General features: G+C 35.6%; 2 protein-coding genes and 1 pseudogene across 4 annotated transcripts; 2 read left to right on the top strand and 1 right to left on the bottom strand.

Moving 5' to 3' along the window:
* Positions 1-14,406: 14,406 nt before the first annotated feature.
* On the top strand, positions 14,407-20,072 carry LOC143582087 (protein LPA3-like). Its single transcript, XM_077064733.1, has 12 exons — positions 14,407-14,732; positions 15,576-15,606; positions 15,680-15,772; positions 16,544-16,606; positions 17,015-17,126; positions 17,272-17,357; positions 17,959-18,017; positions 18,122-18,224; positions 18,305-18,365; positions 18,866-18,948; positions 19,588-19,668; positions 19,984-20,072. The coding sequence occupies exons 1-12, from the start codon at positions 14,407-14,409 to the stop codon at positions 20,041-20,043; spliced, it is 1,158 nt and encodes a 385-aa protein (XP_076920848.1). The 3' UTR covers positions 20,044-20,072.
* Positions 20,073-20,549: 477 nt separating this feature from the next.
* On the bottom strand, positions 20,550-23,645 carry LOC143581265 (receptor-like protein EIX2; annotated as a pseudogene).
* An 8,235-nt stretch (positions 23,646-31,880) lies between these two features.
* Positions 31,881-46,479, top strand: LOC143583485 (ABC transporter C family member 13-like). Of its 3 annotated transcripts, none has more exons than XM_077065785.1 (36): positions 31,881-31,959; positions 32,673-32,713; positions 32,843-32,930; positions 33,005-33,160; positions 33,241-33,372; positions 33,709-33,809; positions 34,027-34,090; positions 34,234-34,485; positions 35,274-35,343; positions 35,571-35,631; positions 35,851-35,938; positions 36,165-36,283; positions 36,391-36,488; positions 36,566-36,632; positions 36,722-36,839; positions 37,151-37,267; positions 37,682-37,762; positions 37,855-38,076; positions 38,318-38,419; positions 38,505-38,572; positions 38,654-38,785; positions 38,878-39,025; positions 39,324-39,607; positions 39,879-40,029; positions 40,161-40,336; positions 40,489-40,600; positions 40,678-40,731; positions 40,935-41,057; positions 41,216-41,314; positions 41,418-41,510; positions 41,943-42,053; positions 42,150-42,311; positions 42,997-43,184; positions 43,997-44,186; positions 45,165-45,332; positions 45,644-46,479. In XM_077065785.1, the coding sequence occupies exons 1-36, from the start codon at positions 31,921-31,923 to the stop codon at positions 45,722-45,724; spliced, it is 4,356 nt and encodes a 1,451-aa protein (XP_076921900.1). In that variant the 5' UTR covers positions 31,881-31,920; the 3' UTR covers positions 45,725-46,479. The 3 variants fall into 3 exon arrangements, with proteins under 3 accessions (XP_076921900.1, XP_076921904.1, XP_076921896.1); XM_077065789.1 differs by having other exon boundaries at positions 34,021-34,052; positions 34,199-34,485; XM_077065781.1 differs by lacking the exons at positions 31,881-31,959; positions 32,673-32,713 and having other exon boundaries at positions 32,799-33,160.
* The last annotated feature ends 7,081 nt before the right edge of the window (positions 46,480-53,560 follow it).

The following is a 53,560-nucleotide window of genomic DNA, read 5'->3' as shown; positions in this document are numbered from 1 at the left end:
CAAATTTTCGGGCGAAAACGAGTAAGTTTACACTACGTATTAAATTTCAGGCAAAAAACGGATACATTTACACTACTGTGAAAAAAATACGGAGGTCGGGCTCAAATTTTCGGCGAAAACGAGTAAGTTTACGCTACATATTAAATTTTCGGGCGAAAAACGGACACATTTACACTACTGCGCAAAAAAACAGGGGGGCCGGGGCCACCCCTGGCCCTAATGAATCTTCGCCACTGATCAAGTCCCAACAATCTGCAACTAGTGAAATCTTAACTCTGTTAGTGTGATGATGACTGTCATGAATATGTGTCAAAACGTGCTTATGTGGCAAAAGCAGGTTTACGTGGCATATGATACATATTATTCAAGACACCGAAAATCTCCAATGAACGATAGAAGAAGAAGAGCAAACCAAATAATAATTCTTGATTACTAATGAAAGTTCAAACCATATATAAAGGAAATAAACAATACGTATAAACTAAGAACAATCATACTCAAACTCAAATTCAAACTAGAAAGATAAAGTAATTTAAAATAGATGATAATTCTCCGAAGCTTCCATAAATATCTTTATTCTTCAATATAACGATATGGTTTGTTAATTACTCTTGTGGACCGGTTATGTGCGGGTTGCTCGGCTGCCGATGGGCTTGGGTCATGGCCTTCGATCGTAACAACATATTACACCACCACCACCACCACCACCACAAAACTAACGGGGTTAGTGAGTTGGACAGAAACGACAACTTTTATAAACAACGAGGACATAAATCACAAACAAATCTTTTAAGACGAAAATGACAAAAGTGACCAAACCACATGAACAGAGATGACAGTTTACTCAGATAAATAAAAGGTTATTGTAACTATTTATATGCAAACTCGACATTATAGTCTACCCGAAAAGAGACAATAAGACTCTTTAATTTGAAGGGTGTAATGACCTAAAATCATAAGGAAAGTTGTTATAAAAGAAAACACTATTTATATGCAAGCCGTTTATTATCAACAAAATAAAAAATTGATGTTTGACAATAATAATCAAATTTCAACTGTCAATCACCTCCAACTGTTGGAACAACAGCGTTATCTCTCACACAAACCTCAACTTCTACTCTCTCCATGACTCCATTCATGGCTTCTTCTTCATTCTCTCTCTCATAACCATAACCAGAAGCAGCATCTTACTTGTCTCCTACTTTCTCTCTCTTCCCAATGGTAAATTTAAGTGTTTATAATCAATGACAGCTAGGGGAGAGGTACCACACTAGTTCTATGTACATTGGGGTAACAAAGACAAGAAAATACCATATTGGACAAGGAAAACCTCGAATGGGTGACTTCTCCTGCATTCCACAGAGTTAAAAAGTAAGATAATGTTTTCTTTTTTTGTAATATAATATCATCTTTTTCTTTAAACTGACTATAGATATTATTGCTTATAACTTATAAGTTAACTTATAAGTAGAATTAAATGTCACCTTTAACAGCATTTTTTTGCATGTTGCGTGTAGATTTAGAGCCGAGTTTCTTTTTGTTGTTGATATGGACACGGGCATCAAAATAGGCGATACCTTTCGTTTTTACTATGGGGATTCTGTCGGTGCTTTATCTTTGTCCCGAATGTCTCTAACCATATGAGGTCTTTTAACCAAGGTAGCATGACCAACGGTGATAGGTGGGAGGTGTTTGGAGGTCTTATTTTTGCTTCTTACGGGCGGAGTGCATGATTTCTTCTTCGAGCAACCAAATGTTAACAGGTCATCGTTTTTGAACAACTTCGCTGGCGTGACAATTGGCGGGACACTTTGAAGTGATTACTTCTCAATACAAAGTGGAATTAACCAAATAATTCAATTGATAACACTCAAATCAATTAATCGCTCAATTGTAATTAGAAATTACAAGAAGCAATTAGGATCCAATAGAAAGAAGATGAGAATACAGAGAGAAAGGAGATGGGAGACTAGAACCAATTCACCATAAGTTCATTCATGCCTGGACTCCTTTGTGACTTTGCTTATAACCTGGAACGTTTTTCATGTTTGGGCCATTTGATTTGGGCCGCTTGTACGGGCTTGGGCCGGTTCATAACATTACTCCCCCCTTTCAAATTCACCTTGTCCTCAAGGTGAAACCGCACGCCCACACGCCATTTGACACACAATATAGTATGTAAAGTAGGTTGTGTAACAACAAACTGTAAAGAGCAGCAATATTCAGTCCATTCCAACAACATAGCAAAAGGATATTTCTTGAAGCAATTGGCATGGTTGACTTCATTTGCTCCATTTAATATAATAACTTTTGAGAAGGATATAATCCCACCACACAACTGACTTGGAATGCCTTTTATATTCAGGACCCACAAAAAGTCAACTTTGACCATCAAAACTAACATAATCCAAAATCCACAATTGACCCTTAAAAAGTCAACTGCAACTTCAAAAATTTTTATATTCGTTCTTCTGCCTAAAATTAGCATTATGACCAAATTGCCTCTACTATCACCTTTCTTAATATCAAATTCCTTGTGCCACGTCCATACCATAAGAACCATGAAAGGAGATTCAAAATTAGAAGGATAAAAGAGTGACACAAAACTGGTATGTGCAGCAACTGTACCTCTAGAGCTGCCATTAACAGGGTATGCCATCATGCTCGAAGAATTAAAACTCCATGATAACAAGGCAGCATGTGAAATATTAATGAGATTAGCATCAAAAGAGAGGGCGTGGTTATATTGTGAGGGAATGACTATATAACCATTCGGACACAAGTGTGAGATATAGTAAGCGTGTAGAAAACAACCGCCACCAGGATCAATATAGTAAGACGTTGCAGATGCGGTAGGAGCAATAGTTGTGTCTAAACGTTGGTCCGACTGTTGGTTTAATACTTCTTGTGTGTAGTAAAACAAACATGTCCTTCCTTCCTTCAAAAAAAGGCCCTTATCAGTTGGTTGGAAATTAAGCATTATTGTAGCAAGCTTCGCCTTCCTAACGCCCACGCCCGGGACACCAGATTGCAACTGTTTAACGTCCGTAGAAACACCAGACTCGTTAATTTTTCTGTTGGCATTGGCCGTTAAAACAACGACGGGGTAAATATGAACACATGGAAGGTTATTAAAGGACCATAGGAGTGGATTTTGATTTGTATCAACAAGGCATCTCATTATATGGTTTATAGAATATGTAGATATAACTATGAGGAGCTTAAACCTTCCGGTGTCAACACAAATGGGCTTAGGCGAACCGTAAGAAAGAAACCTTTCATGTTTGTTGGTTTGAGCAACAAACTCCCCACCACGAATCCCCCCGTTTAGAATTTGTCGCTTGACGTTGTAAGCTATGGTGGCATACAAAGGTCGTATAATGAGTTCGCTAACATAGTTTCCTTGACTGGCAGCGAGACTGTAGCCATAAACCCTCTTTTCTCCAGCAGTTGTACACATAATAATGGTAGTCTGTTGCTGCTGCACAAAAGAATATATATGCACAGAAAAACTGAAGAGTCCCATTATAAGTGCCAAGTGATACTCATAACAACTAGTAGCCATGTTCAACTGATCTAGATGTTGAAAAATAGTCTCCAATGTGCATAATGGGTCAAAAACAACCACGTAGTAGTGTTGTTGTAGCCAAAATAGGGGCTGGTTGGCAATTTCAATGTGGAAATGCTCATCATTGAACGGTGCCCTAAACATTCGTCCCACGGTAAGCAGCATATTCCCATTAGAGACAAGAAACCAATATCCTGCAAGGCCATAAAACGCGAGAAGTAGGTCATCTGATAACAGTTGCCTTTTAGGAGATGCCCTCAAGTTTACAACCAAACCCATCTGAACCCACAAGTGTTCGTTTATATCCGTAATGGTCATGCAAACCATCGGGTGCAGGACCAATAACTGGTACTGGAAATTAGCATCATAGAGTAAATACCCGAACATTTCGAGAAAAAGTATTACTGATGGAGAAACCATTGAACAAACAAAGTGAGCAGGTTCAAGCGCATTCATATTGAACAAGTGAGAAAAGAAATCGCTAGTAACTTTTTCAAATACGGTATGCTTTCTGACTAGCCAATCACAAGTATCCATGGCTATAAAGAATTGATATCCATTTGTGTTAAGTGAAAGAGAATTTGCCCAAGCAAGTAAGAGTTTCCTTTTTGGAGCGTCCCTCAACTTTGAGACTGAACCAAGTTGCCTATGGAACTCACCACCGTCACATTCTAGGTTAGAAACCCCATCCGGTGTGCCACCCTTCCAACAAAGGCGAATATCCCCTACTTGAAACTTAAGCACCATTGTATTGTGGGAAACCGAATAACCATACTGGTAATTGTGAACACAAATTTTAGTTACAATAGGCGTAGTTCTGGGAGACGGATGAACAGCCTCCTTAGGAGATAGAATATCAATAAACTGCTCGGAAATCAAAGTAGGACACTCAAACACCCTAACATCCTTTTGAAAACAGAGCCTTTTTCCATAAAAAAGAACAAACTTCAGCAAATAAAGTGGATGAATAGAAGAGACTGAAGTGGTGGTTAATTATGGCACACCTACCACAAATCGAATATTACTACTGGATTGAGAAATCCATGGCGCAAAATTAGCTTTAGTTGAGCAACAGAATTGCAATAGCGTAGTTGTGCTCCCGTCACACAACCCAATCCGAGCACCAGAACAAGGGAAAAAAGAACGATCAGGTGCAACTCGATTTTGTGTAATGGAATTCTCCCCAATTGAAGGCATCGAAGTAGTAGTATGAAATGGACCAGGATCAAAACCGAAATCCGTTCCTTGTATGTATTGTTTTGAAGATACCTGAACAAATGTTGGATACACCTTCATGTTCGAAGCAGAAGAGAAACCGAGCCATAAATTGGAAAATTCCACAGACGGTATAATCGAAGTTATTCCACTCTGATATTGTTGCATCGAGCCTTCCGAAAATGGAAGTGAAATAGACTCATATTGATCTGTATGTGAATCATCAATGGAAGGCGTTGGAGTATTGTTAACCGGCGAATCCCAAACACTTGCTGGATGATGAACAACCTCGTGTTTCGACTAGAGTAAACCAGATTTCTGAGAATTAAGCATAGTCACACTTAATGCTAACCCTATATCCATATCTCCGTGATCTTCTACGTGTTTAGATACAGGAGTGGTGACAGACTCGGTCTGATGTTCTTCTAGGTTACTCGGCAACTGTGAATGCTTGCCATGTGGAAGCACCTATGCAACGAGTCGAACCAATTGGCTGCCTCTCCCTCCAAAGGATCAGAATCGGAGATTGAAATACCTTGTTGCGTTATCTATCCATAGATTGGGAGAAATTATGAAAATAATAAAGGTATTGCGCCCTAAAACAGTTTATTTCTCTGTCAATTGAGATCGACATTTCTTCTCTTGCCCCTTGAGTCGATAAAGTATTTCTTCAAGCATAGCACTCTGGTTGTCTATTGATTTGGTGAATATCATAACCCTCGTTTAAGCCCGACTCAAATCATGTTTTTAACGAGATGATCTCGAGGAGCTTACAAGAGGCATGACTCACATACACAACTGCGTAGTTATTTTGTAACAGATAGAATAGTAAACATAGGGGATTTAAAATTAGTTTAGTAAATCTGATTATAAATATGTATTGCTAAAATGAAAATATTTTCCTTACATAGGAACTTTCCAAAATGTCCACATATATTGTTTATCTAACTTGTCTAAACTTGAGTATCATTGAAGAAGACAACATATATAGTTAAAGACCAGTTCAAAGCTAACCTATTCAAACATATATAAAATAACCTATGCCTGCTTTGAATCTGTCAGATAATTGTGAAATTGAAAGCTACCAATGAAAGAGAATTATTTGAGTTTAAACTTTAAATCAACCTCCCATGTCATCAACTGAACTAAAATCAAGACTCCTGCTACGCTTATAATCTCAACCAATATGAATACCCGTTATCCGTTTGCTTTTTTCCGGTGTAATTGGCACTCGTGCTTACTTGTTGTTTTGGCCTTTTTTAATTTGTGTTTGTCTAATCAAACCTCTGATAATGTATTATGTATGGACGACGAGAGACAAGCACTACTCATGTTCAAGCAAGGCCTCACTGATGAAACAAATCGACTTGCTTCCTGGACGGCTGAGGATAGAGAATGTTGCGGATGGGCTGGGATTGCTTGTGATAATTCTACAGGTCATGTTCACACGATTCATCTTCCTGGGGGTCATTGCAGTTATCAAAATTTTCACATCACTAAAAAGGAATACGAAGAAGCCTCAAAGCAGAGATTGAAAGGGGATATAAGTTCATCTTTATTGGACTTGAAGCACCTCAAGCATCTGGACTTGAGCTGTAATAACTTTGGAGGGAACCCAATTCCTAGATTTATTGGTATCTTAACCTTTCATGCTCCAATTTTGGTGGAATTATCCCTCCACAACTTGGAAATCTTTCTGATTTGCAGGTCCTATGTCTTGGAAGTTTTCATGTAGGATTTGAATCAACGAGGATGACGAATATTGGGTGGTTGTCAAGTCTAGGTATGTTGAATAACCTAGACATGAGTGGGGTAGATCTTAGCAAAGCAACAAATTGGCTTCAAGTGATCAACACACGTCCTTCTTTGATCCGACTACATTTGTCGAGGTGTGAACTCTCAAATACAGATGCTTACGTTCCCAATCTTAATCTCACATCCCTTTCCATGCTCGATATTTCTTATAACAATTTTTCAAGTTCCTTACCACATTGGGTATTCACTATAACTAGTTTAATTTCACTAGATTTAAGTGGGTGTAATTTTCTTGACCCTCTTCCTAGGAGTACGCATAGCTTCCGTAACTTGACTTCTCTCGAGACGCTTCATGTTGCGAAGAATGGTTTCATGAAATCTCCATCTGTATTAGAAGAGTTGTCTAGTAATAATCTAATGTTCTTAAATATTAGGGAATGTGGTATTTCAAGTTCACTTCTAGATTCCCTTCATAACTTAACCTCTCTTCATAGCATTGATCTTTCAATCAACCATCTCACAAAGAGAATACCTAAATCACTGGGTAACCTCTGTAATTTGAGAGAGATTGATTTGTCTGAGAATAAGTTGGGTGATATTAGTTTAACAGATCTTCTTGAAAGTTTTTTCGATTGCAAATCACCTGGCTTGGAGTCATTATCCTTGTCTTGGAACCATATAGTAGGTATAATTCCTCATTCCATAGAACATTTATCTTTTCTGAGGAAGTTGGATCTTCAGTCGAATCGAATTTCTGGTCCCATTCCGTACTCAATTGGGAGATTATCATTGTTAGAAGAATTGTATCTTTCAAATAATGGACTAAACAACAGTCTTCCTGAATCGATTGGACAACTATCATCGTTGAGGATGTTAGATCTTTCAGATAATCGAATAGAAGGAAGCCTTCCTAAAAGCCTCGGACAACTTCAAAGTTGGTTTATTTAAGTTTTTATGATAATATTCTAATAGGTGTTGTAACAAAAACTCACTTTTCCAAGCTAGTGAGCTTGAAACATCTAATCGGCTACGGCAACAACTGAACTTTTAGACTGCTTGCTGTAGAATGGATCCCTCTTTTCCAGCTCGAATACTTGATTTTGGAATCCTGGGCTTTAGGGCCTCGGTTTCCATCATGGTTGCAATCACAAAAAGATTTAATTCATCTAGACATAAGTGACCGGTTTGAAAGTAATTGGGTTTGAATTGCATTATCTTGAGATTTACATACATAATATATAGGAGAGTACAACTCAATTACAGGAGATAAACTAGGAGTTTCCATAAGACTCTACAACAACCTTGACTAGGTTTTAAACATTTGAATTTAAATGTATTTGAAATATTTGCCATCATTATTTATTTATTGTATTTGTCATGATACGCCCCCGCAAGACGGAGGATCCATCGGAGACTCCAATCTTGGACCGTAAAGATATAAATGGAGCTCGGGACAGTGGCTTGGTAAGAACATCTGCAAGTTGGTCCTTCGAATTGATGTGATGAACTTTTAAGGCACCCGCAGCTACTTGCTCTCGTACAAAATGATAGTCCAAAGCGACGTGTTTCATGCGGGAATGGTATACGGGGTTAGCACATAGATAGGTAGCACCTGTGTTGTCACAATATAGTCTCGGGGTATCCTTAATTAGTAAGCCGAGTTCTTTCAACAGGTGTTTAACCCATGTTAATTCAGCTGCCGCATTTGCAAGAGCCTTGTACTCCGCCTCAGTCGAAGAGCGTGAAACCGATTTTTGAAGGGCTGATCTCTAAGAGATGATGTTGGGTCCAAGGTACAAGATGTAAGCTGTTGTTGACCGACCCGCTGTGGAGACCCCTCCCCAATCCGAGTCTGAGAACGCGGATAAATTCAAGGATGACTTTTTCTTTAAAAAGAGACCATGATATAACGTGCCTTTAAGATACGGAGCAACCATTTGAGTGCCTGCCAATGTGTTTGTGAGGGAGAGTGCATGAATTGTGATAATCGGTTGATCGCAAACGAGATATCCGGTCGTGTAAAGGCGAGGTATTGCAATGATCCAACAAGCTTCCGATATGGTGTAGGATCCACCCGTGGGGTCCCATCTTCAAGAGTGAGAGTTTGGGATGAGCTTAATGGTGTAGTGACTACTTTAGCACCATCCATGCGATGCAGGGTAAGAAGGTCAAATATATGTCTATGTTGTGATAGGAACAAGCCATCAGTGGTTGGAATTATTTCAATACCAAGGAAGTGGCTTGGGAAGCCCAAATCTTTGATAGAGAACCGTTTGGCTAAGGTGGTGACAAACTGATTGATGAATTGAGAGTTGTTACTTGTAAGAACTATATCATCAACGTACACCATAAAGTAGCAAGTAACACCGCCATTATTATAGATGAAGAGAGAAGCATCGGTAAGCGACTTGTTAAACCCCGATTCGATAAGGAAATTTGTAAGCGCCATGTACCAAGCTCATGGAGCTTGTTTAAGACCGTAAAGAGATCTTTTTAGTTTACATATATGGTTCGGGTATTGCGAATGAACATAACCCGGTGGTGGAACCATGTAAACCTCTTCTTGCAAAGTACCATGCAAGAAGGCGTTATTAACATCGAGTTGCCGAAGTGACCATCCCCGTGATAAGGCAATAGATAAAACAGTTCGAATGGTTACGGGTTTTGTTACAGGACTAAAGGTATCAAAATAGTCTTTGCCGTATTGTTGGAGAAACCCTTTAGCAACTAATCGGGCTTTATATTTGGCTATAGAACCATCCGGGTTTCGTTTGATACGGAAACCCATTTACAACCAATCGGGTTATGAGATTGGGCAGGAACAAGGTCCCACGTGTGATTTTGGAGTAACGCGTTATACTCGTCATCCATGGCTTTTCACCAAAGTGGATCTTTGGATGCTTGATTGTGAGTAGTGGGTTCAAGAGTGGTTGGAATGGGATGAAGCGTGGTATGATTAACAAAGGCGGAATTGTAATATTTTGGGATTGGGTTTGCGGGTGCGGGTACGGGTGCGTGGTGGTCGAGGGGAAGAGAGTGGTGACTGGGAGGTGGATGTGGAAGAAGAAGAAGAAGGAGACGAGGAGGGTGGGGTAGTATGTGATGAGTGAGGCGATGTAGATGATGGAGAAGGAGGTTGGTTCGACTCTAATGTCGTATGAGTAGAGGAGATGGGAGAAGGTGGGCTATTTGAGGGAATATGAGAGTGCGAAGATGTAGAGAGAGTGGAGACTGTGTTGAAACGGTGGGTGAGGTGATTAATGTTGAAGTTGGATTATGGTGCATGGATATGGATGGTGTTGGTTGTGGGGAAGCGGATTGCATGGGTTGAGTTTATGAGTTGGTAATGGGTCTCATTTGCATGGGAGGAGTGGTTTTAAAAGATGATAAAAAATCATCCACTGTAGGTAGTGTGTAGGGTATATTAGATGGACTTTTAGAGGGAAATTGATCTTCAACAAATACTACATGTCTAGAGTGATAAAGACGATGCGCGCGTGGATCAAAACATTTATATCCAGATTTGGACGAAGAATAACCAAGAAAAATGCACGGTTGAGACTTTGGTTGAAGTTTAGATGTGGCGTAGGGTCGAAGCCATGGATAGCAAAGGCATCCAAAAGGCTTAAGTTTAGAGTAATTTGGTGAAGTACCATAAAGTTGGAGAAATGGGTTTTTGGATGCAAGGGTGGGTGTCGGTAGTCGGTTGATAAGGTATACGGCAGTTTGAAAGGCGTGAGACCAAAAGGTAAGAGGGAAGCCCACATAGTGTAATAAGGCAAGGCCGATCTCAACTATGAGCCGATGTCGACGTTCGGCAATGCCATTTTGTTCGGGTGTATGCGGTGATGTGGTGTAATGTGAGATACCATTGGATTGAAGAAATGGAGATAATCCTTGGTACTCACCACCATTGTTAGTGAAGATGGAATTTATGGGTGTTTGAAAATATTTTTCCACAAGAAGCTTGAATTGTGGAAAATTTTTTGCAACATCTGACTTATATTTCATAGGAAATAACCAAACATATTTTGAATAATAGTCAACAAACACCACATAATATGAAAAACCATCAACAGATTTTTGAACCGGTCCCCACACATCAGAATAAAGAAGTTGTAATGGTTTGGAAGCGGTAAAAGTATTCTCACCAAATGGCAACTTGTGACTTTTATTAATAGCACACGATTGACAATGCAAATTAAAAGTAGACAAACATTTGAAATGAAGACCTAAGTCTTTACAAATATGCTTAAAAATACGTAAACACGGGTGTCCAAGTTTGTGATGCCATTGGATAGGAGAAGTTGAGACAGCGGAGTTGACTTGAGGGCAAGGAGCCAAACTATTGATGTAGTATACATCATTAATGTTCTCCCTCGCATGAGAGGCGCCCCCGTTTTGAAATCCTTCACAAAAAAATGAAAAGGAAAGAATTCAACAGAAACATGGTTAGTACGACAGAGTTTTGCAACAGAAATAAGATTTTTGCGCAATTTGGGAACGCAAAGAATGTTAGGTAAAGCTAATTTACGAGTAGAAGTATGAATATTAGCAGAACCAGTATGAGAAATAGAGAGATTTGTACCATCACCGAGAAGGATTTCATCTGGTCCTCCATATTCCGAGACGGAATGGAGGGATGATGGAGATGATGTTAAGTGATGGGAGGCACCGCTATCAAACATCCATGGTTTGGATGTGGTGGTCGGATGAGACCCGGAGGAGACCGCGTTGGCAACAGGACCTGTAGGGGCTGAACTGAGAGTTATGTTGTTGTCTTTTAGAAACTTTGAAAGTTTTCTACACTCGCTCGTGTCATGACCCGGAATAGAACAGAACTGACAAAACAAATTGGATTTGTTGTTGCGAGTGGAGGAGCCCGCTGGATAGTTGGGGGACCTGTTTCCCTTTGATTGAGAGCTTCCTTGAAACTGAGAGTTTCTGTTAGAGGAGTCCGAGAAGGATCGGGATTGCGAACGACCCGACTGCCTTTGGGAAAAATTGGCGGTCGCTATTAGGGTAGGAGCAGTAATTTTGGCTTCTTTGAGAGACCGTTTAAAGTCAACTAGCTTATCAAAAAGCTCCGGGTATGTAATCGGGTTTTCCCGAGCCTTGAGGGCTGCGGTGATCGGAGTATATTCATCACCAAGTTGGCTAAGGATATGAACCATGAGATCTTCATCGTCTACCGGATTCTGAACACCGCAGCCCTCAAGGCTCGAGAAAACCCGATTACATACCCGGAGCTTTTTGATAAGCTAGTTGACTCCCGAGCCTTGAGGGCTGCGGTGATCGGAGTATATTCATCACCAAGTTGGCTAAGGATATGAACCATCGGCTATGGAGCGCATTTCGTTCAGAAAATCAGAGATGGATCTGCTTCCTTTCGGGTTTCTTGCAAGTTTTGATTTCAAGGATATGATTCTTGATCGGGACTTACTAGCATAGCTAGACGTGAGACGGTCCCATGCCTCCTTTGCGGTGGATGCCGAGGCGATAGTCGGTTGAATGGTGTCAATGCAAGAACCAAGAATAACACTAAACACGATTTGATCTTGACGATACCAGATTGCGTAATCTGGGTTTGGTTTGGTAGTACATCCGTTGGTTAGGATTTTTGGTGGTGGGGCAATATTTCCGGTGATGAAATCGTCGAGCTCGAGTCCAGTGAGAGTGGACTGAACTAGCGTACGCCATACCGGGAAGTTGGTGGTTGAAAGCTTAGTTGGAAGTGGGTTGCGGCTGTAAGATGAATAACAGTTTTTTGGTTTGCCATAGAGATGGTAGGGATAAAGATGACAAGCAAAAAAAATGATAAGGAGAAATAATGTATTGGATCGTGAGTTTACTCGTTAGAGTTTGGAAGGGCTCTGATTACCATAACAGGTTTGAAAGTAATTGGGTTTGAATTGCATTATCTTGAGATTTACATACATAATATATATAGGAGAGTACAACTCAATTACAGGAGATAAACTAGGAGTTTCCATAAGACTCTACAACAACCTTGACTAGGTTTTAAACATTTGAATTTAAATGTATTTGAAATATTTGCCACCATTATTTATTTATTGTATTTGTCATGATAATAAGCAACACAAGAATTTCATCACCCATGCCAGAGTCATTCAGGTGACATTCCAGAGAATGCTGGGAGAAGTGGTCGAGTTTGATACTGTTAAATTTGGAAAATAATAATTTGTATGGCAAGATTCCAATAACATTGGGTTCAGTACCTTCCCTCAAATTACTAAACATGCGTGGGAACAAGATCTCTGGAAGATTGCCTTCTTCTTTAATGAATTTAACCGCATTAAAAATTCTTCAACTTGGTAGAAATGACCTTGCTAGAAGCATTCCAACATGGATTGGAACAAAACTCACTCTTTTGATATTACTCAACCTTAGAGGCAACAATTTTGACAGAGTTATTCCCCAAGAACTGTGTTATCTTATGAATGTTCAAATCTTGGATCTTGCACATAACAATCTATCCGGAAATATTCCAAGATGCTTCAACAACTTTAGTATCCTTTCCGGCATAAATGCCAACTCAATCTTTCAGTTTGTTTTTGAACTGGAATACGGATTATCTATTGCTGAGGATTCTTTGGTGATGAAAGGACGAGAGGACACATATATCAATAATCTTCCACTCGTGATGTTGTTGGACCTCTAAAGTAACAATCTTGTAGGACACATTCCACATGAGCTCACATCCCTTGTGAAGTTAAAATTTTTAAATCTATCAAGAAATCATTTGACGGGAAGGATACCGGAGAAGATTGGTGATATGGAAGCACTTGAATCTTTTGATTTATCAACGAACAAGCTTTTTGGGGAACTTCCCGTTAGCTTGAGAAGGTTAAATTTCTTAAGTAGCTTCAGTGTATCCTACAACAATTTGACCGGGAGAATTCCAACAAGTACTCAGCTTCAGAGCTTCAGTGAGTCTAGCTTCTTTGGCAACAAACTTTGTGGTGATCCGCTAACCGAGACCAATGGTTGTGTACGAGTCAAAGTAACAACTACTACAAAAGGAGATAAAAAAGAAGATGATGGACGAGATTGGGGGTTGATCATTGGCATAGTTCTTGGATTTTTTACTGGGTTTTGGATCATTGTGGGTCCATTGACCGCGAATACATCGTGGAGGATTGCATATTTTCGTATGCTGACTAAATGGACCAAGTTTGTTCCCAGGTGATTTGATGAAAAATAAAGTTGAGATGTTGTAATTAGGTTTACGTTTAAAGTGGAAAACTTTTATAAAAATAAAATTACACGTTTGTGTTTGAGACTTGAGAGTATACAATGACTAATGTTGTGTTGCTAGAAGATTTTGGGTTTTACTTTGATTTTTTTTTTAAATTTATTCTAGCACAAAAACAATACCTTAAGATTTTGGGACTCTAATTACATATATTTTAGTTATTTTTATTAAAAATGAAAAATATTAGTTTTTGTATTCATATTTATTTTGTTTTTAAAATTAATAGGTGTTTAGTATTTTTATTTTTTTTTTGAAACGCAATTAATAGGTATTTTAGTTAAGGTGCGAATATATATATATTTATTTTGTTTTGTTTTTAAATTAAAAGGTATTTTAATTAAAGGGTGAAAATTACCATTCTATGTATCACATAGATTTCATTTAAGTGAGTTTTTAAATGACCGATAAGTTATCGTAAAGAGCTAAAAACGAGTTATTTTTTATAATAAAAGATAAAATGAAAATAGAATGTCAAAGAAAGAGTAAAAATTGTAGTGTAATTATTTTGATCTAAATGTTTATAATAAAATAAATCTCAACTGTCAATCACCTCCTCTTCCAACCAGAATCGTTATCCTTGTCTAAAATCTCCATGGCTTCATCACTCTGTCTCTCATCGTCTTACCTACACTCCCATAACCAGAAGAAGCATCATCATCATCATCATCATCATCATCATCATCATCATCTGACTCTGTCTCATACTTTCTCTCTATTCCCAGTTCGCATACTCTTCTCCAATTCAATCAAATGTAATAGCAACGAAGCAGCTTCTTCTTCATCTTCACCGGCAACCGCTAGAAAGCTTGGAGTATCAGTTTACAAACCTAAATCATACCAAGTGCTTGTTACCGATGCCGCCAATTCCCTCGCCTCCGCTCTCGATGACGGCAAAACGCGTCTTGAAATCGATTTCCCGTAATTCATTCTCTTATACTATTAATTCAAGGAAACATATTAGTTTAATGTGGTAACTAATTGTTCTTACTTGTCAGTGTTTTCCCCAAAATATAACCGAACCGGATTAACTGAACTAACCAACATAACTGAACCGAACACGTAACCTACGGTTCGGTTTTTTATTATTCAGTTTCAATAACCGAATTAACCGAAACGAATGTATTACAGAAGCAAAAGGCCATTGACTAATTTACCGAACCCATGGTTAACTGAACCGACGATGGTGATGATTTCAAATAGCCGAACATGTGAATTTCGGTCAAAGGCTATAACCGAACTGAACCATGCTCACCCCTATCCATTAGTGCCCTGCAAATGTTGAGACAAAAAATCATGTGTAAAATCGGGTTGTGCACGATTTGCTTTGGTCGATTTTGGGCTAAAACCGAAACTTCAGTTTTTGAAATCTGTTTGGGTTCGGTTTTGTCATTTGAGTTGGAAAATTTTGGCCCAGAATAAAGAATTTGGGCCTAAATCATTTTGCTAATTAATAACTAATTGTTTGTGATACATTTGGGATAAAAATATCTAAGTGACAAATTTATTAAATTCTTATAAATTACTTAAAACAACAAATAAAAATCTATAAATTCAGTTCGTTTTTTACAAAAACATAAAACCAAACCGTCGGTATTTGTTTCTATTCGATTATTTCGGTTTCATGCAAACCCCTCGTGTATATTGTGGTTGATAATGTATATAAAATAGGTAAAGAGGTAAATCTTGGATTTTAAATGTTGTCATAACTAGTAAGTGTGATAAAAAAGAGTTGCTTACATTTTTAAATTGTGACATTAACAGGCCATTGCCTACAAGCATTTCTTCATATAAGGTATCTTCATGCTTTCTTTCTTGCTGGTTCAGTAAAATGAAGCTTTTTCTAAACCCTAAATGAAATTGTGAAGGGATCTTCAGATGAGTTTACTGATGCCAATGTTCAACTTGCATTGGCTGTTGTAAGGAAGCTACAAGAAGTTAGGGAAACACAAGCTCGCATTGTAAGACATTTTCTTTCAGTTATTTTTCTTTGTTTCATATATCCACTACACGTGGCAATATGGGTGCGTTAGGCAACGCTCCAAACGAATTAATTTGTTAGGGTTGTTATCGTAAAAAATCAAAATACTATCTCATTTTTCACGAGAAAGTCCCTCAACATAGTTTTGGCATATAAAAGTCTCTGCACATGTGGGAAAACATGAAAAAAAATCCTCATAGTAAGTTAAAATGCATGTACTTGTGAAAAAGTATTTAATATAATGAATCGTTACTCTATAAGTTTGTCAAAATTAGATTATATAATTTTTGTGTGCAAAAATCTTGGATATCACTTCATCAAATTTTGACAGATTTAAAAGGTAACGAGTCATTATTTTTAAAATATTTTGGGCTTTTTAGTATACCAAAATTGTGGTAACTGGTAAGGGACTTTTTCATGCTTTTTTGATATATGCAGGGTCTTTTATATGCCAAAAGTATGTCGAGGTACTTTTTCATGAAAAATAAGAAAGTATATTGGTATTCTATGATATTTACCCTTCTTTACATCAAAACTGGGTTGACCCAAAACATTTTTTGTCAAAAATTTGTGAATCTTAATTTATATATAATTAGTATGTTAAATATGATTGCAAAAAACATATTATTTCAAGAAACATGACCCGATTCAACCCATTTATATGTAAAGGTCAAAATATCCTTCACATTATCAACCGTTGAGGCGTTGATGATATAATATGCATGCCATTTAAACTTATTGTTTAATGTAGGTGTTTCCTGACGGGCCCGAAAGACGTAGAGCCTCGGAGCTATTCAAATCAGCTATTGATCTGGTAACTGAAATAATCAAATTTAAAACTTATTCCAGGATTTATTTAATATTTCAAAGTATGCAATTAGTGCACTTGAAATAATGAACAATGTATGTTGTTTTGGCTTCCCAGAATACTCTTTTGTTATTGATCATTTTTTTTTTCATGAAATCATGTCTGGTACATTAATTTATTTTAAATTCCAATCATTATTGTTACCGGACTGCAAAATTACTGTTTTGAGTTTTAAAATTTTGTTCAAACGTGCCAAAATTTCTTTTATAATGGACTTTCCTTGTAAGTTTCGTGAGTTGTGACATTGAATAATATGAAGGTGTTTAGATACACAAATCTTTGCGGAAACAACAGTAATGTAAACCGTAATCTGAGATTAATTCATATCAGTTCACCAATGTTCCCTTTTTCCAGGTTGATGGAATCACTATTGGTTCATTAGATGATATTCCAGCTGGCCCCGTTGCTTCTTTTTTCAAATCTGTACGGAACACACTTGATTTTGATTTTGATGATGAAAATGAAGGTTAGTACTTAGTACTATGAAAAAACAAATAACCATTTTTGTGTGAAAGAGGAATTCACTTTATATATATACTTGTGATTGTATTACATAATAACATTTTTTTGACTAAATTGTTATGTTCATAAGTGGCCTGTTTATGAAACAGATAGGTGGCAGTCTGACAAACCGCCAACACTTTATGTATTCATTTGTTGCAGCACACGTGAACTTGCTACCATCGAGAAATATCTGGTAAGGGTGTATTTTCTCTTACATGGATAAGTTGAGTAACTGGTCAAAACAGGTTCAAGTCGAGCAACGGGTAAAAATAAGTTTGGTTCGAGTAACAGGCCTAAACGGGTTCAGGTTTGGGTGATGGGTCAAAACGGGTTCAGGTTGAGTAATGGGTTAAACGGGTTCAAGTTGAGTAACGGGTTAAAATGGGTTCAAGTTGAGTAACTGGCCAAAACAGGTTCAAGTTGAGTAACGGGTCAAAACGGGTTCAGGCTGAGTAACGGGTGAAAACAGGCTCTCAGGTTGAGTAATGGGTAAAATCGAGTTCAGGTTGAGTAACGGGTTTAGGTTGAGTGACGGGTCAAAACGGGTTCAAGTTGCGAGTAACGAGTCAAAACGGGTTGAATTTGATTAAAAAGTTAAAACAGGTTCAGGTTGAGTAACTGGTCAAAAATGGGCTTGGTTTGAGTAACGGGTCAAAACGGGTTCTGGTTGAGTAATGAGGTCAAGTAGTCAGTAACGGGTCAAAACAGGTTCTAGTTAGCAGGTCAAAACGTGTTAGGGTTGACTAACGGGCCAAAACGGGTTCAAGTTGTGTAACGGTCATGCTGATGTGCAGGAAAACTTTGGTGCATCAACACCCGCCCTCCTATTTAATCTGGAACTCGAGACATTGCGGTAATATTTTTAGGGATTTAATTTCAGATAAATTTGATATTTTCTGTCATTTACTTTATCTATTTATTACTTCTTCTGACAAATGGAACTATTGGACTTTGTAGAGCTGACCTTGGTCTTCTCGGTTTTCCACCCAAAGATTTACACTACCGATTTCTTTCTCAATTTACGCCGGTTTTCTATATTCGAATAAGAGAGTATTCCAAGGTATATATATTTAAATCACTATCTTTGGTTTTATAATGTTTGGCATTACTTTGATGAACATTTTACTTTAAAATCAAAAGACAGTGGCAGTAGCACCATATATTGTGAATTATACCGGGGCCCTCTTCCGCCAATACCCTGGTAAGAATATTAATTTAGAGATTACTTTGATGACACGTATGCTAATAATAGCTAGGATTTCCAGTATAAGATGCCATTCGTTTGATGAGAAATAAAAAAGAATATCGAAAATTCGATGCCATATATGCACAAAAATATGTGTTTTCTGCAGTTACTTTTTAAAATAATGACTTCTAAAATCAATTACAATAAAATGACAAATACTCCCTCCGTCCCATTATAAGTGTCCTAGTTTGATTTTTCAAGTCTTTCTTATTTAACTTTGACCGACAATATTTTTGTTTGTGTTATATAATACTTGATGTAAAATATATGAATGGATTGGGTTTTAAATGTATTGTACATTGATATAATTTTCATCAAGTATTATATGACACGAACAAAAAATATTTACGGTTGAAGTTGCAAAAGAAAGACTTAAAAAGTCAAACTAGGACACTTGTAATGGGACGGAGGGAGTAATACGCCACATCATAAATATATGTTTTTTTGTTTAACAGGACCATGGCAGGTGATGCTTAAGCAAACAGATAATTCATATGCGTGTGTTGCTGAAAGTGAAACCCGCTTCACACTTAATGAAGTAAGTATGCATTGTCTGCATTGTCACTCTGAGGTGGTAAAACGGGCGGGTCAGGTAGCCAATCAAAAAGGGTACAATTTGTGTGGGTTAGGTTGACCCCAAACACTTTTTGTTAAATTTTAATATAAACAAGCAGATAGTAAGATTATGAATAAATTACACTTTTGCCCTTAAATATATAAAATTTTTCACTTTTCGTTTTTAAACTAAGAAAATAACACAAATAATCCTTTATGTTTATATGTGCAACAGTTTACGTCCTTTCACTAACAGGCTTTAATTTGTTTTCTATAGGTCTGTTATTCCTTAGTTTAAAGACGGAAAATGAAATTTGCTATATATGTAAAGGACGAAAGGTGTAATTTGTTCTAAGATTGCTAAAACAATTTTCTTTATCCTATAAGAGTAAACTTGTAATTAAATTCATCAAGAATAAATAGTTTGAAATAAGCAATCATAAACTTCTAATTATCTTATTTCAGCAATGTTTTGTATTAGATAATTTAGGAAGTTTTATAGAATGTTTGGCCTCCTTCCTTTAAAGCTAATTTTATATTTAGTTTTTACTCATTTGATCCGCTGAGGATAAAGGTAACCCGAGTCTAACACATTCATATAAATTTTATTTGGTAAGTGCAGACCAAGGAAGAACTGCTAAGGGTTCTTGGATTAAATGAGGAACAAGGAAGCCAACTTGAGTTCCTTCGCAGGGGCTATAAGGTAATTTCTCATTTATAGTAGTTCCAGGCTAAATTACTCTTCTGTCCATCATAATTATCATTATCGTCATCATTATAAATAATTGATGGTAAAACAGTTTATGCAGTAATCTATCTTTCAATAAAATGATTTAAAAAGATTTATGCATATTGTATACACTTTGAGCGGCTTTTGACCAATTTGACCCGTTCAGCCTTTTAGTTTTAGTCGTTATTTTTTTATTTTACGAATTTGACTCCTTAAAAACTTTGTTTTTACCAATATTTATTATTATTTCTTTTTGTGTATTTTGGTATATTTCTGTGTTTACTGCAGACCGCAACATGGTGGGAGGAAGACGTTGATTTGGAGTTATCTTCAGCATGGCGTAACTAAGCGATAAAAACAGGGCCTAAAATTATCTTCAGCATGGCGTAACCTAGCAACCAATTTTGTTGCTAGGTCCACTATTGGTCATAATGAAAAATATATGTATCACCTTACACTTATTTTTGGAGTAAATTACAATTTTTGTCCTTAAATATCGCGTATTATGGGCAAGCTTTGGAGCAAACGTTAATCTATCGATGTGAAATCGGTTAATTTCAGTTTTATTTTAATTGTGAAGGGAGGCTACAAATTCCTATCCAAATTCCAAGATACAATGTGCTAACCACAAAGTATTTGACTAATGAGTTTCAAAATCAACAGAGTAAACTATTTGGGCAGAAATTGTTTACAAACAACATAAGTCATAGCAGCTCATGATGAATTTTTTGTTCAATATGCCTTATTTCACACAACGCGCGAAAATGGCCACCCGTGGTGCTGGTGGAAATTTTATTGATGTGGGGGACTTAAAATTTCAGCTAAATACAAGTGAAGCATGCCCTTATTATAGGAGCAAGTATAAGCACATGAACAAACATGAAATGGAGACAGCTATACTACGTATGTGTAGTTCATCGCCATTTTAGAAAGAGTACCATCAGCTTCACATAAACCAAGCCTTTGAAGCTATCAAAAAGGTGAAAAAAAGCATTCCTCCCACGACGATTGAGCAGCAAACCACCGCATGCAATCCAAAATCCAGTTGCGAAGCCAGTAGCACCACCAATATAAAACCATCTTTCAAGTTCATCGACTCCACCACCACCACCCTCTCTTTGACCAGCGATACGAGGCATATCTAACTGTTTATCTCCAGGGCAATATTTGTTGAGAGGAGGCCCACACAATCCATTATTTTTGGCGTACCTTGAAGGTTCAAAGGATTGGAGTTGAGTGCTGGATGGAATTCTCCCTGTCAAATTATTACATGATACATCTAGATAGTTTAGTGAACTCATTTGAGACATGCTTGTTGGTATCTGCCCGCAAAGATTGTTTCTAGATAGATCCAAATGTAAAAGACTTTTCAGTAAGCCGATTGTCGGTGAAATCTCTCCGTGGAGGGCGTTCATAGACAAGTTAAGTGCAATCAATTCACGAAGATCGGTTAGTTCATACGGGATATCTCCTGTTAGATTGTTGCTCGATAAATCAATGCTCTTCACCATTCCTATAGTGCTGCGAAATTCACGTACACTTCCTTGCCAATTTATCATCTCATAGTCAACATACTCACTCATGTGGTCAACTTTACCGAAAAGACGATGCACATTTCGTAAAGGTAAGAATGTACCTTGAACCATGGCAGTGAGATTGTTGAAGCATGAGGGGATCGTTCCATAGAGGTTGTTCATTGACAAGTCTAGAATTTGTAGATTACCAAGTGGCATAATTGTAAAGGGATGGTTCCAAAGAAGTTATTTGATGTCAGGCTAAGAACATACAGCCCCGATAACTTTTCCCCTATCCAATTAGGTACATAACCTGAAAACTTGTTGCCTTTCAATTCCAGAAAGGTTATCTTGGTGCACTTCTTCAAAGATAACGCCAATTCTCCTGAAAGGTTGTTGTTGTATAAATACAAAACCTCGAGATTGATCAAATACTTGACTGAAGAAGGAAGCTTTCCGGACAGATAGTTTTGTCCTAGATTAACAACTATTAGTTCTTTGAAATGCCACAAACAATCTGGAATTCTACCTGTGAATGAGTTCTGTGAGAGATCAAGGAATGATAAAAACCCATCAATAATTTGGCACAAAAAAGAGATTTCTCCATAGAATTTGTTTCTTGAAAGGTCTAGTTGTGTTAAACTGGAAGGAACGCGTTCTATAGAACCATAGAAGTTAGAACTCAAATATATGCTTGAATATCCAGAATCAAAATTCGACAACAAATCTGTTACTTTCCCAGTAATGTTGTTGGAGGAGAGATCTAGATACTGCAATCGAGAAGGCCACATGTTCCAAAACTCCACAGGCATCGTGTCTGAAATTCTGGTGTTGGCCATGTCAAGAAATGTAAGATTTTTCAGTGTCTGAATCCATTTGGGGAACTTAGGCCCTAGTTTGCAAGACCGCAAATAAATATAGTTTATATAAGATAGGTTTGACATGTGAGCTTTTGAAGGAACTCCTTCAAATAAGTTGTTTGAAAGATCTAAAATCATGACTTGACTTTCCAATGTTCTCAGAAAGGACTCCTTTAAAAGAATTGTTAGAAATGTCTAGAACTTGAAGCTTGGGTAGTTTCCACACTTTTTCACTTATAGTTCCATTCAACAGATTATTAGAAAGATCCAAATATACCATGGATGTAAAGTTCTGGATATTATCGGACAATGACCCTGTGAATCGGCTATTTGAAGCATACAAATTTTGTAATGTAACCGATGTGCATCCAGATAAGTTGTATAGAAATCCAGGAATTTTGAATGCTACATCGTTGCCACTAAATTCTAAAGATGTCAGGCCACAGAGGTTTCCAAGATATCTGGGAATCCCGTCTAACTTGTTGCCAGAGAGACCAAGAGATACAAGCCTATTGCTAGTTAACTGGAACAACCAATGATACATGGATGAGTTGAGATTGTTGCTTCCGAGATCAAGGTAAGTAATAGACGAAGAAGAAGAGTTGGCATACGAAGAATATGGATGTGTGACCTGTGAGAGGTCACATCCCATTAAGGATAAATTAGACAACTTATGAAGACTCTACATCAAATTTACCCAATGATTAACTTTGGCTAGGGAAGTATCCGTCATATCAAGTTTCTCCAAATGTGTTAGATGAGATAGCCAATCAAGGTTGTCAACTGTACATCTTTCGAGATTTCTGAGTGAAAGAACTTGCAAGTTGGTGATGTTTCCAAATTCCGGAGGGATGGTTCCAATAAAAAGATTGTCGGAAAGGTCAAGATGCCTTAATTGAGTCATGGAACCAATGAACATGGGAATTGTTCCATTGAAAGAATTGGATGAAAGGTAAAGATGCCTTAACCGAGTCATGGAACCAAAGAACACGGGAATGCTTCCATAGAAAGAATTCACGGAAAGGTCAAGATATTTCAAGTTGGTTAAGGAAGTGATGGAACTAGGAATGGGTCCATGAAAATCGTTTCTGGAGAGATCAAGATAATTCAAATAGCTTAAGTTAAGCAATGAAGAACTGACCTTGCCTTGAAGTTGTGCAGAATACAAGTTAAGGCTTGTAACATGACCTGTTTGGTTGTTGCATGTGACCCCCTTCCATTTACAACAATCATTGGTTGCCTCTTGCTCATGTGTCCATGTTGATAGAACACCATTAGGGTCTTGATGAACATTTGCTTTGAAGTGAAGAAGAGCATGCCTCTCCTTATCGATGCATAACGGTTGGCGGCCAACGGGAGTGGCACTTGTAATCTTTACCCATAACAAGAAAACTGACAAAACAAGATGCAGAAACTTATAACAAGTATTATTTGCCATAATGTTTTAGGAGTGTGTTGATTTTTTTAGTCTGATATACCAACACATGCCCATATCAAGCTTTATATAAACTCAAATAAGATGATGATAGTCAAACTAATTGATATGTTGGTCAATCTGTATAAAAATATCCGAGGGGTTGTGTCTGACACTCGATACTCATTTTTTTCTCTAGACAAGTGGAAACGATGTGACACACACTATGAAACAAAAGCTAGCCTGAATTGGTGCATATTATTGCTACAAATTTTTGTTGCATGATTTCATATTAAAATAACAAAAGTTAGATTATATAACTATATGATCACATAACAATTCGTTACATGAATGCTCAAATTGATTATTTTATGATTTACTTTAACGGTTGATTTTTTTATTTTTTTATTTTTATAAAAAATATTCCTAATAGTTCAAAGTTCAAACTTGATTTGCACGTATCAAACAAGTTGAATTTCTTTCGAGTTCCATGACCACGAAGGTGAGTGAAATGTGGAACATACAAGATAGTGGATTATTTATCCTGATCACACGTCCAAAGACTGATCAAATTTTGGAAATTTGCAATTATTACATCCACTTCGTTTAAAATTTGAACCACAAGCAATTGATTTGTGAGCACCAAGAAAGATACATTGCAAGCCACTCATTAACTATCGGTTCAATAAAATTTTAATTGAGCAAAGCTTAACCGTTCTTGAGTCTCAAAATAAACTTCTATAATAAACGAGCCTATAATTTATATAAATTTTATTAATACATTGAATATTCATTATATACTAGTTTTTATCCCCCGTATTACGGGGGGTTGTTTTATATTATTTGTTTCAAATATTTATTTATTTTTTGAATTTTTATTTTTTTTATTGTATGAAAGTTAATAATATACTTATGGCTTATTGATAAATTGTTTCACAAATATATGACATGTTATAACCCGGTTTAAAAGCTATATGGGTTTGAGGAGACCCAAGACCCGTTTATTTTTTTACTATAAAATTGGTTTTTTAATTATAAATAATACATATCTTTTTTTTAAATAAATCGTATATTAATTTTAAGTATATCCCTACTTTATATGATTTTTATATTAAATATTTGGTGAGATTAATTTTTAATTTAATGAGATTTTATAACCCGTTTAAGAAATATATGAGTTTGATGAGACCCATACCCGTGAATTCGGGTCAAATGCATGAGAAGCCTCCATTTAAAATTCAAGCAAATCTGGTGACTCCAAGAAAAGGGGGAGCGACCACATCGCGACACATATGATTTTTGGGTCTTCGTTTATATATATTATAAATAAGGGTAGGTTACTGTATAATAATACATTATCGAACAATAGGTACGCGTACATATTGAGCGTCGATTTCAATTAAAAGATCCATCACGCGGTGGTATAAATGAAAATAATCTAAATCTAATTTTGTGATCCAATCCATCGATTACAAATTAAACTAATTCATCGAGCTTTGCAAATTTGTTACATTTTCTCTCTACGGTCCTCCTTCTGTCGTCATCCCTAAATCCTTCAAAATATGATTTTTTTGACCATGAATACTTTGATCCAGAATTGAGCAATGAAATCAATCTAAATCATGTAGAAATCATCAATCGATCCTCATATCAACTTCAATTTTGAACTGAACATGAATTGAGAATAACAAAGTGTAATTGACTTGAACAATTCTGAACTAAATACATTTTTGTTCTGAGAGTAATTTTAATTCGTTGAGGTCATAAATTTTGTTCTGGGAGTTATTTATTTAGAGAAGTGTGATGTAGGAGATAATAGGAGTTTGTCAAATTAAAGGAACGATCAAACAGTCTCCAAGTGGATGGCCGTTTATATTATGTTTGACAAACGATTGGTTTAAATATGTAATTATTTTGGAAGTTAAGAACCGGAACAACAATATTACCATAGCAAATGGAACACGTGTGTAAATTTCCAAGTGTCTAGCATGTTAACTCTTAGTTATCACACTAGGCCAGTCTAGGCACTAATCCACTATATAACTCTTATTATTTTAAGTTGTCATCACCACACTGGACACTAATCCCCTATATAAAGCTTACTAGTTCGTGGTCAATTATGATATCAGTACTTCCCTTAATTTGTGGATTTTTTTATCAACTCATGAATCTAGACTAGGGTTAATATTATGATTTAAGGTAGTGTTTGGTATAAGAGAATGGAAGGAGAAATAAAATGAAACTTTTTGATGGAATGGAAAAATAAGTGTTTAAATTGATTAATCAAATAGAATCAACAATTACATAAGAAAATCTTATTTCATCAAAATCATTCATTCACACCCCATCACCACTACTATGGCTGCCACCATTACCACTTGACTACCGCCACAATCGATGCCACCTCTTGACCACCACCGCCCGACCACCACCACTACCGTCGCCACCGTCCCCACCACCACCACCGTCGTCATTGGCAAATTTTTATGTTAGTAATTTTTTATTATTTTGAGAAAGATGTATCTTTGTAATTTGTCTTTGTATTTACCAAACAACATATATAATAATCGTTCATTCTATTCCTAAAAGTTTACCAAGCAAGACAAATGAATGGTAATGATCAATTTCGTTTTTTATACATCTCATTCTTTCTTCCATCCAATTCCCTCTCCATTCTGTTACCGCATTTCAAACAGACCCTTATAGTCGTCATTTTAGAATAATAACTAGCACTAGCGGTACTCAATAATGTCATGACGGCTTTTACAAGTTACACACTTTCATATCCCTTTTTTTAACGACTAAATATTTGCACAATATGGGATATCAGCCCCTGACCTCCGATTTAACACCCTTACCACTTTACTCTCCTATCAACGCGGGAATGGCAACACTTTCACATTCTAGTTTTAGAATTTTAAATTTTTAGTAAGTTGAAATACTTAATTACTAAAAATATGAGTTTTTAAACATATATGACCCAAACCTTAATTAAAAAATTGCTTTAATTGGTTAGGGCAAAGTAATTAAAGTAGAAAATGAAGGCCGAACACTCATACTGTTTGATTGTAGACTTGTAGTTTAGAAAACGAGATGAGAGTTTAATTTAAACTCGGATATGTGTAGGTCCTAGAAAGTAACTTTCACTTTGAAGTAAAGAATGGGCTTAAACATCAAGTAAATGAATGTAACACACACAAGTCAGCCATTATAGCCGATTTACATAGACACGAATAGGACCATTTTGCGAACAATGTGCATATAAATGAGATTGTTGGATGAATGAATCAACCATATTTAGTCCAGGTCAATTATCCATCCAAAGTTAGTGGAGATGAATGGAAAAGTATGTAAGTCAGTTTTCATGTTCAAAATTATAATCATTCTGTGAACAAATGAGTAGAAATAGACTAAGAAAGGTGCATGAGTGAATTTGTCAAATTAAGTTTATAAACAGATACCAACTGAACTATATATATTTTTTTTCTTTGGAGTCTAAATTAATCATATATTCAGCAATTTAATATACTTCTGTTGTTTTTTGTTGGCTGCAAATATGTAATTTTCTATCATTGTTTTCCTCTTGGGTTTGAATTTGCCAGTTTTGTCAAATTCGAATTTTTGTTCAAATCCAAATTCACTTTCAGAAATTCTCAAATCTAGAAACCTGATTCGACTACCACTGTAACCTAAAATGAATGATAATGATCCATTTTATTTCCTTATCCATCTCATGCCTTTGTCCATCCAATTCCGTCTCCATTCTATTATCGCATTCTAAACATGCCCTTATAGTCATTTTAAAAGAATAACTAACACTAGCGGTACTCAATATGACATGGCGGATTTTACAAGTTACAAACTTTCACATCTTAGTTTTAGAATTTTATATTTTTTATTAAGTTGAAAGATTAATTACTAAAATATGAGTTTTTAAACATATATGATCCGAACCTTAGTTAAAAAAATTACTTTAATTGGTAAGGGTAAAGTAATTAAAGTAGAAAATGAAGGCTGAACACTCATACTGTTTGATTGTAGTTTAGAAAATGGACGAGAGTTTAATTTAAACTCGGATATGTATAGGTCTCAGAAATTTTTTTTCACTTTGAAGTAAAGAATGGGCTTAAACATAAATAAATTTATGTAACATGTAACATCTTAGGCAAATCTCATATCGACCGTAGTGATCATTGATTCATAAGTAAATGCCTCGCTTCTTAAATCACCAATGCGTTTTGGGCTTAACAGTGGTGGACAAGAGAATAGCTTCACAGTTAAGTATGCTCAGATGAAAATAGGAACAGGATGACTGACGTCATGCCCTCCTGGAAAGTCTCCACCTAAGCAACGTACCACGAGGGGTCGGATGTTACATATCACACACAAGTCAGACATAATAGCCGATATACATAGACACAAATAGGACCATTTTGCGAACATGGTGCATACAGATGACTAAATGAGTTTGTTGGATGAATGAATTAACCATATTTAGTCCAGGTCAATTATCCATTCAAAGTTAGGGAAGATGGATGGAAAAGTATCTAAGTCGGCTTTCATGTTCAAAATTATAATCATTCTGTGAACAAATGAGTAGAAATGAACCATTTATAGTCAGTCAACTCTGAATGAGTCCAAATAAAGATTAGTAGACAAAGAAAGTGTTGGATGCAATTTCGAACTCCAAGTCACAAACCGTTGAACTTGAGGGACCGATAATAACAAGTCGGTCATAGTTAGTTATGTTTTCCAATTACAACATGTTTCCTAATTGTTTGTAATTATAATTAGTATTGTCTTGGCTAGCAAGTTAAGTTGGTCTATATAAACCAGGTTATGGTTAGACATTAGAACATCTGAGATGCAACTGAGTTATGGTTCATTTAGAGACACACACGAGATATAACCGAGTTAGGGTTCATCTAGATGCAACAAAGTTATGGTTCATCAAAATTTAAACCGAGTTAGGGCTTGAGAGTTTTAATCGTTTTAAATTCTTCTTAAATGAAATTCTTACTAAAAAACAGCACACCCATTTAAAACGGTCTGATCATCGCTATATTTAATGCTAGTCACCACTCTAAAAATAAGTTCTTTTTTAGTTAAAACCATTCCGCGTAGAATACGTTTGTCAAATTTGGGTTTAGTAAAAGAAACCTATTAAATGGTAGTTTAATTTATAGTATGTATATTTGATTTATGTATATAATATAGTAGTATTGGGATGAGAGTTTTTTTTTTACTAAAATGAGATGAGAGAAAAAAGTATTTATGGATGATTTAAAATTTATTTATCAAAATAGGTATTTTCTTGAAAATTCCATCTTCTTACCCCTAATCTTATTAGATAAACCACTTTTATATTTATTTTCAAAATGTATTTTCTTAAAAAAGCTAAGAAAAAAATTATAACAAAAAAAATATATTCTGTTGGATCTTGATAATATCGAAAGAAAAATAAGATGTTTAATATTCGTTTATAAACATACTCTAAGCTTAATAAAAGTTATTTTTGATAGAAATGTTTTGGTCTTTGTAAATACATTTCTAGTTTCTTTAAGAATATAAAATAAGTGTTTTTTTTTAATTTTATATTAGTTAAATGTAGTTATAATATTTTTTTGTTATTGTTTCACAATGATTTAACACAAATTATATAACAATTGTATCAACAAACTCTAAAAAGCAGAAGACAAATAAAAATACAATTCTGTGAACAAAAGAATCGAAAATCTTTTTTAACCACAATGTAGATATTTATACACGGTGAAAAAAAAAGAAACAATGTATCGCATTTGGCAAGATAACGTAGTTAAAAAAACTATGATTTTCAAAATTAAAGTCGTTATTGGTTCTTATCATTACGTTATTGGAGCTCGCTATAACAATTGAAAGAAAAATAAAAAAAATAAAGTCGTGATATGTTCAGAAATGAATAATACTCTTGTTATTTGGTTGAAATCAGTTCGGTTCATACAATACCGACACGGCGACCCCATATAATTTACGACAAAAAAATCACAATCATCATATATATAAATAATATTTTTTTAATTAAGGAGATCAAAAGGTATTATACTGATAACGTAATTTGTTTTTACACAAATAAAGTAAAATAATTAAAATATCAACATTATTAACTGAGTTAAATATACTTAAAGTAACTTTTAATAAAATTATAATAATCAACAAAATGTTTAAATTTTATTAGAAAGTTTTTCATAGATTTTCTTAAATAAAATCTTTTTTATCAAATGACCCATAAGATTAAGAGTGAGAAGATGGAGTTTATAAGAAAATACTTATTTTAGTAAATAATTTTTAAATCATCTATTACTAAATAATTTTTTCTCTCACCCCATTTTGATAATAAACTCATTGGGATGGTAGCTCAGTAGTCAACGGCTAAGATAAAAAAATTTAAAATAAATATAAAGATTCTGAATTTGAGTCTCATGTAATATAAACAAATTTGTCTTCCAAAAAATAAAAATCGTAATCTAAATCAAAAAATAAATATCATAATCTAAAGTGCACTTAAAAATATAGTAGACTTAACTGGGAAGCAATAAGATAAGATGGTTAAAAGAACATAAGAAGACAAAGTTTGTTGTGACTATTGAGGTGTTCTTTATCTTTACTAACTGCTTTCCATAAAACAAGCAGCAACAAACTTTAATCTACACGTGCCAAGCACGTGAGACAGGACATAGCTTTGATTTTTATTGAACGACAAATGAAACTTTTAAATTGGCTACGGACTAAATTTACTGTATTTGGATACACTTGTCTTTTGATCCGGGAAAAACCCTTACCTAAGGGCAACGCCCGTGAACACACGTCCAAAGACACAACAATACTGCGGCAAGATAAAACTCGTTAAGTTTAAGGATTCAACTAGTGAAAGCTACCTAAATGCTTTGATTACTTCTTTATATATACCGAAAACAAATTGCGCATTTTAAAATTTTAATAGTAAAGATGAGGGAGAGGTTGGCCCCGGAAGAGGGGTGGCGCCACTTAATCATTATAAATGAACAAAAGTTCATGAAAATAGTATATATATATATTTTTAGCATGTTATATTTATTAACGTCAAAATAATTTCACACATATAGAGAAATAGTGATTACGACGACGATGACAACGGCAAAGACAATAACGACGATGATGAGTTATAATGTGGGAGCCTTTGGTCGCGCATATACTTTTACTCATGTGCCTATTTTACTCTCTTTAGCGTTAAATATTTTTATTCAATACATGTATAAAATAAGCGGGCGACCTATAGTATAAGTCGTATGTTTTCGTGAGCAATAAGCAGCATATCCCCCTAATGGCATATACATGAATCGATATTTGTATCTAAATATATGTAATATACATGTTATCGTGTATTATGTTAGTTTTAGTTCTTATTGATGAAAAGTTTGATATATTTGTAAAATTAAATACGTGACTGTTAGTCTCATATCTAATACCTAAATGAGTGATTCATTTCTAACGATTATATAAATATACGGGTTTGGATCAAATACAAATGAAATTAACGTGTTAAACGTGAGAATCAAGTAGAATAATTATATATACAAGTAGAGTAATTATGTAATTACTCTATGATGTAATTACGTAATTACTCTACTTATATATATAATTACTCTATTTGATTCTCACATTTTACACGTTAATTTCATTTTTACATTAAACTGCCCTAAAAATATACCAACGCCTAAGAAAAAGATGGTCTGTAAAATTATCTTTGTATGTTTTTTCTCTCTCTACTTTTTTTAATTACCTTTCCTTTTTCTGCCATTATGCTTTCCAAAAGTCTGAAGACGATGCATTGGATATTTGCATGGGATCTTTAAAGTTTAAAGGCATGTGATTGTGCATGCACGCTATAGAATCTTACCAAATAAATTATCTATAAAGGTGTTGTGTTTCAAATAGATACCTTTTGGATTTCTTCAATTTTACATTTTACAGTTTTTACTTATAACCCGTTTTTAGCATGTCATCGATCTCGTTTTGCCAAACTTACTAATTATCAGCCTATTAGGGTTGGCCCTTGAGGGTGGCTGGGTGGTCGACGGCCACATACCCAACATGACATCCCACTAGGCCCGATAGTTTTTATTTTTATAAAAAGATTATATGTATTTTTATTAAATACAATGTGTATATTTAATGTTTAAACTCAATTATATACTCACTAGCTTGGTTTATTGGAATTGAGTTAACAATATTGAAATATACAATAGAGGATTTGTATAGCGTGAGTAGACAAAGAAAGGTGCATGAAATGCGAAACTGAAAAGCGGTAGCTACCATCACCTCACCACTACCACTGCCACTGCCACTGCTAACTACTTTAACAACAATCGGTCCTCAATTCCTTACGCCGCCGTGACGGAACGACTGCGACTACACCGCCATGGAATTCGTTAAGCTAATCTGCCCTACCTCTCCTTACGTAAGCATATTAATTACGTTTCATTTTCTCTATTTATCTATCATGACGGTTTTGAGTCGTAAATCGAAATTGAAACTTGTTAATTGACTTATAAATTCATCGATGATGATGATATTCAGTCAGAAGTTAACTTAATTATTGTAATTTTGTTTACTTAGAAGTAATTACTTCATGTTCAATTTGGCTTAATTGCCAGAATTTTGACGATCTTCGTTATTAGGTTATAATCATTCGTGTAAATTAGTTCACTAACTCTTCAATTCCATTTTCACAACCTAATTCTACATGTTTATAGAGGATTTAGTAAAATTTCATAAAAAATTTCGAGTGTCACAGTGGACATGAAACTTTTAGTTACAGTTGTTGACAGGGTAGAATAATGTAATAGAATCTAATTTGAATATATTGTTTACAACAACCTACACATCACCTTTTGTGTGTGTATGCTTCAGGCTGAAATTTATGCTAAAAATCTAATAAAAGATTAGAATCTAACTGTTTTGCTATATCATGTTACCTAGATGACTGGTTTCCAAAATTAAAATTCATATGGAAATTAAATGCAATTGATGAAATTATGCTATTAATACTCTTATGTGGATCATAAACAAAATCACTTGATAACTGAATTTTGTTTTAGCCTTTTTTTTTTTGCTTTCTTTTATGATCTTTGTATAATGTATTAATATTCCTAACTCTGTTTCTTGTATCAGATATGGGATGGAAATGGAATTTCAAGATGCATAAATGACATATATCCTTTCTTTTATGGACTTTTTTATGCTATATTAATGCTCAAAATTAAACACAATAATTAATACACATACACAAAGTGTTATCTTACTATGCTTCATTGATTGTACTTTCTTAACAATATTTTCACAGTTCTAGGGTTTGGATCAAGTATAATAACACTTGTCATAATTGTTGTGCTTGTCATTTCCGAAAGAACTACCAGAGGACGTAGAAAGGTAACAAGTGCTTATTGCAATATAGTTGGACTAAAAATGAGGCTATTGTGTTTAATTAATAGTACGCAATGCAGATATATCTCTATGAGAAGGTTTTCTTGCTCCTTTTACCCGTAATTGGGGCATGTATTGCATGCTTTGATATAACTATGCTTCTAAATAACACAAGAAATGGTCATCCTGCTTTATATCATGAATGGCTCCTAAGATGCTCTCAACTCATTGTTTGGGTAAGACTTTTATTAATGAATTTAATTCTTAATATAGCTGTGAAATTTTCTGATTTTGATTCTTTTGGTACATACTATAGGCTACTATACTTATTGTTTCAAGGTTTGATTGCTGGTTATTTGTCTTATCGAATCGGGTACTGTGTTTTTGGTGGATCATTAAACTGTTGTTAGCGATCCCAGTTTTGCAAGCAACCTTTTCTTCTATGGAGGTAATTACTTTTATCTTCCTGATACTGCATTTTCGCTAATGTGGCATATGAAACACTTTTTATTTTCAACTTGATGGATTTTTTTACTTTCCTTTTTTGTTTGTGTGACATATGATATGCTTTCAAAGTTCTCTCACCGCGCCTGAATAAGCATAACCTAGACGTTCTTCATTTGCTTCCGTTTTATCGTTTTGGAATGTTGGTAATTAGATTGTAACGACTAAATGTTGGAAATTAGATTTTGTAATTATCAAAAGCTATTTGGACAACAATCTAAGTACTATTGAATCTGAAGTCTTTAGAAAGACATCAGTTAACTTACATTTTGTTCTGCAGGTTTTTAGCTGCATTAATGAGAGCTTAATAGTTTCAGCGGATGTTCTGTTTGGTGTACTGATTTATATTATCAGAATGAAGCAGGCATCTCGCAGGAATAGGTAACCGATCCCATAAGTTATGTTACTTCTGGTTATCAGTCAGATGCACAAAATAATTCACAGTTATCAATTCCTCTTATTTATAGTTTAAATTCACAATTTTAAAAGCAAATTATCTGGAACTTATATAGAAAGTGTTATCATTCCTAAACTAAAACTTGATTATTACGTGTGTTATGTTTATAATCTTCTTGACTTTTTACCCATCAATCTGTAGTTCAATGGAAGAGTCACTGATTTCCTGTGAAACGGATATGGATGACCATTTTCGTTCAAATCCTGTACGTATTATTAAACTTCAAAATCTTAACCTTAAGATGTAATGTTTTACAACAGGGTTTGCTAGGATCAGTGTAGCATTACACATTATTTTACTATTTTCAAATAAGGTAACTTATGTGTTGTTTTTAATTGTTTAATAAAGGGGGTTCTTGCCAACTTTTGGAATATAATGACATTCAAATCTATAAATCCCGTAATGGAACATGGTGCAAAGAAACAGCTTGACTTTAATGATTTGCTTCAACTACCAACCGACATGGATCCTTTGTTCTGCCATGATTCTTTGCTTAACTGTTGGGAAGATCAAACCAGACATGATTGCTCTCATCCTTCTCTGTTTTGGACAATTTGTTATGCATATGGATGGCCATATATGTGTTTAGGCCTGTTAAAGGTTCTACAAATTATCTCCTTACTACTTTCTAGCTTAGGAACAGAATAACAAAGAAGAAAAATAAAAAAGCTATAAATGGGCCAAAGACCAAACTCGGTCATAGGCCCGGCCCAGAATAGCCTGATAAGTCCCAAGTAGAGGTGTCATTTTCAAACAGGACACTCAAGTAGAGGTGCATCAACAAGTGATTTAAGTTTGGAATTGTTTTCAAACTGACCAAACATGTATATTCATGTCACTGTTGATATTTTTGGTCATTTTACAATTTGGGGAGTTTATAGAGTAGAATATTAATTGTACAAATCCAAGGGTGAAATAGTGATTTTAAGGGTGAAATGGGAATCTTACAATTTCAAGAGTCGAATGATAATCTTACATTTTCCAGGATAAAATGGTAATCATACAATTTCAAGGGTAAAGTGGATATTTTATAGTTTTAAGGGTAAAAATGATGCTTGTACAATTTCAAGTGTAAAGTGATAGTCTTACAATTTCAAGAGTAAAATGGTAATCTTAAATTCAAGGGTAAAATGGTAATTTTTATAGTTTCAGGGGTAAATGGTTATTGGAAAAAACAGGGTTTTTGTGGGCAGGGAACAGCCAAAATGAAGCAAAATGAAACATGAGTGGACTTACTGAGAATGTTTATGCATGAATAGCCTGTTAGAAACAAAGCCATGCTTGGGTACCAAAAAATAAAAAGAAAAGTAAAAACTTAATATCAGTGGTGTAGTAAGTGTTATTTCTCTTATAGTCTTTATATGTCTCATACTCTATAAATACTTCAGGTACTAAATGACTGTCTTGGTTTTGCTGGACCCTTGCTTCTTAATTTACTGATTAAGTATCTTCAAGAAGGTCAATTTCTATCTTTGTTTATCTTTATCCTTTATGTATGATGGTAATGTATAGTTCATCTTTTAATAACTTATGACATTGATATTGTAACGTTGAGTTTAGGAATCCATTGATTTCTTGACACTTTCAAAAATGGGAATTGCACTTTCTATTTGCTTCTAATACTATGTGAACTGCCTCGATTGATATTCCCATTAATAACCATATTTGTTTTTTATTACAAACAGGATCTGGGAATTTTGATGGTTATTTCCTCGCCATTTCCCTTGGCTTGACTTCCATTTTGAAGTAAGTCTTATGCTCTTATTGTGGTAATACTATTACATCAAAAAGTTATATTGCTTCTAACTTACCAAAATAATTTCAGATACTCGATAATGGAAACTCATGTTCTATTCCCTTGTTTGCTCCTTTATGTACTTTTTTTTCATTAACACTGAAAAGTTGTAAATGAAATCTTGATGATATTGTATTGTATATAAACTTCTCACTATTATAATGGTGCAGATCTTTTCTGGATACTCAGTATACATTCTGGCTTTCCAAATTAAAGTTGAAGCTACGTTCTGGTCTTATGACCATTATATTTCGAAAGGTAAATTCTTATTTGTTTCTTGGTTTTTGGTTATAGAGACACACATGTATATATGCATGCATGTATATATTCGGTAAAGTTAAATGATGCTATGTTTTTAGTAGTAGTTCATTCATGCGTAAGAAGGTAATTAAGAAAAGCCAAAATGAAAGCTAAGAAGGTTTATATGATAATATATATAATTACAATTGACCTTATATGTAATAAAACAACTTTTTTTTTTCAGTGTCTCCACGTCAGCCTTGCTAATAAAACACGGTTTTCAGAGGGGGAAATCCAAACGTTCATGTCTGTGGATGCCGATCGAACTGTAAATATGTGCAACAGTTTTCATGACATGTGGAGGTCTTTATCTATTTCTTTCACACATCTTCATAATAAAGTAACAACTTAAATTTTTTTTATCATTTGTACTGAATTTGAATCATATAAATCATTTTTTAACCTTTCAGCTTGCCAGTACAAATTGGAATCGCCCTGTATTTGCTCTATACACAAGTTCAGTTTGCTTTTGTTGCTGGAATCACAATAACTATATTATTGATACCGGGTATAGTATAGGGTCTTCACATTTCGTACTTTTTGATGTATGATATCTCTCTAATCATTTAATAATAACGTGTACAGTAAATAAATGGATTGCTGAAATGATTGCCAGTGCCACAAAAAACATGATGGAGCAAAAGGATGAAAGGTGTGTGCACCTTTGCTAAAGTATTCATTGTTTTTAGAATAACAGTTTGTTTTCAAATGTAAGTATAATATAAAGTAACAACTTTGCAGGGTTAGAAGGACCGGTGAACTATTGACATATATTCGCACCTTGAAAATGTATGGTTGGGAGCTTCTTTTTAGTGGTTGGTTAATGAAGACAAGATCCTTAGAAGTCAAATATTTATCGGTAACAAATACTCTCTACAAAACTATATAATTGATATAGGTGGCAATTTTGAACCATTTATTTATGAACATGTCGATTTTGGATTATGTTTAATCTAAGGATCAAATGAGTCAAAAGCCTCATCCTATACTTTTTGAGTAATATGAGTAAGGCTAAACTTTTTGTACAAAAAGTGTTTCGGATCAACCAAAACCTACAACGCTACTTGTTCCGGGCCAAACCTGCTTTTGACAAATTATATGTGTTGCAACCCTTAATCACTGGCATCCTAATATGGTTTTGTTCTTACTGTTTGATATCTTTTTTTGTAGACGAGAAAGTACTTGGATGCATGGTGTGTATTCTTTTGGGCAACTACACCAACTCTTTTTTCTTTATTCACATTTGGACTCTATGTTATTATGGGGAATCAACTAGATGCAGCAACGGTATAATAAACCCGGTTTACAATGCATAGAGCTACCTGTTATTTTCTTATTTATGAATTTGATCCGTTCACTTTTGAATGGGTAAATTTCGGGATTCAGGTATGATTTATATATCAAGGGTCAAACAGGTTGAAAGCCACCCGATGTGTACTTTTGATAAGTAAGGCATCCTAAGTCATTATTAAAAAAAAAAAAAAAACTAGACTATTACAGAACAAATAATTTTTGTAATCATATCTAACACACTGAGTATTCATAGAAAGATTTAAAATATGGGATAAACGGTGTTTCAGTCAACACAACTCTCGTGTACAAAAATTGTCTGTTTTGACCCGTTACCCGACCCGTCTGGCCTGTCCTATTTGCATCTCTAAAACTATATCTCCTTATTGAATTAACCCTCTACTTTTGCAGGTTTTTACTTGTCTTGCTCTATTTAACAATTTGATTTCCCCGTTAAACTCATTCCCATGGGTCATTAACGGGTTGATTGATGTGAGTTTTTATATACCCTTAAACCGCTTCAAAATAAAGTTTTTCAGCTAACAGAAAATATGTTTACTTCGTTTGTTAAAATTTATCCTTAGGCAGTTATATCTACCAGGCGGTTGAGCAAGTTTCTCTCGTGTGTTGAGCATGAACCATCCTCTTCCACCAAAGAAAGATATAATTTTACAGATGAAGAAATGGATATTGTGATGAAAGATGCTTGTTGTACATGGTCACTTGACCAAGAAGTCAAAGAACTGATTCTGGATCATGTCAATCTTGCTATTCCAAAGGGTTCTCTAGTTGCAGTTATTGGAGAGGTCAAACCTTCACTTGACATTCCTCAGTTAATGTGCATAGCACATGACTGAACTTAACGAAAAAAACTAATGCCTGTTAGTGGAAAGGACTAAACGTGTAAAAAAATTCGAACATAAAGAATGATTTCTGTCATTTCTTTAGTTCAAAAATGAAACCTGTAATTTGATATATACCTAGAGGATGAAAATGTAATTTACTCTATACAATATCAGTGAAACATAATATAATGCATGTTTGCAGGTTGGTTCGGGTAAATCTTCCTTGTTGAATTCTGTTCTAGGAGAAATGAATCTTATCAAGGGATCTATATATTCAAAAGGATCTGTTGCATATGTCCCACAGGTTAAAAAAACTTGATTAAATATATAAGTTTCAAACTTATTTCCATAATTTTCAAATTTAAACTTACCTTTATATGGATATGTAGATTCCTTGGATTCTGTCTGGCACGTTTCGAGATAATGTCATATTTGGAAAGGATTATGATCCGATAAGGTACTGTTCTCTCGAAACTGCTGATGTGGCAGTGGCAGTTGATAGTTGATACTAACAAATGAGCTAATATTATTATTACAGATACTCTGCTGTTTTAGGGGCATGTGCTTTAGACACAGATATTTCACTAACTGTTGGAGGTGACATGGCTTACATTGGAGAGAAAGGGGTAAACCTGTCAGGCGGTCAAAGAGCTCGTTTAGCCCTTGCCAGGTGTCATTATCTAATTGGTCCTTTGTGAAAATAGCATTTGATGATAATATGCAAAAGGGTGTTTAATAACTTATATATGGGAAAATGAACAGGGCTGTTTACCATGGATCTGAGTTAATCATGCTGGATGATGTCCTTAGTGCAGTTGATGCACACGTGGCATCCTGGATTTTATCAAATGCTATACTTAGCCCTCTTATGGACCAGAAAACACGCATTCTTTGCACACATAATATTCAGGTAGTTAAATAAAAAGTTAGGATAATAGGAAACTTATAGGTGAACACATATTTATGTTCATGAACATTCGTTTATGTTCGTTGATATCAGTTTACATTTGTTCATTTAAATTCGCATATGTTCGTTCACCGACATTTGTACAAGTCCGTTTGTTAATAAATTCATATATATTTTTCAGACTCGTTACAATTTAGTCTAATTATTACAACTTTTTAGGCCCAACACATTGATGTTCGCATTTACTTTTAATTAGTTCACATTTTATAACCTCTATTAACAACCTTTTAAAACTTTACAGGCAATATTTGCTGCAGATACGGTTGTTATAATGGACAAAGGACAAGTGAAATGGGTGGGAAGTCCAACTGACTGTTCCAATTCATCATACGCATCATTCGTTAAAACTGAAGAACTTAATACCTCATCTGAGACTAAACCACAAGTAGAAACTGGAGATACTTCTATGGAGGTCCCTGAGGATGACGTGGCAGAGAGTGAAGTTATTAATATTATGGACCCCACTGATGACATCATCAAGGTTGAAGAGAGGAAAGAAGGCAGAGTTGAAACAACTGTGTACATGTGAGCGCATGTTTTTTAGCAACAATCATCTTGTGTAGACAAGTAGAGGAAGGGTAGGTTGGTTTGAGTCGCTTTGGGCTCAGATCGAACCGTTCGCTTTTGGTTTTCACAATGGGCCTAATCCGGCTTCGGTTTTTTTGCTTTACCATTCGGCTTTGAAATTTTTGTGCCGAAAAGGCCCAAAATAATGAATTTGGGCCTAAAAATGTTGAGCTGAAATAAGGCCCAAAATATTTAGCCAACAACTGAACAGTATTTTTCTATCATGCAGGAGTTATGCTGCATTTTCTGGTTGGTATATAACTGCCATAACATGTTTATCAGCACTTCTCATGCAAGCTTCTAGAAATGGAAATGATCTGTGGCTGTCTTATTGGGTTGATACAGCTGCATTAGAAAACCATCCAACATCCTTTTATTTGGTAATTATATCGGTTGTTATTATTGGTGCAATGTTCTCAAAACATAATTTAATTAGATTTAGTAAAATATGTATTCTATATGAGGCTGCAGATGAATAAGAAGATTTACCAACTTTTAATTAACACTGCAGGTTGTACTTTGTATCTTTTGTTCTGCAAACTCGTTTCTTACTCTAGTTAGGGCTTTCTCATTTGCATATGGAGGCTTACACGCCGCAATACATGTGCACAATAACTTACTGAAAAAGCTTGTTGACGCACCAATTGCCTTTTTTGACCAGACCCCGAGTGGAAGAATACTTAACAGGTAGCATAAGTTCAAGAAGAGTAAATGTGTCATTTTTGTATGGATTGAAACGGGTCGGGCCAGGTCGAGTTGACCTGAAACACTCTATGTCCTATTTTCTAAAATGATTACAAAATATGTTATTATAATAATAATGCTGATTGCTGTTGTAGGTTGTCTTCAGATCTATACACAATTGATGACTCTCTACCATTCATTCTCAATATTCTGCTTGCCAATTTTGTTGGGCTCTTAGGAATTGCTATAATTTTGTCCTTTGTGCAGGTAATTGTTACATTAACATTAATACTTTTTAACTTTACTTGTTATTAACTTTGGTCATTATTCATTTTTGTGTATAGGTCATGTTCTTGCTTCTTATTCTGCCCTCTTGGTATGTCTACAGCAAAGTGCAGGTACTAGTTACATAAACAGTAGCTCCTATCAATATATCAGTCCCATACAAATACTTAAATGATAAAACAAAAAACAATAATAGTTTGATCCATTTAGTTATGAATAAGTCGACATGGCGTGTTCTAACTCAACATTTAGTTATGAATAGGCCACACACACAGAGGCAATAGTAACACATACTGATAAATATTGGAATATTCAGTTTTACTACAGGTCAACATCACGTGAATTAAGAAGACTTGACAGCGTATCACGATCACCCATATATGCATCGTTCTCTGAAATACTTGATGGATCATCAACTATCCGCGCTTTTAAATCCGAGGTGAAAATGTTTCCTTAAAATTTGGTCTTCATGCGCCACGTCAACAAAAATAATCATGGTCAAAAGCTAACGACACATTAGTTACAGTGTCATCATTTGACGCGTCACTCAATCATACTACCTTATGGAACTAAGTAATGCTCTTTATCTGTACACAGGACTATTTCTTGTCAAGATTTATCGACCACGTTCAAATGTATCAGAAAACTTCTTATTCAGAAACAATAGCAAGCCTGTGGCTGTCCTTACGCCTACAAGTACTCATCTTAAAACTAATTTTCAATATTGCATTTTAAGAAATTGATGTAAGCGTGTATCTTAAATAACTTAATAATATCAATAATTAGTGTATGGCCTCAGTTCTTAGCAGCTTTTGTTGTATCTTATATTGCGGTGATGGCGGTTTTTGGATCCAATGGATATCTTCCAATCAATCTAGGTACCCCAGGACTGGTAAGTCATCAATTTATTGAGTCAATTTAGTCCCCTGTACTTATAAATGGACCATTTGGGTTGTGTTATATCTCAAACGGGTCAAATCAAAAGAATTAGTTGAAAGTTGACCAAAGTCTTATCTTGATGACCTCCTTATCAACTTTTTTTCCTAGTTTTATATCATTTATTGTAATAATGTTGTTTTTGTAACTATAACTAACATAGTTATAAAAAAGTTTTAGTATAGAATGTTCGTGGGCCAGCCCGTCAACCTGCTTCAACCCAAACCTAGCAGTGTGTATGGGTTGGTTTTGGTCTAAAACCAAACCAAATACCGGGATTTTGGTTTTTGAGTTTTTAAATTGGGCTAAAATATCCAGGTTACGCTGTTTATCACATTTTGTAAAAAAACATGATTTTAGCATTTACGATCACAAACTTTGTAAACAGGTTGGTTTAGCTCTATCCTATGCAGCTCCAGTTGTATCATTGTTAGGGAATTTTTTGACAAGTTTCACAGAGACCGAGAAAGAACTAGTCTCAGTTGAGAGGGTTCTTCAGGTACTTTTAACTATAATATTTATATTATAGTTTTTTTTTTTTTTTTTGCAACACTTACAATTACAAGTTGTAAATTTGATTATATTCATTATATAGTACATGGATATCCCTCAAGAAGAACTTGAAGGAAACATGAGTTTAGATGCAACTTGGCCATTTAAAGGACATATTGAATTCCATCATGTAACACTCAGATATATGCCATCATTGCCTCCGGCATTTCGTGATCTTAGTTTTACAATAGCAGGAGGAACACAGGTTTGTCAATCTACTAACATAAATGTCATATTTAATGCATCCTATGTTTTTCCGGTCCTATGATTGCTGATCCTAAGTAGAGGTGGCAACACGGGTGTGTAGGGGTTTAAACAAGCCAAGATGCTTGTGAGCTACTCGAGACCGTCTCGTTTAACGCTCGAATAGAGCCGAGCATGAGCCCAAGCCTAAATATAAGCTTGTTTAATAAACGAGCCTGAGCCCGAGGTTCACTTATTGAGCTCGAGTTGACTTGCGAGCCTAAACAAACCTACTACTTATGTAATTCTTATTACAATTTATTTGATAGATATTTACATAATAACTATTACTATGTATATACTTTTTAATAAAACAACTAAACAATTTATATGTCATAAGTTAAACGAGTCAAGCATGAGCTTAAGAGAGAAAGCTCAAAACGAGCTGAGCTTGACCTCAGACAATCTTGGGCTCAGCCTGGCTTGTTTGCACCCCTACGGGTGGGTCAGGCATTCAATATGAGTTCGGGTCAAAAACTATATTATTACAATATCAATCATGGAATTAGATACAATCACAAAAACTATATTACTACGATAATAATCTAAATTTTTAAAATAAAATGTACTAGGAATTTTTTTTTAAGATAAAAATAACCCAAATTATTGTCACTGACAATCCATAAATTATTGTGGTTTCTGATCAGGTAGGAATTGTTGGAAGAACAGGTGCAGGCAAATCAAGCATCTTGAATGCTTTATTCCGCCTCAACCCAATATGCGCAGGAAATATTATAGTTGATGGCATAAACATAGCAGACATTTCTTTGAGAGATCTTAGGTCGCGTTTTGCTGTTGTTCCTCAAACTCCATTTCTTTTCAAAGGAACTATAAGGTAAAATCCTTCATATTTAAGCTGTGGCAAGATGAGTCCGGTGGGCGGGTTGGATAACCGGTCAAAATGGCTTCTTACTGAAACATGTCATTTAAAAAAAATTATAAAAAAATCATGAGTTGCTAAGATCAAACTTCATCTTTTACCACTATAAAGGGTAAAATGGTCAAAACACTACATTTAGTAGTAATATTAAGTATTATCAAAACTGAACCGGATAGGCAGGTTGCCAGGTTGGATAGGAATTGGTCCGGTTAAGCCTCCCTGACCGTTCTTCATTTGAGCTGGCCAGTTATGGTGGACCGGATTTTCAAGCTTTTATGTTTTTTAAATTGTTTTTTTTCTTAAAAATCGCATATTTTTATTCACTTAGTCTCGAGACTTCATATTTATTTATCAAGTCTTTATATTTTAAAAAAAATGCCGATTCACACCAAAACATAAAGTATTTTGATGTTTTGTTTTATATTAGATGTATGTATATAATTTTAATTTTATATTATATATGACGTCAGGGGGTTCTTAAATCCGGTCCGAATTGTTAACTGGTAAGGCAACCGGTTCATTGTCCAGTCCGGTTATAAAAAGTTAAAAACATTGATTATATTACTACAAAATACGACCCCGCTTAAAGAAGCAATATTAGTACAAAATAATCTAAATGTTTGCATAGTGACAATTTAGGAGGTTGACTGGCCCATTTGACTCTTTTTCAGCAAACTTTTTGTTATTTGAACCATGCATAGTAAACTTGTCAAATTTGTCATTTGGAAATAACAAGATATCTATGTTTTCCTGCATATTAACTCAAGGGACAATTTAGACCCCTTTAACATACACGAAGACTTAAATATTTGGAAAGCTTTAGAGAAATGTCATATTGAGGAGGAGGTTCGGGCCGCAGGAGGACTAGATATGCAAATAAAAGAGTCTGGAACTTCATTTTCAGTTGGGCAACGACAACTCCTTTGCCTTGCACGCGCCTTTCTTAAGTCTACTAAGGTTAGAACGGTTCATATTTGTAATGTAGAGATGGCTAAATGGGTGGGTTTGGTTTGTCAGAAATGTTATGATTTTGTTAACAGATTATTTCATTTTATATCCATATGAAGGTTCAAATTTTCGTAGCAGTAAACACTGTTTACCTTACCAAAACACTAAAAATATCAGTTTTGTTCATAAGGGAGGGTTCTAGCCGCAGAGCACGGTTTGATGTGAGAATACGCAGAGCAAACTAAATCGCTCATTTTATTAATCTTATTTTTTTGTAAAATACAAGAAAATGGTTGAAATGCAATGTTTATGTTTTCTCTTCAACCTACACATGTGACATGTGTGGGTAAATGATTAAAAATCTAAAAGTTTTGTAAAACAAAAAAAAAAGGAAAAACATATGAACAATTTAGTTTGATGATTTTTTAGGTACGTAACGTACACATTTGTATTTAAGAAATACAAAAAATAAAAAAATAAAAAGACCTAAACCATTGATAAATAAAAATACACGTTTAGGTTTGTTCTAATAATTTAGTGTTATAATAAACCTAATGATCAAATGAGAACTCATTTTTAATTGAAGAACTATAAAAACAATTTGTAGCCACGCATTAAGTATATTTAGTTGCATGTTGACTTTAGGGGAGGTGGATTAAAATTAAGATGAAATAAACGTGTGTCTGAATTCGACTTAGTTTTTGAGTTATTAAAGGATCCCTTTCCTAAAATCACAAATATACACATATATTCTCATATTAGAAATACATGGTGTATCGTTTTTTTACCAAGTATACATAGCGTATTATATAATAATGAAACTGTAGTATTACAAATTTTTTGCATAAAGTGATTTTAGAGGTTATATACATTAAAAATACACTTTGGGCAACTTTTTAGTGTGTAGCGTTTTGACTCAAAATTGCCATCTCTTATCGTCTACTCGTGTCTCATATTCCAATTCCCTAATGGTTTCAAATGATGTAGGTGTTATGTTTGGATGAATGTACAGCAAATATAGACACTCAAACCGCTTCAAAACTTAAAGATGCAATATCTAGTGAATGTAGAGGCTTGACAGTTATCACAATCGCTCATCGTATCTCCACAATTCTACATATGGACAATGTTCTTATTCTTGATCAAGGAATCTTGGTAAGTTAGCTAAACTGTCTTAGCTCGTTTTAATCTGTTCATAACTAGAGGTGACAAAATAGGCTTGTCAGGTAATGCGCCAAGACATGGTTTCTATAGTTAATAATTTCATGTTTTGTGGTGATAGAAAATTATGATGCATTTTGTTAAATGGAAACAAGGACCCTCTACTTTATATGACCTTTCCCTTCCACAAAAGTTGTAATAATATAAAATGCAACCTATTCCATCACCTCATGATATGATTATTTTATTTGAATTATTTTGAAAAAAAATGTTTTATAATTTGGTTATTTTTTGGCATGGTACAGGTGGAACAAGGAAACCCTCAGATTCTACTCAAGGACGAGTCTTCTAGATTTTGGAGCTTTGCTAAAGCATCCTCAATGTAGTGCCACCATTCAATATTATGTTCCTTTGTTGTTGTGGCACATGGTACAAAAATATATGTATTGTATGAACTATTGTACTATGTAATATCTATATTCTCGTGGTTAGTTAAAGAAAAAAAAACTTATCTATCTAGGGGCGGTCCCGAGGGTTCTCTAGAATAGGAAAGACACCGAATCAAGTTTCTCTTGTTAGTGTAACACGTTTCGATCTTTAAAACGCCTAAAGAAAATACAGTAGGCCCCTCATAGGACGTTTTCTGTCACAACCGAACCAAATCTTTTTCTTTGATGTTATGTAGACATCGTGTTTTGTTTTTTTTGTTTTTTTTTTAATTTACACTTAGTGAAAGTTCTTAATATACCACCCGCTCTATTTAACATTTTATTGATGTTTGGTTTTGTAATCTCAATTATATTTCCATTTGTGATTTGTACACGCCACAACTCCCCGAAGATTCAAGAATACGAATTTTTTAATTTACAAGTTAAGTTTCTACTTAAAAAACTATTTGTGATCATCACACGTTAGTTATTGATGTGGAATGGATGCATGTCATGTATGGAAAAATGTCATAGTCATGGGGACACATGAATACAAGGATAAAAAGAGTTGAAAATGATGTGAATGTGGGTGTTGGGAGGTGTTTATTGGTGAACAACATGATAACGGGAATAATTCTCTTTGCATTGGTGACACCATCCCCGTCTTTAGTTCAATTATTTTACAAGTTATTATTGTCAACGAATAGGGTTTTGTTAATAAGTTTTATTACTAGTATTTTAATTTATTACACTTTTAACATTTTGTTTTCCAGCATAAATCACCAATAATTGTTGAAGTACAATTATCAAATATTTGAAGATTATGTATACAAGTTTTTTTTAGTTAATTTAGATGTCATTACCTAGCTAAGATGCTAGTCCAAGAAGTGCTAATCGACAGATGGAACCTCCTGGCATCGAGCTAATCTTTCTTTCACTTGTAACTTTGTAAGAAATGTTATGCTTTGTCTATCAATTCCTCTTAAGAGTTCTTAAGGAGAGCCTTAACTCCAGCTGAAAGATGAGACGAGACTCTTATATATTCTCCTCCCACTATATCCCAAACCAAAATGATAAAAGAGTTTTCTCACATTTATCTATTAGTCTTATTTCCTCCAACTCCCTTGCTATTGTAGTAGCTCCGGCATTTGCCTCATCTAAAGGGTCGGGTGGGTTCAAAGAATAAACTTGCTAGTTATGCTTCTCGATTGTACGAACCTTCAAAAATACTTTTCTATATTAAAATGAGACGTCGGTTAGGCTTTAAATGAAAATCATGCAATTGCATATTAAAAAAAAACATCCTATCTTAGAAACTTTTTTCACAATTTAAAGGACCTCCTCACCAAATTTTAAATATCCTAAGAATAAGAAGTCATCTTTTCTAAATTTAAAAATGCATGTATTAAAAACCTCTTTAAAAACTTTAATATAACAAATAAGGATGTTAATGACTTAATGGGATGATCGAGTACTGAGAATCTCCTAATCATACTTGATTGTAACACCGTATTTTATACCGGCCCAATATCAATCGGATATCAGGTACACCCATTGTTTTGATAAAAATTTTCAATGGTATTTCCAAATAAGTATATTACTATTTTAATTTTTATGTAGTTTTATAACCAAGTGAAATTAGAAAAAAAAAAGAAACTAAAAATTAGTAAATTATTTCATTACTCAAGGAAAAATAAAATAACAATAAATATTTGCATGCATGATTCAGGTAAGAAGTAAGTATGTTTCGAATTATTTGGTTTGGTATCACCTAATACTTTACATGTCCCATGCCAAGGAGTTTTTAAAACTAATCTCATACATCAAAATCCCACCTCAAATTACAACCTCAAAATCCAAATCCTACCGCCGTCTCACCAACCACCGCCGCCGTCTCACCAACCAATCTCGTAACAAGCCACCGCCGTCTCACCAACCGCCGCCGCCGCCGCCGTCTCACCAACCAATCTCGCATCCACCTTCCATCTCGTAACAAACCACCGCTGTCTCACCAACCAATCGAACTCACCTTCCATTCCAATCGGATTCACCTTTCAATCCAATCGCATCCTCCGTTCGTCCATCTTGGCCGCTGACATCTCACGCGCGTCCCTCTCGCAACCACCGTCTGTTCAAATTAATAAGAATAATAATATACGTATTCTCTTTCCATTCTTTCAAAAAATCAGATTGTTGATTCAAATTATCTATATTGGTGGTTAATACGTGTTGCACGCCAGGTGTTCGACGAAATTACAACTTACGTTCGGATAAGTTAAAGGTTGTTTACTTGCATTTGGGTGCTTAAGGGGGTATTTTGAGTTGGAGTTCTACCCATTTTGCTTTATTTTGGAGTTATACCTTTCTCCTCTTATGCCTTAGCGGTTGTTGTGGGGTGCTAGATGGGGGGTGAGCAACCCGTAGTTGCTCCCCTCCTTCGAGTGTGAGGGGTTTGGTCTTTGATTCTTGCTCTAACTCATCTTGAGTCGGGGTCTTTAGGGGTCCGGTGTCTTTTGTGATTTGTTTGTTTTCTGTTCTCGTGTGTGCATGGCTACCATAAAAAGAATTCGAAGCGTAAATACAGGAGGGCTTGGTCCTAGCTCCACTTACGGTTTAAGGTCATGTCCCTTTAAGCATTTCCACGAGTGTAAGGATGGTAGACCTGGGTCCTCGGGGTTTTTCCGCCTACTTGAGCACATGCAAAGTACCCATTTCAAAACGGATACTCGGAAGAACCTTTTAAAAGATGCTATCTCCAAGGATTTGGACTTTTTATAGATGTTGGGGAAGCCATTTGGGCGGGGGATAAATGGTTATGTGGGAGGTGCATGACGTTGCATGCCCTTAGCAAGGGGTGCAAGCATGCTGATGGTGTCTATTCTTTTTCTGTGGATTCTGGAGATGCTGGAGAATTCATCGTTGGGATCCAGAAACCTAATCGTGTGTCTGTGGATAGGGACCCAGGTCCATCTGTAGGAGTGGTTGGGGATGTATCCCTTTTGGAACGGGTTTTCTCCCTCCCCATTCAAATGGTTAAGAGCATCCCCCCAAGTTGTCGTTTGGCGTTTGCTCAGACTTTGGCATGCGCTTTACGCAAGGTAGTGGATTCACCAGGCTTGATTGAGAATTGGGTCAAATTACTATTGTTGCCGCGTTGTACTTTAAGGGTGGTGAAACCTTCCACTAGGCAGGAACGCAGGCCAGGGAATTGAAAGTCTTTGCAATGTAGTAGCATTCAGCAAGCACTTGCGGTGTGGAAAGATGGATCTGGTTTTGCTGACTTGGTTCTTTCTCTCTTTGATAACGTGGGGGGAAACACTTTTTCTAAAATAGTGGTGGGAGGGGAGGAGGGTTCTGAAAACAGCCTCAATATTAAACAATGTCTCAGGAAAGTCATGGATGGTCATTTCACAGCTGCAGTCAAGGTATTATGCTCAAGTGGGGTTGCCCCTCTCGGAGATTCAACCATGAAAGCCCTCATTGATAAACACCCAGTGGTGCCGCCTTCGTCCTTGCCTTCTAGCTCTGTCGCCCTGCCTACTCTCTCTATGGATGGGGACTGTGTGCTTAAATGTATCCGATCATTTCCTAAAGGGACCTCATGCGGGAGAGACGGGATGCAGGCGCAACACTTGTTGGACGCTCTTAGTGGTGAGGGATCAGTGACTTCCATGGGTCTGCTCTCAGCCATCACTAAAGTCGTCAACTTATGGCTAGGGGGTCTGTGCCCCAAGGTGTTCGCTGAGTTTATTTCTTCGGCCCCCCTTACCCCTTTATTAAAGCCGGATAATGGAATTCGGCCCATTGCTGTGGGGGCTATCTGGCGTAGGTTGGTTTCTAAAGTGGCTATGAAGATGGTTGGGAAGGAAATGACTCAGTATTTAGGGGACTTTCAGTTTGGGGTAGGGACCCCTAATGGGGCAGAGGCGGTGCTTCACAGCGCGAACCGGTTTCTTAACTCCTTTCACGCGGACGGTTCTTTAGCTATGCTTACCGTGGACTTCTCCAACGCCTTCAATATGGTCGACCGCACAGCCCTTCTCCGGGAGGTTCATCATCATTGCCCGTCTATCTATCTATGGGTCCAGTTCCTTTATGCCCAGCCGGCTAGGTTGTACGTTGGTGATAACTGTATAGGGGCTACTACTGGGGTTCAGTAGGGAGACCCCCTTGGGCCCCTCCTCTTTGCCTTAACATTACACCCTCTTGTTCTCCGGGTACAAAATGACTGTAACCTCCCATTTCATGCTTGGTACTTGGATGATGGGACTATTATTGGTGGTGCCAACAAAGTCGCTAAAGCCCTAGACATTATCAGCTCGAAAGGGCCATCATTGGGGCTGCAACTTAATATTAAGAAAACCGAGGTTTTTTGGCCAGCGTGTAATGGGGTGAAAGTCAAAGATGGGCTTTTCCCTAGTGGGATTGGTAGACCAGAGAGAGGGGTAAAGCTCCTTGGAGGGGCTGTTAGTCGAGATCCCTACTTTATTAAGGAGTTGGCGAGGCGGAGAGCATCTCGTGCGGTTGATCTTATAAAACTCTTACCTTGCCTTAGGGATCCCCAGATCGAACTCCTCCTGCTTAGGTCTTGCATGGGGGGTTGCTAAGTTGCTTTTTGGGTTACGAACATGCCACCCCCATATGATGGATGATGCTGTATCTTGTTTTGATAAGGGGCTTCGAGAAGCCATCGAAGACATAGTTGTATGTGGAGGCCCGTTCTTTGGTGATCTTCAGTGGCGACTTGCATCTTTACCGATGCGCTTAGGGGGTTTAGGCCTTCTTTCGGCTCATGATGTTGGGGTTTACGCTTTTGTAGCGTCGAGGGCTCAGTCTTGGAAGCTACAGAATCACATCTTAAGGAATAGCGGAGTTGTCGACCTGGACTCAGACTACGTGCAGATGGCGCTCTCCCAGACTTTGACTTTGGCGGTTTCTCTAATAAGGACACCGTCCCACCAAAGCCTCAAAAAACTTTGGCGAATGCCCTTTTTGGCAAAATCGCTCAGAGCCTGAGAGAAGTTTTTGGATTGTTCCCCCGACAGAAGGCGGTTATTGAATGCTTACAAGGTCCTCATGCCCAAGATTTTCTGACCATTATCCCGATTGATGGCTTGGGCCAAAGCATGTCTGCGGTCGAGTATAGGGCCATTCTTAAGTACCGTTTGATGGTCCCAATGTACCCAGAAGATGAAACATGTCCGATCTGCCATAAGGCTTGCCTGGATAAATTCGGAGAGCATGCGGTTCATTGCAAGGAGATGCCTGGGTTCAAATACCAACATGATTGGGTGCGGGACGTTCTTTGGGACATCTTAAGGCGAGCTGGGATATCAGCTAAAAAGGAAGCCCCCGTAAACTTCCTTACAGACCCCACAGAGGGGAGATCCACTCTACGACCGGCAGATTTGCTCCTCTTTGGTTGGGCCGGGGGGAAAACACGCTTGTGTTGACCTCACAGGGGTATCTCCCTTAGCTGGTTTGAGGGATAATGGGTTTGTAGCTGGGCAAGCAATGAAAAGGGCTGAAACGAAGAAGGTGGAGAAACATGCTAAAGCTTGCGAAGAGAACCAACATGTTTTTGTCCCTCTGGCTTTTGATACCTTTGGCTCCTTGGCACCGGAAGCTATCCGTTTCCTAACCAGGGTCCAACGGGTTGTACATAGCAATGTGTCGACTCCAAAGGGGCAGGGGTATGTCTTTAGCAGGTTAGGGTTTGCAATTCAGAAAGGGGTGGCGGCGCAGCTTGTTGTCCGCCCACCTGCTATGTTAATGTAATATCTATGTTTCTATATAATGAAAGAAGTTTTAATTTAAAAAAAAATCTCATACATGATCTCATATCCAAAAATACAAGTCATAATACCTATCTCAAATGTTTCAAGTTTGCTCGTGGAGTTTAGGTTCATCACCTCTTATTGCAAAGTTAATTTAAAAGCCTCTTTCATAATAAAAAAAAATGAAAGTATTTTAATTTATTATGATGCCAACCCACACTTTGTAGTAGGACCGAAACCTCAAATTAGTGAATAGGAATTAGGTTGAGTGAAGGAAACACGGATATGATAAAAACAAAAGCCTACTAATAAATTACACATGCATATAAATATTATTTAGAAACCTACTAATAATAATAAATTTGTAAACTTCGACTAGTGTACCAATTAGGTTGAGTGAAGTCTTCCCCTGTCAGCTGTGTAATTGATACTTATAAGCTATTTGAGATCAACGTGTTAAAATTTAAATCAAGCAGAATTTAAATAAACCTTATCTTGATCTTAAGATGAAGCTCGCTTAAATAAACGAGTCCATTGGTTATAAAAATATAATATTACTTATATAACATATAATACCTTAGAAATATATTTATATATAATCGTGTAGATAAAATAGATAAAGAATTAATGAATAATAAACAAGTCAAAAGTAAGTTAATTTAAAGTACTCTTAAAATAAACGTGCCACCTCTGAACCAGGTCCACTGAAATTACAATCCGCCCCTTGTTTGTTCCTGTTGGAATCTCAGAAGGGAAGATAATAATTGTGATCGAAAAGGTCACCTAATTAGCATGTGTAATATGGAATTTCGAAAAGACAAAGAAACTAATATAATACGTGTCCAAACTACATTAAATATTACTGAAATTATAACTAAATCAACACCTAAAAGGGTTGCACATCCATTTATATGCTATCTTATCAAAGCATGGGTTTTGGCCTAACAGTATCCAAAAGATTTAATTAAGCATTGAATTTGGTCTGATTAGAACATAACCAACTATACCAATATGTCAATATTGGTTCCTCCAGTTTATTAACTTGTGTCTTTGAATCCGAAATTACCAACAAGCATTTATTAAATGAAAATAATGGTGTCCTTCACTTATCATGTATAATTTGTTCAAGACGTATTTTATTAAATTAATTACCATTAGTCTTTACATAAAATATTATATCTTATTTTATTTTTCTTCAAAGTCGTTTAATTATGAGAATGATTAGATTTTAGAATATGTATGTGTTACCGTCCTTGTAGGACAAGTATCTACTTTTATAGTCATGAAACTATTTCACGTATTTACTTTATTTTTGCATATGGAATCCTTCAAATTCTTATAAACTTTTGCTAAGCATATTCATTTTTCTACATGTCTTCTTTTCATATACATACTTCATTTTCTTAAAAAGTAAGTCTAGTTTTAACTTTTACATACTAAGACATGCGGACGTCAATTAAGTTTATAAATAAATTTTGTCCGGACATTCAAAAACATATTTTGGTCATCTTTCAAAAACACGTACCAAACTTGAGTGGTGATCATCAACTATCACCAAATCAAGATTAAGCAAACATAAATTGAAGCCCAAATTTTTGGACAAGCCACACATATGAACATATATTACACACATTCTAATTAGATTTTCTTGATTAACAATAAAACATTATATTAGCATTAGAATTAGAAAGTATGACCTTTTTCCATTGAAGGTAGTGGGGAGATGATGAACGGGGCAATCAATTGAAGCTAGCGTTGTTAGGTATATCTAGTAGTCACTGATTATATGATTGAATGCAAGCCTTTCATGTTAGGAAAAGCATCGTTAACCCTTAAATGTCTACCCTAATACCATCACTCAGACACAACATAGACAACTCAATAGCATTAAACTTGCAAGGATATCGAAAACACATTTAAGTAATTTACTGTATCATTGATGTGACTTAACATTCGTGATCACGCTACAGAAATATATTATTGATTTTGATGTAGGTTACAATCAAAAGAGAGATAC

The sequence above is a fragment of the Bidens hawaiensis genome, unplaced genomic scaffold, assembly GCF_021521415.1.
Source record: "Bidens hawaiensis isolate Kalapana, Puna unplaced genomic scaffold, B.hawaiensis_p1.1 tig00001511_1, whole genome shotgun sequence".
NCBI lineage: Eukaryota > Viridiplantae > Streptophyta > Magnoliopsida > Asterales > Asteraceae > Bidens > Bidens hawaiensis.
Note: the sequence above shows the minus strand (reverse complement) of the source record. Positions and strands in the feature narration are given on the sequence as shown.

Bases quoted from the DNA above. Each gene is read 5' to 3' on its own strand.
- LOC143582087 (XM_077064733.1), top strand. From the start codon at position 14,407: ATGGCTTCATCACTCTGTCTCTCATCGTCTTACCTACACTCCCATAAC. The intron at 15,607-15,679 runs GTATCTTCATGC...GAAATTGTGAAG, and splicing joins CAAGCATTTCTTCATATAAG to GGATCTTCAGATGAGTTTAC. The intron at 15,773-16,543 runs GTAAGACATTTT...TGTTTAATGTAG, and splicing joins GGGAAACACAAGCTCGCATT to GTGTTTCCTGACGGGCCCGA.
- LOC143583485 (XM_077065789.1), top strand. From the start codon at position 31,921: ATGGAATTCGTTAAGCTAATCTGCCCTACCTCTCCTTAC. The intron at 39,026-39,323 runs GTAGTTAAATAA...AAAACTTTACAG, and splicing joins TTTGCACACATAATATTCAG to GCAATATTTGCTGCAGATAC. The intron at 42,312-42,996 runs GTTTGTCAATCT...GTTTCTGATCAG, and splicing joins CAATAGCAGGAGGAACACAG to GTAGGAATTGTTGGAAGAAC.